The 60,948-nt window shown below is 37.3% G+C and overlaps 3 protein-coding genes across 3 annotated transcripts; 2 read left to right on the forward strand and 1 right to left on the reverse strand.

Annotated features, from left to right (window-relative positions):
- Positions 1 to 19,931: 19,931 nt before the first annotated feature.
- Positions 19,932 to 48,839, forward strand: LOC106071135 (uncharacterized). Its single transcript, XM_013231170.2, has 6 exons — positions 19,932 to 20,295; positions 21,056 to 21,291; positions 25,762 to 25,875; positions 28,966 to 29,089; positions 45,763 to 46,920; positions 47,863 to 48,839. The coding sequence occupies exons 1-6, from the start codon at positions 20,119 to 20,121 to the stop codon at positions 48,307 to 48,309; spliced, it is 2,256 nt and encodes a 751-aa protein (XP_013086624.2). The 5' UTR covers positions 19,932 to 20,118; the 3' UTR covers positions 48,310 to 48,839.
- Positions 48,840 to 50,934: 2,095 nt separating this feature from the next.
- LOC129928170 (uncharacterized) lies at positions 50,935 to 52,506 on the reverse strand. Its single transcript, XM_056041188.1, has 2 exons — positions 52,487 to 52,506; positions 50,935 to 52,369 (listed from the first exon to the last, which is right to left on the reverse strand). Exons 1-2 carry the CDS (start codon positions 52,504 to 52,506, stop codon positions 50,935 to 50,937), a joined length of 1,455 nt encoding a protein of 484 aa, XP_055897163.1.
- A 363-nt stretch (positions 52,507 to 52,869) lies between these two features.
- Positions 52,870 to 59,011, forward strand: LOC129928007 (uncharacterized). The gene is made up of 5 exons (XM_056039781.1): positions 52,870 to 52,974; positions 54,037 to 54,080; positions 55,544 to 55,616; positions 57,425 to 57,546; positions 58,894 to 59,011. Exons 1-5 carry the CDS (start codon positions 52,904 to 52,906, stop codon positions 58,929 to 58,931), a joined length of 348 nt encoding a protein of 115 aa, XP_055895756.1. The 5' UTR covers positions 52,870 to 52,903; the 3' UTR covers positions 58,932 to 59,011.
- The last annotated feature ends 1,937 nt before the right edge of the window (positions 59,012 to 60,948 follow it).

The following is a 60,948-nucleotide window of genomic DNA, read 5'->3' on the forward strand; positions in this document are numbered from 1 at the left end:
GGTTAACGCTTTAAAATGAAAATAAGTTTCCTGTAACGTTTAGAAAGATTTTGAGGGCGGCTTTTTAGATTCTATTTTTACCAGTTTTTACAAAAATGTAATCATTTCTTCACTTCTGTGTAATCCCCAAGTTCTCATGTGGGACCCAACTTGTTAAGAATCGTGGGCCCAAGTGCAATGAATCCCTTAACGCCATTAATGCTACGGCACAGGCTATGGGCCCCTACTGGTCGTGGGCCTGGGTTCATTGAACCCCTTCGCGCCACTGGTGGTTACCGCGTTGGCTTGTGAAACTTAGCCCATAAGTTCAATTTTTTTTTGAAATACATATATATATATATATGTATGACTGACATATGGAATATGTATTTGTGTTACTATGATCCCCCAGCTGAACCCAACACATTGGAGAAATCAAGAGAGAAGTAGACTCTTTGGTCTGCCCCAGAGCCTGCCACCTACTCCAACAAGCATCCAATAATTTCACCATAAAGGCAAGAAATCAGATCAAAGTTGGCAAGCTTAGGTTAAGACTCTTCAGCATGTTCTTGAGCAAATTAATTACAAGGAGTCTCAAAGTGATGGAAGCAACAGCTAATACCTTCAAACGCAAACTACAGAAACAGAAAATACAACATTTTATAAACTTAATCTATTATCTTGATATATATATATATATATATATATATATATATATATATATATATATATATATATATATATATATATATAACTATATTGATTAATGGGAATATAATTTATGCCTTATCCACAGTTAAGTTCTCTTTTCAAATAGTTTATTTTTCATAGTTCATGACCCTCCCCGCCCCCCCCCCCCCCCAGCTCAGCCCAACGCATCGGAAAAATAAAAAAAAAGATCTAGACTATTTGGTCTGCTACCTTGTTAAACAAGCATCCAATATTGAGCTGAATATTATAAGCGCATTATTTATGTTGATATATAGGCACTATGTAAAGATACGTTTTAAAGATGAAGATATGTGTTTTAGTATCTCAATTGTTTACATTGTTCCAAACTACTCTTTATAAACAGAAGAGCGCATTTTTGTATGGTTTATACTTTTTACGTTTATGGATCCACTGATTGATTTATTTGCATTTAAATGCCGCAGCTCGAAGTTTTATTGGCACTTTGCTTGCAAGCGATTAACGCTGAGATTGAGTTCAGTTTTTGTTGGCATCGCTTTATCTCCTGTTCAGGAGCTCTTTGAAATAGATTGAATGTATTTTGATCCCCAAGTCCACACACCTACGTAAGCACAGATAGAGGCAGGGAGAAGTAATGCAATGCTGACTGAGAAAGTATGGAAGACGGGCGCTTCACGAGATATGATCTACTTACATTACTACATGTATATCATATGTTTACATCACTACACATATAATTCTATATGATATACTGAAATCACTAGATGTATTTGATATGCTAACATCCCTAGATTTATATGATATACTGACATCACTCGATGTATATGATATACTGACATCACTCGATGTATATGATATACTGACATCATTACATTTATATAATCTACTGACATCACATAATGTATATGATATACTGGCATCACTAGATGTATTTGATAAGCTTACATCAGTAGATGAATATGATATAAAAGCATCACTAGATTTATATGATATGCTTAAAAAATTAGCTGTATACGAGATACTTACATAACTAGCTTATATGTTCTAATTACATCACGAATTGTATATTATCTACTTACATTAATAGATGTTTATGATATAATTACATCGCTAGATTTATATGATATGTTTACATAAACTATCTTTATAAGATCTACTTACATCACAAGATATATTCGATGTACTTATATCACTAGGTGTGTATCCAATAGTTACTACATTCGGTGTCTAAGCCACATGACTCTTATATAAATATAAAGAACAGTTTAAGTTATCTCTTTGCTGTCTTGACTTATTTCAAAGACACATTCAGAACAAAAAAAAGAAAGACTAAGACACCTCAGGTCAAAGTTCAAGAAATGCGACAGACAAATGACTGCAGAAAGGTTTGGATCTAGAGTCAGTTTAAATATTACGTCCTTACTGTTCTGCTTGCCACTTGTTAACCAATTGTACGTTTTCTTTTTTATTGCTAATATGTACGTTGAAAAAGAGGTGAACATTGGTATGCAAGTTAAACTGTATTCAATATATCTGTCTATAATAGACATTTACACTGTATGTATCATTATTTCTTACTTTGAAAACCTTGTATGTCTGCAATCTACAATGGCTGACCAACTCATAACTTCCAGCACTATCGAGTTACTAATGAACACACAGCAATGTTCCTAGATTCATTTGATAATATTTGATTCAAATCTCGACACGGCACTGCTGCAGGCAGATTTTTTTTTTATTATTATTGAAGTTTAAGGTATATTGATTCCAGAATGTTTAAGGAAGTTCATTATACTAAATGATCGTCTGGCCAACAACCACGTTAATTATAATTAAAATTAACGTTTGGAAGTCTCCATATTTCACAAGCATACAGGGGCGTAGCCAGGAATTCGCCATCATTTGGGGGCCCCGGGGCCTTGACCTATTTGAGGGCCCCTGCCTAATATTTAAATTTTAATGTAAAAAATACTTATTTGGGGGTCCCCCTTAAGTGAGGCCAGGGGGGATTTTCACATTCTCCCCCCCCTCCTCCCCCACCCTAGCTACGCCACCGTGAGCATATGCAACAACAGAAGCTGTATGGTAGATGTGACCTATTGAAAAACATCTATGCAACGAAATATTTATAACGATTTTATTATATCCTTGTTCAAATGTCAGATAGCTCATCGGATTGTGAAAAAAAAAACACAAAAATACTGTCAAACTTAGTTTTGAAAGTCCTATTGGAACTGACCTGTCTATCTAAAAATGTTGAGGTATAAAAAATGAAGGAACTATCAGGCGTCCAAACTGTCCACATTAAACCTAAACTATTTCGTAAGGTTAATAATCTTCTTGTTTAATCATATTTAATTCATTAAAACGACCAAGTAACAAGTTAAAAGCCCACAGCATGTGAATATTCAATAAAAGAGAGAAAATAATAATAATAAAGTTTAAACTTGATCATGAAATGTATGTGTGATCGTCACTAGATTCTTTTTCAATCTCAAATTTTCCTGAAGAGGCCATTGTCGATGGAGAATTTTAGATTTCTCTCGAAATCTGCTAGAACGCCTAAATAGAATACATGAAACCTTTCACAGCACCTCCACTCTAAGGTCCATTAAAACGGCCATGAAACATGCACTGGGCAAGTATCGTGGGTGGAGGTAGGCAGTGAGCTAAGAGGACGATGAGTTGTTATGGATTCCAGATCACGCTGAGAATGTCAAGGTACATTAGATAATAGGGCACACTTTGCATTTCAGAGTACCTTGAATACCAGGCCACATTGAGAATAGTAAAGTACCTTGAATACCAGGCCACATTGAGAATGGTAAAGTACCTTGAATACCAGGCCACATTGAGAATGGTAAAGTACCTTGAATACCAGGCCACATTGAGAATGGTAAAGTACCTTGAATACCAGGCCACATTGAGAATGGTAAAGTACCTTGAATACCAGGCCACATTGAGAATGGTAAAGTACCTTGAATACCAGGCCACATTGAGAATGGTAAAGTACCTTGAATACCAGGCCACATTGAGAATGGTAAAGTACCTTGAATACCAGGCCACATTGAGAATGGTAAAGTACCTTGAATACCAGGCCACATTGAGAATGGTAAAGTACCTTGAATACCAGGCCACATTGAGAATGGTAAAGTACCTTGAATACCAGGCCACATTGAGAATGGTAAAGTACATTGAATACCAGGCCACATTGAGAATGGTAAAGTACCTTGAATACCAGGCCACATTGAGAATGGTAAAGTACCTTGAATACCAGGCCACATTGAGAATGGTAAAGTACCTTGAATACCAGGCCACATTGAGAATGGTAAAGTACCTTGAATACCAGGCCACATTGAGAATGGTAAAGTACCTTGAATACCAGGCCACATTGAGAATGGTAAAGTACCTTGAATACCAGGCCTCATTGAGAATGGTAAAGTACATTGAATACCAGGCCACATTGAGAATGGAAAAGTACCTTGAATACCAGGCCTCATTGAGAATGGTAAAGTACCTTGAATACCAGGCCACATTGAGAATGGTAAAGTACCTTGAATACCAGGGTACACTGAGAATGGTAAAGTACATTGAATACCAGGGTACACTGAGAATGGTAAAGTACCTTGAATACCAGGGTACACTGAGAATGGTAAAGTAACTTGAATACCAGGGTACACTGAGAATGGTAAAGTACATTGAATACCAGGGTACACTGAGAATGGTAAAGTACCTTGAATACCAGGGTACACTGAGAATGGTAAAGTACCTTGAATACCAGGGTACACTGAGGATGGTAAAGTACCTTGAATACCAGGGCACACTGAGAATGGTAAAGTAACTTGAATACCAGGGTACACTGAGAATGGTGAAGTACCTTCAATACCAGGGCACACTGAGAATGGTAAAGTACCTTGAATACCAGGGCACACTGAGAATGCTGAAATGGCCTTGTAATGCGATAGTGTAAAAAAAAATAATAATATTAACAAACTCGTTTTTTGTTTGCTTTGTTTAACAACCAAAATCTCAATACATTTCAATTTTTTAAAATAGATTTCTTTCTTTGCAGTGCTATCGTCCCTTTGGATTCGTTCAGTACATATGAATCAATATTAACAGTTTTAGTTTCACTATAGCCCTGTAAACAATATGCGACTATTAAGCTTATGTCAACATATTCATGAAACATGCCTTAAACAAACAGCCAATTGTCAAAACAGACGCGTCATTCAGGAGATGGAGCTGTTGCTGACTCAATCATGAAGGCGCAAACACGAAATTAACTTGAAGTCTAACTGCGCCTGTATCAAGAGTTGATTTTCTTAAAAAATATCCCATCAGATTTGGAAATAGCCGCCATGTTTTGTTCTATTTTAATGAATATAGAATTAAAAAAAACAAGTGATAGAAACAAGAATACTTTTTTAAAACCAAAGCTTATCTAAGGGAAATAAACGCTAATTACAGCCATTTATTTGAATATTACTGGGTTTAGCTTCCTTTCTGCTATATGAAAAAGGATTAATTAGTACTAAATGGTTTAAATAATTGCTTGATCTTTGGATTGACTAGTGTGCATTTGAACTTGATCCGAGAATGGGAAGTTTGAGAGAAAACGTGTCAAAACGTAATAAGGGACTAAATCCATATATATATATATTCCCACATCTCTCATGAAGTAGCATTTATTCCCCTTATTTCGAAATCAAACAAAATAATTAATCTGAAACAATTAATTAACTAATTGCTAAATTGTTTTTATTGATTCATGTCTTGTAAGGTACAATGAATAATTGTGCAAAGTTTTAACTTGATACGAGAATGGGAAATGGGAGAAAAAAACATGTCCAGACAGACAGACAGACAGACAGACAGAGTTGATATAAACTTTGTACTAACAAACAATTAGAATGAACACTAGAGATAAAACACAATTTCGATTGGGATAAAAAAATAAGCAATTTTCAAAATTTGGCTATTTCTACGATTATCTAAACTATGACAAGATCGCTAAATTAAACTTCACTTCTACCAACTTAAATAAAAAAGAATTGGGCTCTAGTTTTTAACACTACATACATCTCAATACATGGCAATATCTCTTCGTATCAAATATCTTTTATAACCGCTAATTAGTTTCCCCCCTTTTTAAAAAAAAAAAATAAGTTGTATTTTATAAAATGAAAGTCGGACACGGTCTCAGTATTAAAACTTCTTTGTGCTACAAACAAATAAACTTAGACAATTTACAAGTTCATTGCTAACAGGTGAACACAAATGTTCAAATATATTTGAAAGAAAGAAAACATATCCCATCAACCCTTTCTTTATTGTGTACACCGGTTACACCAAAAAGCTTCTACTTTTTTTTCTCCTTGTTTGAAGATCTCCCAAATGTAGGTTCTCAAAATGTGGATAACTGTATCGTGTTCATTGTTGTTTTTTTTTCTTTTGAGCTCCTCATTCATATCTAAACGCTGTCAAACTTTAATAGAAAGGAAAATCTAGAGAATAAAATCCTCTGAATGTGTATATTATGTATGTTATAGTAGTCTAAATAGACAGCAGAGCCTAGATCAGATAATACATATAAGGTAGGTTAAAGTACTCAGTAGATGCAATCTGGTTGCATTGTACGGAATACATAAGACAAATTATGTAGAGTTTTTTGTTGTTGTTCATATGGTAATTCTATTGCTATCGGTATAAAACAAAAACTTAATAAATAAAAAAAAAAGCAAAAATTTACAAAAAATGGTGAGATAAATCATTTTTGTATTAAAAAACAAAAACAATAACAAAATTATAATTAAAAAACGAGAAAAAATGCTGGACATTAAAATGTTAATTAATTTCCACATTTTCAGAATGTTTTTTTTTATATTAACAATCTGTTTGATTACATTGGGAATTGATGAGAAAATATTTTAAAAATGCGCATTTAATTTTTTATTCCGAGCTATTTTATATTTAATATGTTAGGCTAGTACCCTTAAACAAAAACAAATCATTTGTCACATCTCAATAATACAAAATAATCATCCAATTGAATCTTTCAAAAGACAGAATTTTTTTGCATTTTCTATTTCTCGTTACGTTTCGACTTATTTCTCCACTGTGGATGAGAGCACGGAATCAAACAGCAGGTAATTATTAGAAAACATATTCCGAATTTACTTTAAAGTTGAATTCTGATTTTCTGGGAGTTTTGTCTGAATAATACTCTTCTGTACAACAATAAGCAACTTTCTTATTTTAAGGTTAAGCTTTTTCAACAAACTCAAAAAAAGTTTATTTTAAACAGATTTTACTTATATAATAGCAAATAAAATTGTTGTTTTTATTTAATTGACTAAACTTACTTTTACAAAAAGGATAAGTCCAGTTTTTTGGAAGTTCTGAAACACTACTTCTGAAACACTACTTCTGAAACACTACTCACATCAGGTAAGCTTAAAACTTAGGAGTTTATTTTATTTCGTTTTTTATTTAAAAAGATGAATCGTACTCCAAGATTGGGAGGAAACAACGAAAGAAATAATGACGCAAAGAAAACTTAGATCACGTTTCCGTGATCATCGCGACAAGCGACGATTAGCACGCGCTCACCACGTCAGTTCGTCTGCATCACTCACCTTCATGGGGACGCGAGAGTGTAGTCCCCTTGTTGCCTGCTTGTTCAAAGGGGAAAAAAAGGGAAAAGAAGTCAGGTGAGAGTAGGGTAGGGTATATAACAGGAGTAGAGAGAAGTAGATGAGTAGAGAGGAGTAAAGAGAAGTAGAGGAGTAGAGAGAAGTAGATGAGTGGAGAGAAGTAAAGAGAAGTAGAGGAGTAGAGAGAAGTAGATGAGTAGAGAGAAGTAGATGAGTAGAGAGGAGTAAAGAGAAGTAGAGTAGCAAAGAGACGTAGAGGAGTAGAATGGATTAGAGAGAGAATTAGAGAGGAGTAGATGAGTAGAGAGAAGTAAAGAGAAGTACAGGAGCAGAGAGAAGTAGATGAGTAGAGAGGAGTAAAGAGAAGTAGAGAGGAGTAAAGAGAAGTAGAGGAGTAGAATGGACTAGAGAGAGGAGTAGACAGGAGCAAAGAGGAAGTAGAGAGGAATAAACAGAGATAGACAGGAGTAGAGAGAGGTAGACTTGGGTAGACAGAATTACACAGGGGCTAAGCACACATTTAGTATGTCGCACTATCAGTGCATGACATGACCAATTAAAAAAGAAAGGGACATAGATCAAAGTTTTGTGTTGTTAGTGCTGTTGAAGAAGGATTTTTGTTGAGTGACCATTTCAACAGCTGTTGCAGAGTAATTGATCCTATTGATATACCCTTACCTTGTACAAACTGTTTAAATAACTAATGATCTTGCCTTGTAAAATTCCATATGTTTTTAAGCTTGAAACCTAAATTTGAAGCATTGAATAGTAATTTTAAAAAGCAACTAAATAGCTTAAAACATTTCCCAGCACCCACGAAGAGTGAGTCAACTAACAGAAATATATAAAATAACGAATTCAAAGTTTGATGAATTTTATTTCTAATTTTGAAAAAAAATTTCTTAATTTATCTTTGTCCAAAGATTACAAGTTCTTCAATAATGTTTGACAAGAAAAATCTGTTTCTACGATTCTGTGACTGGTTTAACCTTATTACTAAGCATATATCAACTCACACTGTCAATATTGGTAAAACATGTGTACACGTCATTTCTCCAACACCCAATCTCGGATCAAGTTCACACTCGGAACAATTATTTCTTTTACCTAACAATCAATAATTAAAAAAAAACAATTAAATAATAAATTCTTTGTAATTAATTTTCTTTTTGGTATCGAACAAGAGAAAGAAATTGTACTAGACTGATGTAGAATTGTAAGTTGAATTAGCTCCCTTTATGCTTTGTTAAATGCCAATTTAAAGTTTGAAGCTAAAAATAAAAATAAACTATATTACTTTCCATTTTCATCCTCACTAACATTCTCTTTATCTACTTTCTCTCCTTCATTCCTCTCTCTCTCTCTCTCTCTCTCTCTTTCTCTCTCTCTCTATTGACAGCCTTTGAGTATACGATTTGCTTTTTATGTGTTTAGTGTGATATGACTTAAGTGTTTTGTATGTAGTGTGATATGACTTTAATGTTTTGTATTATGACTTAATATTTCTATGTATTGCAAGAAATGGGTAATAGCCAAAGTTTGTGAAAGTTTTAATTTCGTACTGATATAATTTGTCTAATGGGAAACAGGTTTTATTTCCCCATATCTGGTTTCTCTCTGACTGATTGCTCGCGAGCTGGGTTGAATCATTCATTGAATGAGTGTTCCCGCTAGACCTATAAAATGTCTGATGTTTCCAGATTTATTTTAATGGCAATGATTTCAAGATTTTAAAAGTTTAATGGTTTGAATACTTCAGCCGAACATGCGTTTCTGTTGTTTTATAACTTGAAATAGAGAGCCTAGTAAATAATCTGACCGTTTCGTGGCATGAAAATATTGATCTGTTAATCGCTCAGCTCCTGATAACTAAAAGTACAGTTAGAGGTAGATAACTGTGACTGTACATATTTCACTAGAAGCGTGAACAGAAACAAATATTAGAACATTACTTCAGTGGTGAATATTAATAACATAAATGCTAAATGAAGCAACTTTTGACATTTAAAACGTCACCTATAACCCAGGCTTTCACTGAATTTGATTTTCTTTCTTTGTCCTTCCTTCTCTATTAAAAAATAAAGTTCCCCTTTCAGACCTTGCGATCTATGGGGCAGATGATGTAAAGGTCATCTGTTTCTGTGGTCCAAGGTTAATGAGGGTGTCATGTGGCCAGCACAACGACCAACCGCATTCTCTTTTCCCCAACTAATGCCAGGTACCCTTTTCAGCTGGGTGGACTCAGAGGCGCAAAAGGATCTTGAAATTAAAAATCCGAGTCTTCACCAGGATTCGACCCCTGACCACCGGTTCGGAATCAAAGCGCCTTATCGACCAGCCACCACGCGTCTGATACGTTGATTATCGGTATTTTTTTTTTCAAAGGGGCGTAACATAAGTATTAATAAATCAATTGTGTCCCTTTTTTTCTTGATCGTTGTTCTTCTCCCCTGTCCGCCTTCCCAGCTATGTAAACATATGAAAGGGAAAAGCTAAGATAAGATAGTAGCTCTTATTCTCCACGTACTTGTCTATTTAAATTTAAATGGTTAAAGGAAAAGTTACATGTCATGTGACTATGTGTATCCGATTTGTTTTACTTTGTTCTTGCACGCTGTAATTTAGTTTGAAGAAGAGATCCAAATGCGAAACAGAAAACATAAAAACTACTTTAAATAAAAACACAGCTTTTACGAAGTGTAGTTGTATTAATTAGTTTGGATCAGTCATGGAGTTAAATTTTTGAAATAGATCTTGACTAACACTAACAAATCTGTGCGTTTAGAAATATTTTAACTAATTGTTGTTTTTTTTGTTTAGCACAATTCCAAACTTTTAGCTTTCTCAATGCGCTACAATCACTTGATTGGACCAGTTGGGAAAGGGTTAGGGGGTAGAAAGGGGTAGGGGGTAGAAAGGGGTAGGGGGTAGAAAGGGGTAGGGGGTAGAAAGGGGTAGGGGGTAGAAAGGGGTATATTGCTAGCGTGATCGCTTTTTAAATGCATAAATAAAGTTGTCCAAGTACATTTTAAACTCGAGAGTTTAAGCCTCCACAAGGGGACTAATTCAACCTATACCACAACACCTGTCAAGTATGATTTCTTCCCCTTGTTTGCTACAAAACCTAATAATTAATAACCAATAGAAAATTAACTAATTGGTTCACTTTTGTTATTAATTCTTGTTATGTCAAGTAAAAATATTTTTTTTACAGAGTCTCAACATGATTGAGTTTGGGTGTGTGAGAACGTGTAGAAACATTTTACCAGACAGACAGATGGACAGACAGATAGAGTGAATTGACATAACCTTTGTATAAAGCTATAATTTCTTCGTCATTTTATTGCTACGTCAAAATCTTTGGATTACAAAAAAAAAACATGAGCTTATATTATAGACCAAAAATCCTAAGCACGACAGACCCACAGGGGCCGATAAACCCAAACTCCCCTTTTTATCTTTTGAAAAGTTATCTTTCTACTTTCTGATTTAGATTTTGGAAAGTCAATATTTGTGTGAGTGTCAAAATGCAATATTCTAAGGTGCAATTGTTCATTACAAAGTTGTTGTTTTTTATCCAAAAAAAACTTTACAAGAAGTAATTTTATTTCCTGTCCATACCTTGTCTTTATGACGTAACCTTTTAGAGTTAGGCCTACCAGTTGTAGATGGATGGATCTTCACTTTCACATTTCTTGAACCGTTATAAAGATAAATGTTTACTTTTATAAATTGTGTCTACTTTCTAATGTTAGAGGTAGAGAGTAGCTTGGACAATTTGAGCTATAAAGCAAAAGAAATAAATTGTAAACTTATCACAAAGAGGGGGAGCGGTGATTGAGTGGTAAAGCGCTTGGTTTCTGAACCCTGGGTCCTTGGTTCGAATTCTGTTGAAGCCTGGGATTTTTAATTTCGGAATCCTTGGGCGCCTCTGATTTGTACCTGACATTAGTTTGGGAAAGTAAAATGGGTTGGTCGTTGTGCTGGCTAAATGACACATTTTTCACCGTGGGCCTTAGAAACAGCTTACCTTTACATCCACTGCCTTAGAGATTGCAGGGTCTTATAGGGGAACTAAACAACTTTACTTAGTCACAAAGAGAAAGCCTGTCATTTGTTCATCTAAAATATAAACTATTAAACAAATTTCTCCGAGCATAACTTATACCAGTGATTACCAATGAAACGCTTTGTATTTAATTGTTGAAAATAAACTTTAACTCTATATACAGAAGATAAAAGTCTGGAGTTAACTTTGAAAAGACAGCAGTAAAAATATATGGGTGAGTGATTGTCTCATTATCGTTTTCCAGAACGGAATAAATTAGGAACAGAATGACAGAGAGAGAGAGAGAGAGAGAGAGAGTCATAGAGAGAGTGTCTAAGAGAGAGTGAGCCTGAGAGAGAGAGAGAGAGACAGTAAAAGAGAGAGTGAGCCTCAGAGAAAGAATGACAGAGAGTCAAAGAGAGAGAGAGAGTAAAAGAGAGAGTGAGTCTGAGAGAGAGAATGACAGTCACAGAGAGAGAGAGAGTATTAACTAGACAGAGAGATTAGCGCTGGGATAAAGCCATATTCCTAGCGAAGACATTGACCAGTTAACAATGGCCGGGGGTGGCCCTAGTCATGGCGAGATCGTCTGCTTGTTCTGTCGCCACCTGGACTAATGAGCTGTAATAACAGACAGGCACTAGTGAGTTGGTTTGTCCTTCTGTTGTCTCTAGGTCAATGACTCATGGTCACAAGGGATGAGGAGATTTGACAAACTGTGAACAGATCTACATTACATGAGCTTGTAGTTGTGTCTTGGATCATTATCAACTTTATGTGCTAAACAAACGCGTGACTTATTGTAATTGAAAACTTTTTCAATTTTTTTTAAAATCTTACTTTATCTAGATATCTTTATACATATCTATAATATATTATTTACAAAACATGTCATGTTTATTTCATTATGAACAGTAATGTAATATTGTAGCGTTACTCTAAGCGACTAAATGATCTGATCTGGATATATGCATTGATCATTCACTTATTATAAAGCTTATATTGACTCTATTGTCTGTCTGGTAAAAGGTTTGTACAGGTTACATCTCCAAATTTACTCTTGGATCAAGTTGAGACTTTACACAATTACTTATTGGGTATAACAGAACATGAATCAATTAACCAATTACTCAATTAATTATTGGTAGTAATTTTTTTTCATATCGAAGAAGGGAAATACATTCTATATTATTGATAGATATAAATTTGAATCTTTCATATCGTCCATCTTTGATGAATTTTCATGCCACAGTGTTCGGCACAGGCTTCTTCCGTGAGATGGGCTTGTTTTAGGAGCTCCCCCTTAACAAAATCATAGTCAGTGTTATGTATCAGTTTTGTTTGTATCATAAACAATTTTAGTTTTTCATTTAACTTGTGAGTGAGGACAAGTGGCCATCTTGTCTTGGGTATGTCGTTAGCAGTAGCAGTCGTTTCGAACAGTTCTAAGTAGAATAACAAGTCCTCGTTGTCTGTCATGCATTTTAGGTTTTTGTCTAACTGTTTACTCTGTTGGGGGTTGTCGTTAACTGTCATGTCTTTCTTATCCATTTCATGTTGTCTTGCTAGTTGTTTGTCCTCCATCTCTCTTATATGTCTTCTCTCCTCCGCTTCCCTTGTCAGTCTATCTGAGTCAATTTTCTGTTGGGCATTTATAAATTTCTTTAACTTTTAAACCCCAACATCTGAGCCTGGGCTAATATCTCCTCAAATGGACGAGGTATAAACTCTGACATTTTCCTAGAGCAGTGTCCTTTATTACAATATTACCTCACAAAATGATATACATACAAAAACAATTAAAGCAAAATTAAAATAATACTAATACCTCTGCTCCTACTTATGTTGTTCAACTGGTACTCCAACAGGTTAAAGACAATAGTCCAAGGTTATCCAATAATGTGATTTCTCTTAGTCTATTTCAGGTAGATAATAGAACAGGTAATCCCAACATGGCTTTATACCTACGCGCGGTACCGTTACTTGGAATGTATCACAAAAGTTAAACTCATATAAGTATTATATCCAGCAGCAGCTTCTTCAGTATAATCCAAATAGGATGTACCACAAAAGTTAAACTCATATAAGTATTATATCCAGCAGCAGCTTCTTCAGTATAATCCAAATAGAATGTACCACAAAAGTTAAATTCATGAAGTATGAGATCCAGCAGCAGCTTCTTCAGTATAATCCAAGGAATGAGCGTATTGGTAATCCAATTATGAGGAACGAAATTGGCCATGCATATACACTTATGTTTAGACGTACGAAGGGGTGCTACTATGACTTGCTAATAGTGAACACATTCGGCCTGTTAAATCATTATTATTAGATAGTAACAGCCTAAAATACAGACGACGAGTTTCCGCTCCTTATGGACTTGAACTCTTTCATTAGTACACACTTGGAGATATGCGCTGTCTGGGTGCAGCAGATACTTCAGGTTACTGTACTCAGAGATATGCTTTGTCTGGGTGCAGTAGATACTTCAGGTTACAGTACTCAGAGATATATGCTTTCTTGATACAGCAGATACTTTAGGTTATAGTACTCAGAGATATACGCTGTCTGGGTGCAGTAGATACTTCAGGTTGCAGTACTCAGATATATGCGTTGTCTGGGTGCAGTAGATACTTCAGGTTGCAGTACTCAGAGATATGCGTTGTCTGGGTGCAGTAGATACTTCAGGTTGCAGTACTCAGAGATATGCGTTGTCTGGGTGCAGTAGATACTTCAGGTTGCAGTACTCAGAGATATGCGCTATCTGGATGCAGAAGATACTTCACCGGAGATTGATGCATCCATTGCATGTAGTTGTTTTGGACAGGCCCCCAAAATGTCAAGACTCATTTTCTCTCTAATATACGTATGTGTAATACTAAATGTACCCAAGTCCTGGGGAATACCATAACGACACATACAACGACAAAATAAGATTCAGAATGCCAATTCACAGACATATAACATGTTTATTACATTATCTGCACTATAATACAGAATCAGTTCAGACATTTGAAATATCCAGTATCGATTAAAAATATACCAGCTTAATATTCCATAGACTGAATAGTGACAACACAGAAAAATAATTAGAGTCTACACTTCGACTATATCTAAAATTCCAACTGTCCTGGTCTAGGAACAAAACCACACTGCCTTATTACATTATATTCAACAAAAACATCTCACCAAGTAAAAACAACCCAAAACAATAACAGTTTTGAAGTCAACAACCTGAATTGGCCCCCTTCTCCTCTACAGTAAACAGGAGACCCAGGCTGACCAGAACTCAGTCCTGACAACCTTAGAAACTTTTTTTTAAGGACACTGACTTCGTATTTCTCGTTTATTGAATGAAAATAAGATATACGTTCAAATCCTGGAGTGCAGCACTAGAGAGGAATATCCTAGCTGTTACAGCGCATCTATTATATTTATATATCTGCGGATAACTCGCTAGAAACTGCCTTAGGTCTCGATACGTCTAGGTGTCCCTGGGTTCAGCTGTAGTTACAAATAAAACAATTAACACTCGATAAATTACAGAAACTTTAATAATCACACGCTGGACTCTGACAAGTAACACACTTCCGGTTCATCGCGCAAATGTAAAAATAGATTCTATATAGATACACACATTCATCCTTGACACTAGCTATAAAATTGAAATGTTGTAGGTATATTACAGTTAATGAAACATTAAAATTCTCGCAAAAAAAAAAAAAAAAAAAGAGAGAGAGGAATGGAGAAGAAAGGTCGGCATATCATTTGTGGTGCCCCAACGGTCCAGCAGACTAATGGGCTGTGGGATGAACTGAAAGCTATAAGGATGCGTAAAGGTCATTAACAAAGATCAATCTAAATACAAGTTAATGGCCCATGGCATGTTTTGTATACAATACCCGGACCCCGAGTTGAATAAAACACTGAAGCACTAACAATGACTGCGTACATTTCACAAATATCTTCATCGCCTTCAAATTCGAAAGTTTTCCCCGGCCCAAATGATAGTCCTAAAGTTTTTTCCACATTAAATATTAAATATTACGCCCCTGCCATGTAATCTTGCTATTTACATAAAGTAAAAAATACTAGACAGCATTGATCTAGATTTCTCTGGATGGTGTTATAGATGCCCTTGCTGCACAGATAGCACGACTAGAGGCGATATGAATTGAGTTTTGTCACGTGTGCATCATCTAGCCAATAAACAACGGCTAAATGATTACTTTTTTTGTTTTAATTTTTGTATATACTATACCAATACTCAGACTTTGGCCTTACCATCAATACGAACAAGACTGAAGTCGTATATCTACCTGCTCCTGGGAAAGCCTACTCGGATCCAAGCATTACTATAAATGGACAGGATATAAACGCAGTGGACAAATTCACATATCTTGGTAGCACACTCTCCAGAAATGGAAAAATCGATAGTGAAATCGACCTGCGTATCGCCAAGGCCAGTGCATCCTATGGCAGACTGTCTACAAATGTCTGGAACAGACGTGGTATCACCACAAACACCAAGCTAGGGGTCTATAGAGCCGTCATCCTCCCTACATTGCTGTATGCCTCAGAAACATGGACAGTATACAGTAAACATGCAAAGAAACTAAACCACTTCCACATGACATGTCTGAGAAAAATACTAAATGTCAAATGGCAAGACAAAATACCAGATACAGAAGTCCTTCGAAGAGCGTGTCTGCAAAGCATCCACACAATCCTGATGCAGTCCCAGCTGCGATGGGCAGGTCATGTCTACAGAATGGAAGACCACCGCATCCCAAAACGACTCTTGTATGGCCAACTAAGCGAAGTAAAGCGCTCGCAAGGTGGGCAAAGAAAGCGCTTCAGGGACACCCTCAAAGCTTCTCTGAAGGCGTTCAGCATAGACCCTGGCACCTGGGAGACAGAGGCACATAACAGAGCATCATGGCGTCGCGCTGTGAAAACTGGCGCACAGGTTGCTGAGGAAAAAAGAACAACGCAGGCAAAAGAAAAACGACAGAAAAGAAAAGCAAGACAAACGACACTAGCTCCAGCTGGAATAACCTGCCCAGTGTGCGGCCGAACATTCCGGGCTCACATAGGTCTCACCAGCCACATGAGGAGGCATAAAACCCCAGTGCAAAGCCCTCAGCCTCCTGGATGACAAAGTGGTCATCATCGAACCACGATGGACGAACTATATATACCAATTAGAATTTATACTTACATATTTAATAAGTACATTATCTCATGCAATGTTGTCGAATATGTCGAAATGCAGGGGTCCCCTAAAAAGGTCAAGCGCCCCCCCCCCCCCCCGGCCACAACTCCCAAGCTACGCCACTGATTCTGACACCACCCTCGTTACGCCCTCGTATCGTTACTTGTATGTGCATTCATTGAAATAAATGTCCTAACAATGTCTTAAGTCTGGAGATTGGGCCCATACAAAAAAAAGTCATATAGTTCACTAAGTTAATAGCATTCTGGATAATTGAGACAAGCGTTCCACTTGAGTATCAGGGACCGGATAATAGACAGCCTCAGTGAAGCTTGAGAGAGCTGGGTGACACTTCTACTTTCAGTCTTGCTTGACTTCAATGGCAGGATTTACTTAAGTGACGTTCAACTCGGGCTCTTATTACAAGGCGACAATAGGAAAGCGAGAACTAGAAGCCAAGACGAGAACGAGAAAATGAAATTAACCAACTGAAAAAAAAAAAGAAATTCTTCGTGATGATTTTCTAGACCAGTGATTCCCAAACTGTGTTCCGTAGAACCCTAGTGATCCGAGAGGTCTGAATAGGCGTACCACGAACTGGATTAACAAACGAGTAGGCCACCACGTGAATTAAACTCTCTAAAAAGAAATGTAAAGTGTTCCTCTAAATAATCAGATTGTGCGAAGTGTTCCGTTAAGGAAATAGTTTGGGAAACACTGTTTTAGACTAAAGACACATCTAGAGATCTCGGAGACATTTATAGTCATAGGTATAAAAAAAATATTTTTTTTGTAACAAAACAATGATGCAAAAAAGACTTTGTACACGTCATATTTAAAGCAATGGCATCTCTCGTTAGCAGTTTAAAATCACTATCTTACAAATAACTATTTGCGCTGGGTAAGACCTATCCCGTATGGGGGATGGCCACATGCCAGGCAGCCAGGGGCATGGTGAATTTAAGGGAGGTCGGTGTAACGGAAGACAGAACAAAACTAATAGAGGCTATTCTCCTTTCGGGGGCCGCTAAAAATTGTTTATGGCAATAAGAATAAACTCAGGTGTACCTCAAGGAACTGTCGTATCTAATCTACATGAAGGATATACCCAATTGCATTAGTTCCGGGACTAAAGTTAGTCTATTTGAAGATGAATGCATAATATTTAGAATAATACAAGCAGATACTACTGACATTTTAAAAGACAATTTGATGAATTATAGATGTTATAATCATATTTGTAATTAGTAATCATGTCATTGCAACCAGAAAACTAAAAAAATGAAGAAAAAATGAACAATACTTTCATTGAAAGACAATAGACCATTCAAAACTAATGCTGGATCTAGATCTAGTCCTAGTCCTCTGGCTAAATTTAAATTTATTTATTTCTACTTTGAAAAATTATAACGGTCAGACTAGAGTTTTCCCATTTCGGCCAACGAGCTAGTCATTCTTTTCTCAGCGATATTCATAATTGTTTTAATTTCTAACAAAATCGTAAGAGCCTTTTATTTATTTTTTTAGATCTGTGTCTAGGTTCCACCCACCCAGGTTCCATGAACTTGTGACTTGAACATAGATATTGTATAAGACGTATCTTACTTAGACTTAGACTTAGGTCCTCCCGTGCCGTTCGGCGCATTGGGCGGCAAGCTGTCTCCATAAAGATCTGTCACTGGCAATGTCTGAAGCCTCCTCCCACCTGGTGTCCACTGCTCTGGGGTCCTCCATGAAGGTGTGGCGCCAGGTAATACGAGGACGTCCCTGTTTGCGCTTTCCTCGTATCTAATTAATGATAAACCCGTTACTTAGAATTAAAATGAAATTATCTAATGATTTAGCTGACTTTAAGTCTCTAACTAATAAGTATGACTATGTAAACACGTTTAACACATGGCTAGGGTAGGATTAAATTATCTTTTGAAGAAACACTTGTAATTTATAAGATAAGATTAATCAGATTTAAGATAAAATCTCATGGGAAAACGATTTTAGTTAATCGTCCCTCACTTAATTAAACTTAAACCTTATGTCAGTAACAGACAACGTTGAGCCAGTTTCTATCTAAGAATAGGGATAAAGACCTCGTAGCATAATTAAAGTCAAGAGTTTACTTTACAACCTTGGAAAAAGAAAGTCCACGAGGGAATAGGAGCGCCCTCGTGTGTCCCCATTTATTTCAAATCCTTGACTGTTTGGAAGGATCTCTGACAACAGAAAGCATGGACTGGGAGCTTGTCACCCTTGACCTATTTTCACATCGACCTTACTTTCCAAGAGAGACTTACAAATTGCCCCCCTTTCACGGTGGCAACAAGTTAAGCTACCACACTAGACGCTTCACACAGCTTTTGGCCAGACCTATAGAATCGACCATCACTACAGTAATACGAAGTCTTCCGGGGTCAGCTATAAGCGGGGAACTTCTTCATATTCCTATCTAGTGACGGCCTCGAACAGAGGAAGGACCGCCACTAAGGCTAGAAGATGGCGGCCCTGTTGTGGAACAGTGTGGTTGAGTTGTTTTTCCTTGACCCTCGGTGATTGGGCCTCTTTTTCATCCCCACCACGTGACTCTAATGAGGTAAACCCATGTGGGTTTAGTTCCACGGTGAGATTTAAACCTCCGACTTAAAAACAATGTAGAGTTACACAGAAAATGAAATGCTCATCTTTGCGAAGATGAATCTTTAACTATACCGAATATACAAGAAATCAGAGAGCTTTATTATTAGAGTAAAAAAGTAAAGTTCCCTTTCAGACCTAGTGGTCTATAGGGCAGATAGTGTAAAGTTCATCTGTTTCCGTGGCTTTCGGTTAACGAGGGTGTCATGTGGACAGCACAACAACTTACCTCCTTTACTTTTTCCCAACTAATGTCAGTCTTCACAAGGATTCGAACTCCGGACCCCGTTACGGAAGCCAAGCGCTTTACAGCTCGGCCACCGCGCCTCTATTCCTAGAGTACTTATAGTCAAACAATTAATTTGTTTTTAAAGATGCATTAAAAGACAAGAAATGGAAGTTCTTATAAAGCAAGATAATCGGTTCTACTTTAAAAAAAAAAGAAATTAGATGTTGAGAAATGTAGGTAATACAATAGAGATCAATAATTAGTTGTTTTATTTTTAATCCATTTAATTCTTTTGAATACCGTAGTAGATCGACCATATTTAATTAATGCATTCCCAGGAGTCCAAAATATTACTGTAATTATTACTTCGTGATTTTAGCTTAAAACTAAAACATAATATTTTATGTCATTTTTCTTTCCACTACAAAAAGATGGAATTTAAATGTGTTTTGTTTCTTGAAACGCACGTATCTTGACCTGTTTCTTACTTTTGAATGCACACCAAAAAGTCGGAAGTAGAATGGCGCTGTGTGAACATAAGGATGTTTATCTCCCGACGTAGTTGAATCAACAAAGTATCCACTGTTTTCATGTAATCCTTTCTTGAATTGAAGTAACAGTGATCAGTGGTTACAATGTCGTCTGCCGAGTGATAGTCGCTTAAGGAGCTGCTATGTGCAGACGCGTACACGAACTTTTAGCGCCTCTGCTTTGTGTGTGTGTATACTGTTTACGTCTGTTGTCAGAGACAGAGGCCTTGCTGGCATCAAGAGTGAGCAATGACACGAGTAATGAACGATTTATATTCATCGACGAATCAGAATCTATTCGAACACACACCGACAGTCAGGTAATTGCTATTAATACGATGAAACGGAAATATTGGACTTAGATCTAAATATATTGCATCATTGTTTCGATGGTATAGCACACAAAAAAAAAAAGGCAGCGCGATTTTGTGAGGAAAACGAGTGATGCCTAACGTACCACCCGCGGGCTAAAATCGGGCCGTGAGTTATCTGGCCCCTCTAAACTTCTGCCCATAGCGGATAATGAGGCCCCAAAGTGGTGCAGCTGTTTGTTTTATATGTTTCGGATGTTCCTTCAGATTCGAAGATGATTACATCCTAGCTTAAAGCTCTACCGATGGGAGGTGTGGGTAGAATTTGAAGCCATCGACGACAGTACAGTTAATGTCCAGTGCGCACAGCACGCGACCAGGCGACTTTGTTGCTGTGGTAATGTGAACTTTGTAATGCGACTCTGCTGCTGGGCACCACTGCATTGGACAATTCTTTATTATTTTAAGATTGATCAAGCTATTCGTCTTGCTGTCCGCTTCTGACAATTCAAGCAATGCGTCTTGCTGTCCGCTTCTAACAACTAAGCCAACAAGGACAACAATTATAGTTTATTGGGGTTGTTGAATAGTGTGGGTATCCCTTTTCCGTACGGTCAAGTATAAAAAAATAATTCTTAGTACTGTGATCGATATTTTGATTTAATGTGGAAGATATTACTTGAGATAATATGGCTGCTATCAAAACACATTAATTCAACTTTAAAAAAAAAAAAACTTTTTTTTTCTGCTTTGTTTTTCTCTTCCCCAGTTTGTTAAAGCATACAACAACTTTAAGACTTCAAAGTACCCCGAAATATTTATCCCTATAGCCATTGCCTGTCTGTTTTTCGGCGCCCTGGGCAACATCGGCTTCTTCGCCCTGTTTGGTAACAAGCTGAAGAGGGCGTACTACACACGTGACTCTCTGTACTTCCGGTTTCTGGCCACCCTTGACATCTTAGTCTGTTTAATTGTATTACCGTATGCAATGTTTTTTGAAGCTGAGTAAGTAGTGTGATACAAGTTAGAGATTAAACTCATTCTAGACAGAGGTCGAGTTAATAATAAGAGGTTCCCCTTTCAGACCTTGTGGTCTATAGGGCAGATAATGTAAAGGTCATCTGTTTCTGTGGCCAACGGTTAACGAGAGTGTAATGTGGCCAGCAGAACGACAAACTGACTTTACTTTTCCATAAGTAATGTCAGGTACCCATTGGAGCTGGGTGGACTTAGGGGCGCCCAAGGATCCGGAAAGTAAAAATCCTTTTCTTCACCAAGATTCGAACCCGAAACCCCCGTTTCGTAGGTCAGGCGCTTAACCGCTAAGACATCGCGCCTCTTGAGATGATAAAACTATAAATGTGTTTGGTGTTAGCGAAAATGTCTTGTCTATGTTTTAGCGTGGCCTACATCTGCATTATTTTACATTTCCATATCTCTGCCTGGTATGGCAATCTGAGCCTTAAAAATAAAATAAACATATAGCAAATCCTAAATGCTGCTAGTAAGATCGATGGCAGCAAACAAAACGCATTTGGACTCCTAGTTGTTGTAAGCGTCTTTAGGAAGGCTATAAGGGGGGGGGGCCTTTAGGATCACGATGTTAACATTTTACTACGGCACAGAATATACAAGATTAATCACAATACAGACGATGGATTCTTTTAAATCCGTTAGCAGTTACATTTATATCTTTAAATAAATTTCCAACTTTCTGATGTAAACTTTAAATGTAATTTGATACTTGTATAAACTTTTATTCATCTGCTTAAATTGTATTACCATTGATGTTCCACAATTGTTAAATATACTTCGATATATATACTTTAACTTTACGATTTATTTTCAACCTTGTGCAACAAAAAAAAAATATTTTTACAAATTATATGCAGTAGCTATTTGATTCAAGAATGGTTTTAGCATTTGTACATGTCTCAGCGGCTGAATAGATAATGTAAGATATAGTATTAGGATTGTCACTGTAGTTTATAGTTTAACACTTTCCCTACGCTGCATCTCATCATGCATGAGATTGTATGAATTGTTATTTCTAAACGAATACTTCAGACTTCTATACTCATTGTTACACTTTAGAAAAGTCAAATAACGACTCGATTTAATTATAGATCTTCAGTAAACAGGATGACAGGCGATGTAAGAATGTTAATAAAACGTATGTATAGGGCAGGGGTCGGCAACCTGCGGCTCGCGAGCCACATGCGGCTCTTTGGATGCTAAGCTGCGGCTCTTTAGTTCCATGCGCAAATATTATTTATTTTATCGGGAAAAAAAAAACATTTAAAAATTGTTCTGATTCGATTCTATCTCTCAGCCACTTGTACTCGCTTTTCAGCACACCCCCTCGTCTTGAAGGTAAAATATTAGCAGGTGGAAGATATTTAATTTTCTTCCGCTTTATCACTCGATATATAAGTCTTGCGACATAAAAGACACTGCACAAGTTAACCATTTTTGTCAGATAGATGTCTTCCCAAAGGTCTAAAAGAAGGATTGCTACCGCTCTCGTGACAAACTAGAGGAGAAGATACAGCTAATGTCGTGCAAAAAATACTTTAAAGACAATATAATCGATATAAATAAAATCGTTTCAATAGCGACTGATGGAGCGAGAAGTATGACAGGAAAAAATAAAGAGGCAATTACGATTCTGTGTAGCAAAATAAACCACGAAATTCTTACGTTTCACTGCATAATACATCAAGAAGCGCTTTGTGTCCAAACATTTTCGGTCGAAATAGTTGATTTTTAACAGTATCGTGCCAAAAGCACCCTACCATCGTCAGTTTAAAGAGTTCTTAACGAAATGGAGACTCAGTATTCCGAGCAACTTCTTGATAAAAAAGTGCGATGGCTTTCCAAAGGAAGCGTGTTGCTTTTAATACATTAACTACATTCCTAAATGATAAAGACATTAATCACCCTGAATTAGAGAACGACAAATGGTTGCAAGCATTTTACTTTATGGTGTATATAACTGTGAAATTAAATGAGCTGAATCTAAAAGTGTAAGGAAAGGGATACCCAGTCTATGTTTTGGTAGAAGAATTAGTTTGTTTTGAAGAGAAAAGAAATTCTTTTTGCAGAAATTACTTAGAGCGGTCATTTACTTCCTTTTTAATTCGTAAAGCAATATTGCGATAAAATCAGTAAAACTGTTGAGAGGTGTTAATTCAGCACAGTTAGAAAGAAAAATTAAAGATGAATTTATTGACAGATTTGAGCAATTCAAAACAAACAAAAGGATAGTAGCATTTATAAAATCAAATCTTCTCAACACTTATAGTACCGAAATCCACATGATCCATTAGGATCTAATACTGGATCTCTAGACATGCAATAGTTAGATTTAAAAAGTAAAGCTTTGTGGAGTTCAAGATTTACAGAGCTGAAAATCAAGTTGAAAGAGTTGAAGGTCCAGAAATATATGTAACGCAACACAAGTGGACAGCTTTAAAAGAAATGCCGCGAGATAGGCAACTTATATTCGACGCATGGAATCGCCTTCCAGATTGCTACAGTTAGGTGAAAAAGTTGGCATTTGGAAGGCTGACTGTCGTCGCATCGGCATATTCGTGCGAGCACGTGTTCTCTTGGATGAATATAATTAAAAGTAAAGTAAGAAGGCAACAAACAAATGAAAATTTAGAGTCGAGTTTGAAACTAAAAACAAGCTATGAGCCAAATTTATCCAAACTCTCTAAAACCATGCAAATAGCCACAGTTACCACTGAAGTTGTTTGCTCAATTGTTTGTTATTGAAGTAGAAGTTAGTGTTGTATGTAAATGTTTAATTGTTTAAATTCCATATCTAAATAATAACTAATTATCTAATAATACCATATATAGGGCCTATATAATAATCTAATTTGTTGTGTAAAACACTATTTATATAAAGATAAATTCATATTTTTTCTTATGAAAAAATAGATTCATTTTTTTATCTAAAAACTTTATTAGTGCGAGTAGGCATACTGTTTATTGTTTGGAAGATAAAAAATTTTGTGGCTCTTTAAAAATGTTGAAATTGTGTAAATTGTAGTCTTTGGCTCTTTCGTCTAGTAAGGTTGCCGACCCCTGGTATAGGGGACATAAATCGACAAACTAAGCTAAGAGAAAACTTCTAAACAGATAGGTCTTAATGTTATTCTTGATTGTAGTGATGTCTGTTGTCTGTCGGAGTTCAATGGTGAGTTCAAAACATTTTGGTGCGGAAACTGAAATAGCCCGCAAACCGTAACTTAGAGGGAAAAACGTAGCACCACTAGAAACCTAAAGTCCAAGGAGCGCAGGTCTCTCTCATGGACATATGGAGTGATCAGTTTTCTAAGATACAAGGGCATATCTTTATTATAGATACACTGTGTGGCCACCTTGTAGTCGATTCTCGCTTTCAAAGGAAGCCATGAAGCGTACGCAAGAGCGTAGTAGCAGAATCTCGTCTTGTTTTTCTAAGGACTATTCGTGCAGGCGTTGTTGTGATCTGTGCAGTTTGGAGATTTTGTCATCAGGTATACCTGCTAGCACGGCGTTGCAGTTGTCAAGGCGGGAGAGTATGAATGCCACACCTAGCGTTTTCTGTTGACTCTGTTGTTAAATATGGTCGGATTTGGCCTAATCAACTCAGCTGAGGATAAAGACCCTTGCAGAGCTGACTTATATCTGTGTCGGAAGACAAGTTGAGTCCAAGATTTGGCCTAATCAACTCAGCTGAGGATAAAGACCCTTGCAGAGCTGACTTTGTGTCGGAAGACAAGTTGAGTCCAAGATTTGGAATAACATGAAAAACAGGAACCTGGCATATAAATTCTGAAATAAAAATCGACATGATTGATTGTAAAATGTATTAATGTGACCTAATTAATCTCAAAAGTGTCATTAATCTAATGATTGTTTTTTTTTTTTTAAATCATTTTCGTAATTTAAAAATGTGATTTTTTTTTAAACTTATTAAGGCCGACCTGTTATCTTGGAACTGATATCTTAACTGCTAGGAAATAGGAGTGCAAACATTTAACGAAAATGTCGCAGTGACATGAATACTTGTCATGAAGAAAGTTGCTTTGTGGCCAACTATAGAAAGTGTTGCTAGCTAGACTTGATTTCTGCCTTTTATTTTTTTTAAGCTCAAACCGGGTTTCGAACGCGTGATTTCGACACTATAATCTTCTTGTACGAAAAATCCTAACCATTAGCCTTGCTTTTCACCCAGTTCACCATTGAGATATGATCTTGAAAGAAACAGAAAAAAAAACATCTTGATAACAAATGACACATTTTAGTGTTTTTTTTCATGGTCTCTATATACATTGAGATTTTTTTAAATTATCGGCTTACCTGTTTGTACTCTCTCTCTCTCTCTTTATCTCTCTCTCTCTCTCTCTCTCTCTGAGTGTGTCTCACTCATACACTCTCTCTCTTTGCTAATTATACAATTCCTTTGCATTTTCTCTCCAGGCGAGTGACCAACAACTATGTTTGTAAATCCATGGAATACGTCAGACATTTCCTGACCTACATGGCCCACCTGGGTCTTCTGTCTTATAGTTTTGAACTGCCCTTACGACAAGGGTAAGTTGACCGCTTTTAATAACTAGAAATATTTTGAAGGGGAAATAACTTGTGAGAGTTAATTATTATCTTCTCATTCTAATTGTAGAAGTTTTAAAAAATAATATAAAGCAATTACAATATACAAGAAAACCTTAGAAACCCATAGAAAACCTTAGAAACCCATAGAAAACCTTAGAAAACTATTGAACATAGAAAAGCTAGTCATGTAAATAGGTTTGGTTCCTTTTGATCAATTGAGTACTATAGTATAAACCAACTAAGACATTCCTATAGTAGGTTATCTGTGGGCGTTTTTTTTTTTATAGATCTAATGTTCTAAATAAGCTTTTCCGAGATGATATGTTTCTACAATTTGATATGTAGCAAGCAGTGGCGGACTGTGGACAATAGGGAAATACTATGGGCCAACAAGCAGTAGTTGAATGGGCCACCATTTGTAAGCCTCCATGTACTTAAGCTCTGTGCTGGGATTAATCCCTTACAGCACGGTCCAGGTATCTGGCAGTGTTCTGTAGGGTATCTGTCTCCGTCAGAGCAAGACCCCCGCATGCACCCGTTCTGTTTCAAGACTAGTCGTATCCCTGAATGCATTTCTGAACACCCTGCAGTCGTTGAGGATGTGTTCTACTGTCTCGACTTAGACAGTGTCGACATCTGGGATCGTGGTTCTCTCTGACCTTAGCAAAGTAGGCTCCTATCGGACAGTGTCGACATCTGGGATCGTGGTTCTCTCTAACCATAGCAAAGTAGGCTCCTATCGGACAGTGTCGACATCTGGGATCGTGGTTCTCTCTGACCATAGCAAAGTAGGCTCCCATCGACATCTGGGATCGTGGTTCTCTCTGACCCTAGCAAAGTAGGCTCCTATCGACATCCTGGGATCGTGGTTCTCTCTGACCATAGCAAAGTAGGCTCCCATCGACATCTGGGATCGTGGTTCTCTCTGACCCTAGCAAAGTAGGCTCCTATCGACATCCTGGGATCGTGGTTCTCTCTGACCCTAGCAAAGTAGGCTCCTATCGACATCCTGGGATCGTGGTTCTCTCTGACCATAGCAAAGTAGGCTCCTATCGACATCCTGGGATCCTGGGTCTCTCTGACCATAGCAAAGTAGGCTCCTATCGACATCCTGGGATCGTGGTTCTCTCTGACCATAGCAAAGAAGGCTCCTATCGACATCCTGGGATCGTGGTTCTCTCTGACCCTAGCAAAGTAGGCTCCTATCGACATCCTGGGATCGTGGTTCTCTCTGACCATAGCAAAGTAGGCTCCTATCGACATCCTGGGATCCTGGGTCTCTCTGACCATAGCAAAGTAGGCTCCTATCGACATCCTGGGATCGTGGTTCTCTCTGACCATAGCAAAGTAGGCTCCTATCGACATCCTGGGATCGTGGTTCTCTCTGACCCTAGCAAAGTAGGCTCCTATCGACATCCTGGGATCGTGGTTCTCTCTGACCATAGCAAAGTAGGCTCCTATCGACATCCTGGGATCGTGGTTCTCTCTGACCATAGCAAAGAAGGCTCCTATCGACATCCTGGGATCGTGGTTCTCTCTGACCCTAGCAAAGAAGGCTCCTATCGACATCCTGGGATCGTGGTTCTCTCTGACCATAGCAAAGTAGGCTCCTATCGACATCCTGGGATCGTGGTTCTCTCTGACCATAGCAAAGTAGGCTCCTATCGACATCCTGGGATCGTGGTTCTCTCTGACCCTAGCAAAGTAGGCTCCTATCGACATCCTGGGATCGTGGTTCTCTCTGACCATAGCAAAGTAGGCTCCTATCGACATCCTGGGATCGTGGTTCTCTCTGACCATAGCAAAGAAGGCTCCTATCGACATCCTGGGATCGTGGTTCTCTCTGACCCTAGCAAAGTAGGCTCCTATCGACATCCTGGGATCGTGGTTCTCTCTGACCATAGCAAAGTAGGCTCCTATCGACATCCTGGGATCGTGGTTCTCTCTGACCATAGCAAAGAAGGCTCCTATCGACATCCTGGGATCGTGGTTCTCTCTGACCATAGCAAAGTAGGCTCCTATCGACATCCTGGGATCGTGGTTCTCTCTGACCATAGCAAAGTAGGCTCCTATCGACATCCTGGGATCGTGGTTCTCTCTGACCCTAGCAAAGTAGGCTCCTATCGACATCCTGGGATCGTGGTTCTCTCTGACCATAGCAAAGTAGGCTCCTATCGACATCCTGGGATCGTGGTTCTCTCTGACCCTAGCAAAGTAGGCTCCTATCGACATCCTGGGATCGTGGTTCTCTCTGACCCTAGCAAAGTAGGCTCCTATCGACATCCTGGGATCGTGGTTCTCTCTGACCATAGCAAAGTAGGCTCCTATCGACATCCTGGGATCGTGGTTCTCTCTGACCCTAGCAAAGTAGGCTCCTATCGACATCCTGGGATCGTGGTTCTCTCTGACCATAGCAAAGTAGGCTCCTATCGACATCCTGGGATCGTGGTTCTCTCTGACCATAGCAAAGTAGGCTCCTATCTAACAGTGTCCTTTGCGAAGCCGTGTCTAATTTGCCTGATCCTTTCCGTCTACATACCACCATTCGTCTTTCCAGTTTGGGCGTTTGAGAACCTTCCAGACTTCCTTCCCTTCCGTACTACAATGGTTCCAGCTGTCGTACCACTTGGACTTGATCCATTCTCAAATATTAGCTTTTGCACTCTTGTTTGTTTGCGGCCCCTCTGGTGGGTCTAGAAGCGTTCCTAGCTTCGCATAACTGTCGGCTTTCTCGTTTCCTTTCATTCCACAATGTGAAGGAGTCTATAGCATTTGTATTTTTTGTTTCTTTTTTGTTTTTTTAAATTTTTCTTTTCCATCCTCCCTTCGCCTTCCCTCCCCCCCCCCACCTCCCCCATTCCCCATTTTGTGTTATGCTTCAAAATTAAATTTCATAAATTGTATTATTCACAAAGATACTAAAAAGGTCTTGCAGTGTAGGTTATATAATGAGAAAACCTTGTCTTCTATAGAAAGACAAAAGCACATTAAGAAAACGCGGTGCTGAAACGGTGTTAGACCATGTAAAGATATTTCTTCCATCCATTTTGTTAACTGCTGTGTTTTCAGGTACACAGCCAGCAAGAACCATGTCAGACGTGCTGCCTATGGCATCGTGATCTTGTCTGCCTTCTGCTCCATTCCTGTAGTTTTCTTGTTCGAGATCAATCCTATAGCATTTAACAATACGTTGGTAAGTTTTTATCTGCAACTATTTCTTCCCCTCCATTTGTGTCTTTTGTGTCCGTTGTAGATGACGTAGTATGAAAATAATCTCCAGGCACACACACACAATGCATTAGCATACTATACTAGCATATTACATTAGCATACTAGCAACATTACACAGGAACACTACAACAAAACTCTACATCTACACTAGTTCACTACACGAGAACAATTGTGCACTACACTTACAGACACTACCAGCGAACTCGCACTGCACAATAGCACTCTGCACAAGCACACTGCAATAGCACGCCACATTAGCAATCCTCATTATCTTACTAAATTAGCACACTGCACTAGCCTGGCAACAATAGCAAATAAGCACACTAAGTAAGCATAAACTTCAAGACAATTAGCACATAACACTAGCACACACTACTGTATTAGCAAACTAGCACGCTACACTAGCACAACATATTAGAGAAAAAGCACACTACACTAGCATACCAGATTTTAAAAATGCATTACCTCACTATATTAGCACGCTGTTACAGCACACTAGCACACCACATTGACAAATCAGCACTCTGTTCTAGTATACTTCGGTGGCTCATTGTATAGCACATTAACTAGCCAACTGGATAAGCACACTAGCTGATTACGAAAGCACACAACATTACCTGACAGCGAAAGCACACTATAATAAAAAAAACACATTTCACACTACAGGAACACACGTCACACCATAGAAGAACACTTCATTAACACACGACATTAGGAAACTTCATTAACATAGCACAGTATGACACTTCATTAAAAGATTACATTTCAACACTTCATTAACACACCACATTAGGACATGCAATTAACATACAAGTGTAGGACACTTCATTAACACACCACAATAGGACACTTCATTAACACACCACAATAGGACACTTCATTGACACACCACAATAGGACACTTTATTAAAACACCATTAACACTCCACAATAGGACAATTCATTAACATACCAGAATAGGACACTTCAGTAAAAGATTACATTTCAACACTTCATTAACACACCACATTAGGACATGCAATTAACATGCAAGTGTAGGACACTTCATTAACACACCACAATAGGACACTTCATTAACACACCACAATAGGACACTTCATTAACACACCACAGTAGGACAATTCATTAACACACCACAATAGGACACTTCATTAACACACCACAATAGGAGACTTCATTAACACACCACAATAGGACACTTCATTAACACACCACAGTAGGACAATTCATTAACATACCACGGTAGGACACTTCATTAACATTCAATGCCACAGTGGAGCACTTCACACCACAGTAGCAAACTTTGAAGGGACACTACAATACCACATTGAAGTACTAAAATAGTAGATACTCCACATCTTCATGTATAAGGTCAAAGATATAGCACATACAATCTTTAAAACAGAGAGGATGCCCCACTGTCATCTTAGTTTGCTGCAATCTTTTTTATATATTTTCGGATGCATTTGTTCTACGTTATTCACACGTACTTACGATGCACATTAAAATTTTGTGAAATGAAATTTAATTATTGACCTGCTTGTTAATAAGTAATTAATAGATAAAAGGGTGGCAGAACAAAAACACATGTGACATGGTATATTTATTTCTTAGCTGAATATACACATTTTTTTTACTAAGAATTTATGAACTTTTGATTGGTCGTAACCCAGTTACAGTGGCGTCGCTATGGTTTGTGTCTACCAGAGCAATTAGCTCGTGTTATCTCCTGAACCACTAAACCAGCCATTATATTTGTGTATAACATTTATCTGTATTGCTAAATGTGAAGAAATATCATGTTCGGGTATCGAAATAAAGTAAATCCTTTTTTTTTTAATGTCTGCATTTGGAAAAAGGAATGTTACAGTTATCAGTACATTGGTGTCTTTGTGGACCTCCCTCATAGCAACGCCACTGTCCATACATGTCAGCTATAGAGGCCACGACTTTTAGTATTGTGGAATTGTTTTAAAAAAAATCAAGCGCTTTTGTTTTTATTTAAATTTTACAAAATCTGGAAAAATTCGATTGATACAAATTGTGTTTTTTCTTTAAAAGTGCTTCGATATGACCAGACCTTGATCTATATGTGATATATTGATGTACGTGCATTTCAGTGATATGTTATAGAAATAATTATTAACGATAAAATAATTATATAACATATTAAAAACTGTGTTATAAAATCTAAGAAACAAAAAAAAACAAAAACATATCCGCTAACATTGACAACCTTCAACCGAACCACACACAATTCTCCTAATGAAATGGTTTATGAATCCGCCAGCAAGCTTAGGCCTTACAATTTAGATAATTTCACGTCCGCTAAACGAAATGATTTATCAATACGCCAGTCATTATCTCATGTATATAATTAACATATTGTTATATATCTATCAATGTGTAGCATTTGAGTCTAAGATTGTATGTAATTAATATATATATATATGTAAATTAAATATATAGACCACTTTTAACCTTAACTAATAACTCTAGGATAAAAAATACTAAGAAACAGAAAAAGTAGTGCTATTCGACTTCATACGAAATATATATTATAAAGACAATATCAAAGGATTTACCAAGCATGTTGTAGAATATGACGTTGGTCCTAACCTTAGGCCAAAACAACAAACAACAACACACTGATAACACTTTGCGACAAATGTGTTGAACTCATTGGAAATATCAATTTCATTTGGACAGTTTACATAGAAACAAAAACATAATTATTAAAATAGAATAGCAGTCCAGAGGCGGCCCAATGCGCCAAATATAAAGAGGTGCTTCATGCCGCTCAAAAAGTCCTTTGCACAGAAACTGACAATTGTCGATATTATTTTGAATTTTGTTTAAGGGAGGTGATCAAAAATAATCATTGTATTTAGATGAATACAAGTTGTCTTCTCCTAGAAATACAAACATTGTTAGCAATCTTCTCAAAGCAAAAACTTTGAGAGGTTTGGTGAGGCTGTACTCTGACAGATCCTTCTTACTTTTAACAAACACTTGCAGATTATATACATCTTGTTTTTGCCACATACAAAGCGCCCTAATCACACAAATATTGAATATGTACATATTTTTTGTACAGCGATTTGTACGCCATACAAAGAAACTAAATATTATTTAATGAATACAGACGTGCTGTGATTTAACATGCGCTAGTAGGTTCAGATAGGTTGCGATGTGCCAAATACACTAGCATAAATTGTTAGGCTGTTCTGAGATAAAACCTGTAAAATACATCGGCTAGTGGTATTTTGTTACAAAAATTTAATACCTGCCAACATGAGTTAATAAATGGATTGAAACAGATTCGTTTAAGTTTCAGCATTGAACTCAAACTTAGGACTATTGAAAACTAGACCTAAAAAAAAGCAGATAAAGTCGCTCTACAGAAAGAGATACAACATAGACAAGCTTTGGTTGAGAGTACATTCAGTAGGCCGATAAATAGGACATCCCAGTATATTCTTTTTTAATTCACTTCCTTTCAGTTTATCATTGTGATCAGTTTCAGTGGACATTAGATTTATTCTCTTCAATCATCTAACAAAGGCAATGTTCGAATGTCTCAGAAGTGTAGAATTGGTTTTCCTTGCTAAGTATAGAAACAAAAAAAAATATTGTAATAAACTTACTATTGGCTGTAATAGATTTTATTTTATTTTACATGTTTCGGATAGTTCTTCAGAATTAAAACCTATTACTTCCTAGTCCGAACCTCCACCAGGGCGCCTGGGGATTGTGGCGGACAAGGTTTGAGCCAGGTACCATTGAGACACCCCATGAACAGATTTGCGTATAAATGTCCTCAAAATGACATCTTAAAAAAAATTTAAATACTAAACCGTTTACAGAAATACTTATACACAACAGACATTAAAATGAACAATAATTTAACATGTAAAATAGGTCTTCAGAAAAGTGACGACTTTGAACTAAAAAACGAAGACTAGAAACATTGTCTGGATAACTCACTATGGCCGCCTCTGGTCCAACTAATACTACACACAAAATAACAATTCATTTCGTTTCGCTTTATTTCCCTACTTTTTAAACATCTAGACCCCAGTGATACACAAGAGACACGCTGGTTTTGAACATGCGGAAGTTAAAACCATATACGACACGTCAAAGCTGAAGTCGTGTCACATGACCTTCAACTTTCAACCGAACGGAAAGTACCACGATCTGCTGGAGTACGCCAAGAAAATGTACTACGGCATCAACACGCTGCTCTACAGCGCTGGGTTACTTCTCTACGTGTACAAGGTCATCCTGTTCATAGACGCCCGCCCATTACTGGGTCAGGACTCCCTGTTCATTCAGAACGTCATCGACGTGAGAGAGCATAGTTTCAGCATGCCGTCGCCGGAGCTCGCCTCCAAGCCTGACAAGCGCAAGCAGTCCACCACTAACCCTGTCTACCTGAAGAACAAGACGGACGACGAGATGACGGACGTCACAGACGATGCTGCCAGCACCAAGAGCGCTGACGCCAAGGCTAAAACGTCCAGCAAAGACGCCGATCCGAGCAACGAAGGGGTCAGGAAGGTGGAGAGCGACAGCTCCACCAGAAGTCAGAACAACAACTTGGACCGCCCCGAGGCTGGTCGGGAACGAAAAGTTAGTTTTGGTGATGCGATGATTGACTCGGTCAGCTACAACCCAGACGACGCAGTTCGATCTATCCAAAAATCAGAGTGGAATCAGCCCAGCAGACCAATTCTTAAGTCGAATGAAAGGTCTAGTTTGGTAAGCTTACCTTTCTTTTATTAAATATTGATTTTTAAAATTAGTTAAGCACATTTAATCTCATCCTCATTTCTGCCTACCAGCTTCCTCCAGGCGTATGGTGTATAGGCCACCAACCAGCTACCTAAAGACGTCTGGTGTATAGGCCACCATCCAGCTTCCTCCAGGCGTCTGGGGCATAGGCAACCACCTGCTTCCTCCAGGCGTCTGGGGCATAGGTAACCATCCAGCTTCCTCCAGGCGTCTCGGTTCTAGGCGAGTCTCTCCGTCCCCACGTCCAGCCCATCTGCCTGGTATCTGCTTCCAAATCGCGGCGCCATAGTGAGTCAACATCACATTAGGGTTAACTGAAAAACATCCATTAAACAGTTTAGCAAAATACAAACAATTACTTATTAAATTATATATTAAGTAAATTGACTAGTTTGGATCAGTCATGTAATTAAATTCGTAATAGATCTAGACAATGTGTGATTAGCTTTCTCAATACGCCATGTTCCTATCACTTGCCAGGACCAGTTGGAAAGGGGTTAGGAAGAAAGAATGGGGAGATCGCTTTTTAAATGTATTTATAAAAAAAAAGTTGAATGACCTGAATATGAGCTCGTGGACTGAAACCGTCTCACTCAAGTACCATTTATTTCCCTTGTTAGAGATACCAAACAAAATAATTAATAGTTAATTATTTAGTTTGTTACATTTTGTATTGATTCTTCTGTTGTAAGTTATAAGAAATAGGTTGATCCGAAATTGGGTGTGGGAGAAATAACGTGAACAAACGTTTATCCAGACAGACAGACAGACAGACAGGCAGAGTGAGTTAATATAAGCTTTGTAAAAATTATAGTTGACTACTTCTGATCAATATTGAGGATCGCGGTGGCTGATTGTTTAAGCGCTTGGCTTACGAACCAGGGGTCCTGGGTTTGAATCATGGGGTTTTGGGGGTGCCCCTTAATCTACTCTTGTGGTTATCTGACTTTACTGGACTCCTGACAATGCATTATCTAAATATGGTCGTTCCAGAATAGAATTTGATAGAATTAAATAGAGTAAAAAACACATTTTTCATCTATAATGTGTAACCCACAATTCTCAATATCTATTTTTTTTAAGTAGAACCAATTATCTTGCTTTAAAAGAACTACCATTTCTTGTCTTTTTTTTTATTCATCTTTAAAAACAAAATAATTGTTTCACTATAAGTATTCTAATAATAGAGGCGCAGTGGTTGGGATGCAAATCGCTTGGCTTCCGTACCGAGGTCTAGGGATCGAATCCTGGTGAAGACTGAGCTTTTTAATTTTGGGATCATCGGGTGCCTCTGAGTCTACCCAGCTCTAATGGGTACCTGACTTTAGTTGGGGAAAGTAAAGGCGGTTGGTCGTTGTGCTGGCCACATGACACCCTAGTCGTTCAAGGTTGGCCTCAGAAACCGATGACCGTAACATCATCTGCCCTAGGTCTGAAAGGGAACTTTTACTGATCATTGTTATAGGAATAAATTAAAGCAATTTTATAATGTACAGAAGCAACCTATTTTTAAAGGTGTGGGATTAATGATTCATTTGTGTAACGAAAAAACATTTAAAAAGAAGCAAAGTAGAAACGAATTCTTTTAAAAAACAAAACAAACAAAGGCTTATCAAAAGGGGAAGAACTCCGCCCTTAAAACTGTATCTACCAATAACGTACATGCTATTTCCCTTTTATGAAACGAAATAATGAATTGCCCAATTATTAATTTACTAATTGAGCATTTTTGTTTATTGATTCATGTTTTGTTAGGTACAATAAATAATTGTTTAAAGTAAACAACTTTATCGGGAAATGCGTGAGGTAGAAATAGCGTTAACAATTATTTAAGGGGACTAAACCCAACAAATTTAGTTATATATGTGAATACTGAAGTATTAGTTTCTCTTCTTGTTACCAATCGAAATAATGAATTACCAGTATTCAATTGTCTAATTGGTTACTCTCTTTTTTTTATTTATTCTTGTTTTGTCTATGCCAGGCTTAGCTTGGCTACCTAGAAGGGGGCTCGAGGTTCGACACCCGACTCGGGCAGAGTTGTGTTTTCTGAGCGCCTAAAGGCAGCACGGAGAACCAACTTCTAGATACCCCCTTCCCCCCACTGGTCCACAAATGAGATTGGACCAAAGGCGCTCTGAGCATGCTATAAGCATAAAAGTAGCGCTATATAAAAGCTATAATAATGCCAAAGAATGAAGTTTCAGCTTGATCCGAGAATGGGTGTGGGTGTGTTATATTGAAGAAACAGCCATTAGAAAAAGATGCAGGCCAACACTAAGCTGAATTGTTCTAGGTCAGACCCAATAGTAACTAGGCGTGAACGTCATAAAGGGAAGAATTAACAATTTAACACGATGCATGAGTTGTAGATCTCCATTCCAACTGTGGAAATTATCTCAACGTATCTTTCGCTGTTACATCTTCGTGTTAACTCCCAAGGGAGCATAGCGCTTCAGCTTCTCCCCCGAAATCTGTTCCGAGCAGCTCCTGCCCTCATGTCATTGCAGCATCCACAGCACTTCCAGGTTTGCTTGGGCCTGCCAAATTTCCTCTTTCCTTGCGGATTTCAGTCAAGTACAAAATTGGTTTTCGAAGGTGTGCACTATCCAGCTTCTTTTTTTGCTTTTGAATAGCTTGGGCTAAAGGTTTTTGCTTGGTTCATTCTCACAATAGCAGTAGATGTCTTTTCTGGCCACCTTCTTCCCAATATCCGGCGTAGGCGACTGTTTGTGAAGGTCTGGAAATTAAATTACTTAAAATTAAATTATGGCTTTTATATAGCGCTACTTTCGTGCTTACAGCATGCTCAGAGCGCTTTTGGTCCAATTTCAGTTGTGGATCAGTGGAGGTGGGGGTATTTCTGAGAAGGTTTTTCCATGTTGCCTTTAGGCGCTCAGTAAACACAACTCTGCTTGAGTCGAGTGTCGAACCTCGAGTCCTCTTCATAGGTAGCCAAGCCAAGACAAGCGTACTTGGCCTCTCGACCACGCTTCCCACAATTTCATTTCTAGCATCTAAGCTAAGATTGACACCTAAGGATTTTGGCACTAATAAACAAAGTATTTGGTCAAAGTTTCTAACTCTAAAAAATTTGATAGGCAAATTTTATAAAGGATTGCCTAAAAAACTTTTGAACTTCAACCATATCTTAGTCTCCACTGCCCACAGGCTGTGACGTTGCTGGTCTATGACGATTGGTCTCAGTTGGACCCTATGTAACCACTGCGCCCCCTATTGTAATATCTAAGTTTGCAATTTTTAGACAAGTTCAGCAATTCATCGTGGTGCCTATTTGCCCTTGTTTACCTGTTTCAAATATCTGTAATAAAGATATTACAGTAAATTAAGGTCTTTCTCCTCAAATCTGTTTCCGGAAGTTGTAAGTTTCATTATAGAAAGAAAAAACCTGCTCAGAAAAATATGAAGAAACATTTCATAGATTCTCTGATTGTCAAATATTTGGCTTTAGTGAATCTAATAAATGAACATTTAGGAATAATGCGTCGAGACTACTCTTATTGGATTGGATTCAAGCTAGAAGTCTGGTTTCACTAAGTCACAGTCCAAACCAAAAGACTTTAAAATATTGTGCCGTAGTCTTGAAGTCTAGTTTCTGATTCGCCATGAATTAGTCATCAAGGTACTAATAGAACAGTGATCTAACTCTGTAGCTCAATAGTGAGACAAAATGTCCCCTTTCAGACCATGCGGTCTAAAGGACAGATGGTGTAAAGGTTATACATTTCTGTGGCCCACTGTTAACGAGGGTGTCATATGGCCAGCACAATGACCAACAGCCTTTTTTTTTCCCCAACTAATGTCAGGTACCCATTAGAGCTGAGTGGACTCGGAGGCGATTCCGAAATAAAAATATCCCAGGCTCCACCAGATTCGATTTGGAAGCCAAGCGCCTAACCACTCAGCCACCGCGCCTCCTAGTAGGCACGTTATTTTAAAAAGCTGATTAGTAAATAGATTAGTTTTTAATTGAACATTTCAAGTCGCCCCAAAAAATTGTCAATATGTTTTTGTTCTTGTAATATTGTATCTTAACATTGAATGTGTTCATGTGACGGAGAAGACCAACTCACAATAAAACTCTTGAGTGCGATTATTTTCAATTATCATTATAACACAAGGGACAGGTCAAATCAAATCTGTCATTGATCCGGATGTGACCCCAATGCCGTATTTTACAGATTACGGAAAAATAAACAACATTAATATATAAAAAAATTTTTATGCATAAGGATGTCCACCAATTATCTCTATGTCACATTTATGGCTGATACGTTGGAAGAAAATGATGACATATACTATAATGGAACGCAAAATATGAAATGGAATAGAAAAAAAAAAGTTTTAAAGCAAATTTAAAAAGTCTATTATTGTTTATAAGATAATAAAAAAGCGAAGGTCTTTGATAGTGGCATAGTTAGGGATTTGCCATCATTTGAGGTAGGTGGGGGCTTGACCTCTTTAGGGGCTCCAGCATTTAGACATTTGACATCAGATAATGGCGTAATATTTAATGTAAAAAAAACCCAGTCATTTGGGTGCCCCCCTTCTCAAGTAAGGCCCGGGGGGGGGATTTTCATATCCCCCCCCCATCCACCACCCTGGCTACGCCACTGGTCTTTGAGGCTGAAGGTTAAAGGAAAGCGCAGTATTTCACCGTTTTCATATGTCAACACCAATCTTTTCAATATTAGCGTATGTACTATGGCACGTACTGGGTTTAGTATGCTCTGTTATCACAATAGTGTTTTTGTTAGGTTTAGGAATTGATTGCTACAAAGTTTTGGTTTGTGATGGATTTAATATTGGGACACATTTCGATTTCCACCATTGAAGAAATAGCCATGTACAGAACTTATTATAGGCTAACATGGCCATTGACTAAGATAGGGTCATTCCTTTATCTGTTATACTCAATGTCATAGGAACTACAGTAAGGCGAAAAGACTTTCCTATTTCTCAAAAAGTGCTGAAAAGTGCTGAAAATCGCACACAAAAAAAAGTCAAATAAAAAACAACGTAGACCGTTGCTGCTATGAACGAGAGAGCACGATGAATAGCTAGCTCACACTCAGGGTAACTGTCCAGGGCTTTTGCAAAAGAGGATTTAAGCCTCTCTAGCCCTCACTCTAATGGAGTTTGATGATGATGATGATGACCTCACACTCGCCAAACATAGCGGACTAGCATTCCCACTACTAGGATCACCAGAGGTCCAAGTTCGAACCTTTCTCATCCTATCTTTATGCTGTCTTGCATGAGGAAGGATCTCGGATGTAGGAATGTTAACTTTTCTTGAAGGAGACTTATGAAGCAGAACACTTGAAATATAGTCACATCGTTTAACTTGGCTCGCAGATTGATCGAGAGACAACAACACAAATAACACTTTGTATACATTTCGGTAAAATAACCATCGGTCATCTTGTTGGCAATCATTATTCAGACTCAAACGTCGATCACCTACTCAGTAGTGTGTATATATGGAACATTTAATAACATAAGGTTTATTATATTACGTCCACAGGGAAGGGAGCTTGATTTCAAAGATGAACAGTTTACATTTAGAATATTACAAAACGTCAATGATTATATCAAAGGTCAAAGTATAATTACGTTTGTGGCAGTCTCCTAGTATAAGATACGTTATCAATTGAAGGGACACAACTGCAGGATAACTATGCTTGTTAGGTCTGCTGTGTAGAACATAGTTCAGACATATTCAAAAGTTCAACCTAGAAAAAAGGTATGGAGGTATGTAAGATGGAACTGGAAGTAGGACACGCACCAAACACCAGGCTAGAAAAAGAGCTACAAATTATTTAAAGAAGACCACCTTTTTTGACATTTAAAAAACACAGATTACGTAGGTCGGGTCCCACTTATAAGTAAGCCAAACACTAAAGCTTTAGTTTGGATTCCAGAGATAGAAGTTTAGTATTACATTTCATGTGGCCTCGCTAAACCCAGTTGCGACCTACATATTTTGCCACATTTAATTCAGGCGAATCCGTTTATTTTTCGGGAGTCTACATTGTCTTTTCATTAGAGAGACGAAATGGTACACAGGGTAAGCCTAAGGGTAGGCAACCCAAAGGCAGACCACGAAATGGATGGATTGATAATGTAGCGGCTGGCATAGAGCCACACAGAGAAAAAAAACTCAGCGGAGATCGAAATGGAAAGATCGTCAATCCATGGTGTACAATTAGCCCAAGGAAAGCTGCTATAAGTCTCGTAGGACATACGAAAAAGTGTATTCGATTCAGGCCTCCTTCAGTCGTAGAACGACTATGGTTCATCTCGGACACTCTTTCATATGGCTGTGGAGCCCTATTTGGAGAGGCCACTCCCGTCCACATATATCGCAGGTTAGGATGGCTTTCGCTATGGTGGTAGAGGGGCTGGCCATTTGTTGTATGGCTCGTTTTTTTCTAAAGCTGTGGCCCATGTTTTTTTACTGTCCGTAGCTTTCTTGGTCACTGTCTTTCTCCATCTAATTAGGTCTAGGGCTATTTTTTTCCCTTGGTCGGTATCAATATTCACTGATTTGAGGTCCCGTTTTATTACATCTACTTTACGGAGGTGGGGGGCGACCGGTTTTGCTTGTGACAGACGGACAGGGGTATCCAATAAACAGAAGTAAAGGCCAATTCTCCGGTAGAAAATTATTTCTTAATTTCCTCGTGAATTCGTGAAATAGAGAGTAGCTTACCCTTATTTGCCTTTAGGTATTAAAAATGGTAAGATTAGTTCAAACTTATCGTTTAGTTTTTTGTTTTCTTTTTGGCGTGTGACATTTGTTTGACTTATGGCATGGCTTATTAGTTTTATCTTAGGATCAAGACAATTCTATTCTAACAAAACAATTACAGCTTTACGTTGATATGTTTTAATATAATTCTAATTTTGAACTCATCTGCTATGCGTACCGCTGCATGTATTGAAATAATCACCTATGAATTTGTTTTTTCTTTCTGCAGAAAATCAGTTCCTACAAGAAATCAATGATGTTTTTAATATTTTTGGACTTACTCATCATCACAGTGACGGTTATCGTGGACCTGGCCGTGAAGAACAGCTCCACGGCGCTCAACTTCATCCACACCAAATGTGTGCTCTCTTTCTACCTGATTTCCCTCACAAACAAGGAGCTCAGGACCGCCACCTGGGGACGGTACTTTGAGTGCTGCAAAAATTGGCCGAGCGGGTACGTGAGAACGACCACCAGTTCTACAGGGATTGAATTTTTCGGAAGCAACGTCCGGCCGGAATTGATGAGAGCGTGGGGGCGTTACTCTTACGAGGCCTCGAACTCTGACCTGACGGAGACCAGCAACGTGTCAGGCGTGAGTGACATCCCCGCCCCGGTGCTGCTGTCGGACAGACCGACAGTGACAGCGAGCACGAGGACGAGCGTCATGACGAAATAAGAGGACAGCATGACGCAAAGCTACCTGCCATACTGACTCCGCGTCCGGGACTAGTTCTTGGTTTTAACACATCGAACTCTTGAACTGATGACAATGTTCTTGGCATTAAGTTCCGACAATTCAGACGCGTCCTAGAAACATCATTTGGACAATAACATCCTTAACTAGACTCATGTAGACAACTTATAAAAGTACTTTGAAGGAAAGATCTAGAGCTGTCTCCTATGTAGATGTTCTGTAACTTGTAGATGAAATGTGAATTGAAACAAAGAGAATGCTTCTGAATTGATAGATGTAAATTATGGCTGACTCGTTGGAGGATTCTGGGTAAACATTGGAATGTTAAAAAAAAAAAAGTTGAAATATTTCAATGTATAAATGATTGTTTGAAATTTTGTGTTCAGGATTGTGTCTGGACACAGTGATAGCTAGTACCTCTATAAATCGTTTCAGTAATTCGGGAAAACTAAACAACTTGTATGAACTAACTGTACTGTTTTAGTTACTTTGCATTTAACGTACGGGATCGTGTATCTTTTAATGCCTCCTTCTGAAATGTTTGATGAGATCGTTCTTATACAGTATGGAATCAAAACATTATGAAATAGTTTCTACGTGCTGAGCCTGTGTAGACCATATGTAGGCTTGGTTACCTTTGGTCCATATTTCATTACCATGGTATCATTCTTTTTATCCTACTCAACGTTTGACATATAATTAATACTGCACATTGTATAAATAATGTAAATGTTTCCCTTTTTTTATTGAAACAAACGACACCTTTTGTGATTCTTAATTATTTTTTATATAGTGTCATCCCTTGGAAAGCACTTATACTAACGCTAACGTTGACGATATCCAACAAATCGCATTAAATATGTAATGTTTTATTTCAAATGTTAATTTTCATCATTCCTTGCATTTATTTTTTCTTTCTTTGTCAACATTTACCTTGGAGGCTATAGTTAGTCTTCTAACTGAACATCTTGTTGTCTTGTAATCGTCTCAAAATAATATTATTTACAACTTTGACCTATACAATGGGATGGAGGTTCTAGTTCCAGATTGATACCATACATCGATGACCCAAATAAGTCATTGATGGTTGAAACTTATGTATTTGTGTGTGTGTGTGTTTTCTAATCAATTCTTTTCTCAAATATGATACAAAAATCGTTGATATAATATAATATAATATAATATAATATGATGTAATATATAAAATAATATAGTATAATATCAAAATATAAAATGTAATACAAATAACTTTTTGGGAAAGCATAAAATAATATGTTTTTTGTTTTAATAGCTTTAATAAAACAAAAAACTTGCATTTATTGAGAAAGAGATAATTGACTGGCGTAGGTATAAATCATGTAGGCCTAAGTACACTAGAGCCCATTGCTTTGTGTGCTGGAAGTACCGAAACGAAAAATTCTACATGATAAACCAGGGAACTTGTTTCTGTAAAAAAAAAACTTTAAAAAATAAAACAAAAAAACAACAAAAAAAAACAACATCAAAACAACTCTTGACAAAATGTCATGGTATTTGTTTCTTTCATTAGTTCAGAACCTATCTGTTCGACAATGTTGAAATATGGTAAGTCTGCACGTACTTTATACTCGGGACATAAAGGGAGATGGAACTATCTGGGAATCCTTCATTCTGCTAGAGATGCCTAATAAATAGAACTAGGGTCGAGTCAAATGTACAATTAAAATATTATTAGTCGTCAAAAAAACTGGTATTTCAATGCTGTGATGAGACGACAAACTGGTTCGGTGTAAGACATGACTCACTGTCCAAAGTTATCCACCAAGGTACAGTGGAGGGAGCACAAAGAAAGCGTCGTCTGAAAAAATCTGGCTAGGAAACATTAAAGAATTTACCTTCCCCTCCCTTGATATTCTGCAAAGGACAACCGCTGACCGGAAGGATGGACATGGTTACGCTACTCGCCATTGCCCCCTACGACGAAAGTTAAAGGACAGATACGATGAGTCCACACTGGGGATTCCAACGACTAAGCGGTCAAACAGAGCTTTTCACCATAAGGATTCATTTTTCCATTGATAGTTAAACTCAACGAGCTTTTTTCAGGCAGAAAATTCTATTACTTAGCAAAAATTTTTGTTAAAGAATGATTTAAATTTATTAACAAACTTTGACCTTACGTATACAAAAGTTAATTCTAAGTACAGATAACTCCTTCTTTACTTGTATCGACTAAAATACATGAAGTTACACCCCTTTGATTCTAAAATTAATCGAAATGTTGCAAGGCAGAGGGCAGTGGGAGAAAAAATCTAAGAATGCGTGCAAGTCTCATAAACAAATGTAAGCATCATTGTTTCAAAGTAATTTATAATTAAACTTATAGATTAGACTAGCATTGGACACTGGCTACACCCATTCATTTACCCAGGGTAGAACACTCTTATTTTCGGCCCGTGAATTGTACTATCACTTTTCTCTCTTTTTTTATCTAGTGTAGGACTGTATAGTACTACGTGAAGTTTAAATTTTTTGGTTAAGGTACCCCCCCCCCCTCTCCCTTCCAACAACTGCATTAAACTTCATAAAAAAAAGTTTCAAAAAACGAAAAGATCTAGATTTAAAGGCCCCGAGAGTCATTATGGGAATTTGTTTAATTTTTTGTTTTAACTCTTTCTCTCCTAATTCACGATGTCAACGTTGATTTGACTCCGATTAAACTAAATTGGTTTTTGGATTTATAATCTTTAATTTCTTTTGTGTAAAAAGAGCATGCATTCTCCTATAATTCAATACCAAATATAAAATTTTCTAATAACAAACAAAAAAAGTTATTGAAGTTTAATTATAACAGGATAGTGAAATGCAAATGAGAAAAAATGAATAATACTTTCGGAACAAGAAAAATAATTACAGAGAGAAAGAGTTAAATCTAGAAGACACCTCACTCTCGATCGACTCGTTATAAAATGATGCTTTACATGCAAGACTTTATACACATATTCTTAAATCTCAAATATAACATGAAAATATCTATCTATCTATCTATCTATCTATCTATCTATCTATCTATCTATCTGTCTGTCTGTCTGTCTGTCTGTCTGTCTATCTATCTATCTATCTATCTATCTATCTATCTATCTGTCTGTCTGTCTGTCTGTCTGTCTGTCTGTCTACCTATCTATCTATCTATCTATCTATCTATCTATCTATCTATCTATCTGTCTGTCTGTCTGTCTGTCTGTCTCTGTCTGTCTGTCTGTCTGTCTATCTATCTATCTATATATCTATCTATCTATCTATCTATCTATCAGTCTGTGTGTCTGCGTGTCTTTCTTTCTTGTCTCTGTTTCTGTTTATCCTTCTTTAAAAAAAAAAATAAAAAAATACCCTATTCACATGTTCCTATATTGTCTTATATTCACATGTTCCTATATTGTCTTATATTCACATGTGCCTATATTGTCTTATATTCACATGTGCCTATATTGTCTTATATTCATATGTGGTTATATTGTCTTATATTCACATGTGCCTATATTGTCTTATATTCACATGTGCCTCTATTGTCTTATATTCACATGTGCCTATATTGTCTTATATTCACATGTGCCTACATTGTCTTATATTCACATGTGCCTATATTGTCTTATATTCACATGTGCCTATATTGTCTTATATTCACATGTGCCTATATTGTCTTATATTCATATGTGCTTATATTGTCTTATATTCACATGTGCCTATATTGTCTTATATTCACATGTGCCTATATTGTCTTATATTCACATGTGCCTATATTGTCTTATATTCACATGTGCCTATATTGTCTTATATTCATATGTGCTTATATTGTCTTATATTCACATGTGCCTATATTGTCTTATATTCACATGTGCCTATATTGTCTTATATTCACATGTGCCTATATTGTCTTATATTCACATGTGCCTATATTGTCTTATATTCACATGTGCCTATATTGTCTTATATTCATATGTGCTTATATTGTCTTATATTCACATGTGCCTATATTGTCTTATATTCACATGTGCCTATATTGTCTTATATTCACATGTGCCTATATTGTCTTATATTCACATGTGCCTATATTGTCTTATATTCACATGTGCTTATATTGTCTTATATTCACATGTGCCTATATTGTCTTATATTCACATGTGCCTATATTGTCTTATTTTCACATGTGCCTATATTGTCTTATATTCACATGTGCCTCTATTGTCTTATATTCACGTGTGCCTATATTGTCTTATATTCACATGTGCCTATATTGTCTTATATTCACATGTGCCTATATTGTCTTATATTCACATGTGCTTATATTGTCTTATATTCACATGTGCCTATATTGTCTTACTTCCAGCCTCCTATACTGTACGTGAAGGTACACTCTGACGTGGAGGCTGACTTTACTGACGTCTACAAGTCCCTGGAGCCTAGATATTGTCACATGACATTAAATCTGAACACCACCTGGGAATTCTACGACTTAATGAAGTACGCGGAGAAAATGTACTACGCCATCAACACGCTGCTGTACAGCGCTGGGTTACTTCTCTACGTGTACAAGGTCATCCTGTTCATAGACGCCCGCCCATTATTGGGACAGGACTCCATCTTCATCCAGACGGTCATCGACGTCAGGGAAGGAAGCTTCATCCTTCCAGAAGATATGGCCAAACAGGACAAGAAGAGGCAGTCAACGACCAACCCAGTGTATTTGAGAGGCAAACCAAGTGAGGAGGACCTGGACGACATAGACGCCCCTATCCGTAAACAGGATGAAGAGAATAAGTCCTCCAACAACGAAGCCTCAGATGTGGATACTGAGAAAGAGAGTAGCCGCCCTGTTGAAAACATGGACAAGGACTTCAAAAAGTATGAAGAGAATAAGTCCTCAAAAAACGACGCCTCAGATGTGGATACTAAGAAAGAGATTAGCCGCCCTGTTGAAAACATGGACAAGGACTTCAAAAAGTATGAAGAGAATAAGTCCTCAAACAAGGACGCCCCAGATGTGGATACTAAGAAAGAGAGTAGCCGCCCTGTTGAAAACCTGAATAAGGACTTCAAAAATTATGAAGAGAATAAGTCCTCCAACAACCACGCCCCAGATGTGGATACTAAGAAAGAGAGTAGCCGCCCTGTTGAAAACCTGAATAAGGACTTCAAAAATTATGAAGAGAATAAGTCCTCCAACAACCACGCCCCAGATGTGGATACTAAGAAAGAGAGTAGCCGCCCTGTTGAAAACCTGAATAAGGGCTTCGAAAAGTATGAAGAGAATAAATCCTCAAACAATGACGCATCAGAATTGGACAGTATAAAAAAGTATAGACACCCTGACCAAAATCAAAACAGCACATCGGACCTGTCCCAAGATCGAAAAGTCAGTTTTGGCGACTCGATGGTCAATTCTATAACCTACAGCGCTGACGAAAGTACAAAAAACTTGCTACGATCAGACTCCAAACCAAAAGCCCCTCGACCGATTCTGAAATCTCAGGAAAAGCCATCATTAGTAAGTGCCCTACGTTCTTAGATTCCAGACCAACTAGACTTTATCATTCATTAAGAGACATTAATGATTAAGATGTATCATTGATTATGAGATATCAATAATTTAGGTGTATCATTCATTAAAAGGTATCTATGATTAAGATGTATCATTAAAAGTAATCAATGATTAAGTTTGTACTTAGAGAGGTAACGGTGTAAAATTTCCTATTTCATGTTTTTTACCTCCATCTCTCATAGATATTGTCAAGGTTTACCTTCATCTTCAATAAGCATCCAACAAAATGAATTATTTCCACTATTTTATAAACTTATTGGCTATTTTTTGCTTTACTTATCCATGTTTTGTTAAGAACAATGAATACTTGTGCACAGTCTCAAGTTGATCCGAGAATGAAAAAAAAAATAACGTTTTCAAAATTTGAACCAGACAGATATACAGACAAAGTGAATTCTTGTAAAAAAAATAATTAGGATCAAGACTAGCAACAAACTTGTCTAAAAAAAAAATGCAAACTAAAACTTCATGGTCGAATCACAAGGTCCTTGAGATTTTGAAATCAGTTGATAAATTTTATAAGAAATGTCAATGTCTGAAGATCAAGGAATCTTGACGATTCAATCGTAGCGTAGAAAAAAACATTCTCCCAGATACCCCCACTGGTCTACTCATGAGATTGGATCATGGGGCTCTGAGCATGCTATAAGCATGAAAGTAGCACTATATAAAATCTTTTTTAAAAAAATACTTCACAGAGACGCAATGATCTAAAATTCTCAGGGAACAAAAAAAAGTCCTTTAAAAAGCCAAGTATGTCTTCTGAAATGATAAAAGGTCAAGTAAATAATTTGTCATTAAACTGTTATTATGACCAACTTTTCAATTTCATTTGTTTATTCTAGACACATTGATCTGATCAGTGACTCTGTTTTTTTTTTCTTCTAGAAAATAAGCTCCTATAAGAAATCCATGATGCTCTTGATTTTCTTGGACTTGCTGATTATCACGTTGACTGTAATCATTGACCTGGCAGTCAAGAGCAGCACCACCGTACTCAACTTCATCCACCTGAAGAGCGTCATCTCCTTCTACCTGATCTCGCTCACCAACAGGGACCTCAGGAACGCCACCTGGGGCCGCTACATCAGCTGCTGCAACAAGATACCGTCAACTTCCAAGCGGCGCATAGACAGCACTGCAGAGCCAGAGTTCTTCGGAAGCAATGTTCGGCCGGAACTTATGAAGGCCTGGGGACGGGAGTCTTACGAAGGGTCTGACGTCACGGAGACCAGTAACGTGTCTGGCGTCAGTGACATTCCTACACCCGTGCTGCTACAGGACAGATCGTACGGCAGCAGCGTCAGCGCCAAGTCAAGCGTCATAAGAACATAGCGTCATTGGCATTGAGGACTTAACTCGTTGTGTATGACTCTAACACTAATTTAAACTACGACACTTGATTATAACCATACCTCTATCTTAGGAGGCAGCTATGAGTTGAGTTATGACTTGAGCTATGAGTTGAGTTATGACTAGAACTATGACTTGAGCTATGACTTGAGCTATGTGTTGAGTGTTTTGGACGGTATTGTATTCTATATTTATTAATACAGGACATTTACTTATTGACCTTTCACCTCGATGTACTCGTAAAGAAAACGTGCACAGTAAGACCCTAATGTCACATTTACAGTAGCGATTATTATCATATTTTCTGAATTCATATTTCCTCACATTCTACTCTTTACACGTTATAACAATGTTGTTGTTTATTTGTATACATTTCATAGTCGAAATAAATGAATTCCTATGAATGCCCCCTAAGAGTTGAGACATCGTGTAAGTTGGTTTTCTTGACACTAATGGCTGCCAACGAGGATATATTAGAAAAACGATCACAAAGGCGATTGGGCCCACGATGACCTTCTGACCTCTCTAAAAAAAACCTGAAACTTTGTAGACGTATCACAAGGTTTTCAGGGCTCGCAAAAACCTTCCTGCAAGGAACTGTGTCAGGTGAAAGAAGAAGAGGCAGACTGAGAAAGAAAGCGATGAAAAGCCATTATAAAAACAAATTGACGGACCTGCCGTAGAAGAGATTTTATTCAAGGCAAAAGAAAGAGAGGAATAGAAAAAGACTCTTAAGTCAAACTGTCTATATAGTCCTTAATAGCGATGGGAACTAAACTAACTTTTAAAAGTTAAACTAAAACTAGTTATCAACTAAAATAAAGGAGTTAAACTAATGTTTATCATGAATTTCAAAATATAGTTAAACTGAACTAAAGAAAATTAATTAAACTATAACAAACTTTTTTTTTTTGGGGGGGGGGGGGAGTGGCGGGGTTGACCTAGAAATATTGATCCATAATAAAATCAGCACTAAGGAATATGTTTCTTACATAAACGTTAACGCACAATAAAATAAAAAAAAAAAGATGTCTAAATAAATCTGTGTGCTTGTATTTTTGCCTTCAATTAAAACCTTTAGAAAAGAACGTTACTCTTTTTTTTAATTATATTAGTTTATTATATAACGGAAAATTTTAATTACTTATACCGGTAACGTTTAAAATCTCATTTAAAAACATACAATAAATATTAGAGTTTAAAAGTTAGATCTAGCAACCAATCAAATAGAAGAGAAATTGTTGAAGTTATAACATTTGACCGTATAACTATTACATAGTATGAAATACATGCTTGACTAACCATGCCGATGTGCTATTTTCTTGTCTGACCACTAAAATACAACTAACACTATTGCATAACCGTTAAACACGCAAGGGAAAAAAACAGGGTGGTCTTGTCATTATGGACTGCACACTCAGTACACTATATAGGCCTACACGTGTACCTCTTTCTGGCCAGGTTGTTAAAATCAGTTGGACACACCGTCTATTTACTTTCTGGACTGGGAGGGTGTGTAACTATTTTAGTGTAAAGAACATGCTTGACTAGCCATGCCTCGTCTGACCACTCCACATTAAGCAAAAACACTTGCATAACGCGTAATGTAAAAAAATGCAAGGTAGTCTTGTAGTATCATCAACTACACACGTACAGTACACTAGGCTTACGTGTGTATGTCTAGCTGACCAGACGTTAAAATCAGTTGGAAACAGTCTATTTATTTTATGTTCAAGAGAGGGTGTTGATTAAGATTTTTTTTCTAGAGTTGGTTATCCTAATGCTTTAAGATCTATATAGGCCTAACTGTCGATTCTTAGATCTCAATAATAAGTCTTAAGACTATAAAAAGAGTGTACTTGATGTTCCTGCAGTTCATAAATTATTGTTTGCCGCAAATGAATTGATCAAAACCACTAGATATTGACCTAATTCACTAATCAGATTCCCACTAGAAACAGAAATTAAACACCACCACGAGGCTCAAAAAAAAAAATCGGAACAACCTCATTCATAATATTGCAAAGAAGCTTTTAGCAAAAAATGTTTAACATTCTATTTTACTGCTAGTTTCAGTTGCAAATATTTACTCCCATAACTTCTACCAGCATCTTACTTTACCCTCTTCAAATGAAGACTGACTAAATAGTTGTTAACTGCATCATTTTTTTGATAATCAAAGTTATTGATATCACGTGACCAAAAAACAGGGATGTATGTTTCAACCCTGACCACATGTTGATAGTTGTACAAATTTTAATTAAACTTTTTAGTTAGTAACTAAAAAAATTAATTAAACTACGATTTTAACTAAACTTTTTTTTTCTAGTTAAACAATGACCTTAACTATTTTTTTTAGTTAAACTAAAAGTTTCTAACTTTTTTAGTTAACTTTTGCCCATCAATAGTTCTTAAAGCTAGGTTTAATTTAGTTTCTAAATATCGTCTTGTCGCAAAGACTCAGCACCATATTTTTTCTCCTGAGACGTGTCCCACAGTACACCTAACAGCGGTATCCCTGGCTGTGGTATCCATGACTTTGGTATCCCTGACTGTTGGCTGTGGTATCTCTGGCTGTGGTATACCTGGCTGTTGGCTGTGGTATACCTAGCTGTTGGCTGTGGTATCTTTGGTTGTTGGCTGTGGTATCCCTGGCGTGTGGTATCCCTGGCTGTGGTATCCCCGACTGTTGGCTGTGGTATCCCTGGCTGTGGTATCCCTGGCTGTGGTATCCCTGGATGTGGTATCCCTGACTGTGGTATCCCTGGCTGTGGTATCCCTGGCTGTGGTATCCCTGGATGTGGTATCCCTGGATGTGGTATCCCTGGATGTGGTATCCCTGGCTGTGGTATCCCTGGATGTGGTATCCCTGACTGTGGTATCCCTGACTGTGGTATCCCTGGTTGTGGTATCCCTGGCTGTGGTATCCCTGGCTGTGGTATCCCTGGCTGTGGTATCCCTGACTGTGGTATCCCTGGCTGTGGTATCCCTGACTATGGTATCCCTGACTGTGGTATCCCTGGCTATGGTATCCCTGGCTGTGGTATCCCTGGCTGTGATATCCCTGACTGTGGTATCCCCGGCTGTGGTATCCCTGGCTGTGGTATCCCTGGCTGTGGTATCCCTGGATGTGGTATCCCTGGCTGTGGTATCCCTGACTGTGGTATCCCTGGCTGTGGTATCCCTGGATGTGGTATCCCTGGCTGTGGTATCCCTGGATGTGGTATCCCTGGCTGTGGTATCCCTGGCTGTGGTATCCCTGGCTATGGTATCCCTGGCTGTGGTATCCCTGGCTGTGGTATCCCTGGCTGTGGTATCCCTGACTGTGGTATCCCTGACTGTGGTATCCCTGGATGTGGTATCCCTGGCTGTGGTATCCCTGGCTGTGGTATCCCTGGCTGTGGTATCCCTGGCTGTGGTATCCCTGGATGTGGTATCCCTGGCTGTGGTATCCCTGGCTGTGGTATCCCTGGATGTGGTATCCCTGGCTGTGGTATCCCTGGCTGTGGTATCCCTGACTGTGGTATCCCTGACTGTGGTATCCCTGACTGTGGTATCCCTGACTGTGGTATCCCTGGCTGTGGTATCCCTGACTATGGTATCCCTGACTGTGGTATCCCTGGCTATGGTATCCCTGGCTGATTTATCCCTGGATGTGGTATCCCTGACTGTGGTATCCCTGGCTGTGGTATCCCTGGATGTGGTATCCCTGGCTGTGGTATCCCTGGATGTGGTATTCCTGACTGTGGTATCCCTGGCTGTGGTATCCCTGGCTGTGGTATCCCTGGCTGTGGTATCCCTGGCTGTGGTATCCCTGGATGTGGTATCCCTGGCTGTGGTATCCCTGGATGTGGTATCCCTGACTGTGGTATCCCTGGCTGTGGTATCCCTGACTGTGGTATCCCTGGCTGTGGTATCCCTGGCTGTGGTATCCCTGGCTGTGGTATCCCTGACTGTGGTATCCCTGGCTGTGGTATACCTGACTGTGGTATTACGTATCTTGTTGTCCGCATTTTCTTTCAAGCTGTCGAAGTGTCCGAGTCTGCACCAGGTCGAGCAAATGATCCGTCAGAGAACGTTCTATCATGCATTAACATAAAAACAACTAAACACTAACAACTAAACACTAACGACTAAACACTAACAACTAAACACTAACACACCTGTGACAGCCAACATAACTTTTTAAACTATTTTTTAATACGGCAATCGCAACTTAAGTCAAACATTAGTTTCAGTTAATAAATATTCAAAACTATCATTTATTTAATGATCAATGTATTTTTCCCTCTACAGACTTGTAATAGCCTAAGCTGCACTGTATCGCGGTACAAGCTTATATTGAACAAATAAATATATAAATTGAGCAATACAGAATGTAGATAAATGTGAACGCATGCAAAAAAAAAAAGTAATAATCAGTTATAGAACAATTGGACTACATTATATGTTCTAGTAAAAAGCTAGGGAAAAAAACTGGGCCACAGAGATTATTATAAATCTAAATAAAACATTGACGTGTTCTGATTTGTCTTGGTGAAATAGGAAGGTCTTGATCATAGCATACAATAGAGACATGACAAGACAAGAGATTGTACTAGCGGCTTCACTGTGGCTACTGATTGTTATACTTGTAACAGACGCCAGGTAAAGTGAAGACATAAGTTACATTTAATAACATGCCACATTTGAACGTCTTCTTGATATTTGGAAATTAAATTTTCACTTTCTTTAATTGACTTTCAAACTAGTTTTGTTGAGGACATGTCCAACACGGGTGCACGATGGCTGAGTGCTAAAGCTCTTGGCTTCCGAATCGAGAGGGGTCTCGGATCGAATCTTGGGTGAAAAATACTGGGATTTTCAAAGCTTTTTTTTTTGCCAGTTGCAAGTTTGAGGATAAAACGACATAATTATTTTACTTTCAGTTTTTTCCAGACTTGAATTCCGTTGTAGCAAAGGTACACGCTTTGCCTTCTATTTAAATGTACATAAGATGATTAAAATCAACAGACATGAATTATTTCGATCTAGTATTTTTGAAACATTATCTCAATGAAAACTAACAGGAAATGGATTTGTTTCATATATTAGCGTGAATATATAGTTCTTTGATCAATAGCCCATTCTAAAGAAAATCCGAGAAATGATTTTGCATTATTTCTAAACTTTGAAAACTAAAGATCATTAGTTTTCTAAGACAGAAAAGATTGATTTGGGCGAATTCCCTTAGAGCTTGAAAAAGAGTTACTTACATAAAAATCTCTATATATATCGGTCTGTGAATCGATCAATCGCGGATAAGAATTTGTTTCCGGTTTCCAGTCTAGATATAATATATATATATATATAAGTTTATGGTGCAAACATATAAATAAAATTTAAAAAAAATGTAAACCGTAACTTATTGAGAAGATCCTTTACAACATAACTAAGGTATAATATATTTTGAGATTTTAATTCTTTTGTAATGTTTCGTTTTTAATTAATTTGATCTAAGTATGGTTTATTTCGTTATCAATATTAAACAGAATAAATAAAAATCATGTCTTTCACCTATTTGTTGTCCTTAATTGCTCATTACAATATAAAGGATAGCGCCTAAAAGGTGTGTAACGTTGATAAGCTTTAGTCAAATATGGTATAATACACATTCTGTGATCGTATTACATCTAATTTATCATTCTTTATTTGTCTCCAACCCTAAAGGTCTGTACAGAAAAGTCAGCTACAACGCAATGTGGCGACACCCAGTAAGTAAATATGAAATCAGGGCCGGTCTTAGGCCACTGCAACCAATGCGGCTGCAGTGGGCCCCGCACTTTCATAGGCCCCGCGCGATGCGAATTCTATGTGTAAATTATTAAATTAAACCATTTTAACTTATTATTAAAGGCTTCCTGGAATTCTCATGAAATTATAAAATATAAGAAAAAGTCATGAGATTATTAAAATCGTCTGAAAACTCATACAAATCTTAAAATAGACAAAATTGTCATTTCGATGTGTCATTCATTATGGAAAACGCCAACCCTACTCGCGATTTAAAAAAAAACGGCATTGCCAGCTTTCATTTAATAAAAATGTAACAATGAGCCAAATTCTAACCAAAACAAGAACTTCAAATACTTAATTCACTTCAATAGTCACTAGCAAACAAATATAGATCTATATAACATCTTAGATTAAAACAAAAAAACAAAAGCGATATTTTGCGAGTCGATAGTAAATCTAAAAGGCAGATCTGAATGTTTATCGGCTTTTTGTTGGAAAACTACTGTCTACTGTAGATGGCTCGTAAAGTTAAGTTGACATTGATTTTGTACTTAATAAAGAATGAATATCACAACCCAAATTAGGCGCAATCCATTTCGCATAGGGCCCCGCAACCTGCAAGACCGGCCCTGTATGAAATATAAATATTATATTATTTTACATATCTATTACGTATATCTGGGAAGCGTGGTCAAGTGGCCAAGTGCGCTTGAACTTGGCTTGGCTTGGCTACCTAGAAGGGGCCTCGAGGTTCGACACCCGACTCGGGCAGAGTTGTGTTTACTGAGCTGCCTAAAGGCAGCACGAAAAACCAACTCCCAGATACCCCCCCCCTCCCTATGTATATATACATATATATTTATACATTAATATATCTATCTACCTTTTTCTTTCCATTTATCTCTCTATTTCTATTACAATGCTTATATCTACTCACAATGTCTGGTAAAATAAAAGTTTGTTCAAGTTATGTCACCCAATCTCGGATCAAGCTGAAATTTAACTTGAAAAGTAGAATAGCAAAATAGAACACACACAACTAAAAGCTGCTTTCCCTTTTACGAGGGTCAGCTCAAAATTGGACAGAAAGAAAGCAAATAAAAATCGATTGGACAAAAAATGACATTTATGGTCATTTAGAGTATGTCACCCATTTCAAAACGTACTAGGCCATCCGATTTATATATGAAGATTTGAGTCTCAGTAAAAATGGAAACCTTTGAGCGCCCTTGAGTGGGAGAATTGATGATTGAATAGGTCAGTCAGTCGGGGAATCAATCAGTTAGAGCCAAGCCAATCTTGTTAGTGTTATGCAATAGTTGAAATGTGAGTCACTGAAACTTGATGTGATAAAAAGTGCGGGTAATACAACAAAAATCAAATCCTAATAATTGGTTGTATTTATATTTTTAAAATAATGCATAAATTTCATAATTTTTAGTTTGCCCGACACCCACTGCGCCACCCAATGGAGTAGTTAGCTGTGAATATTCTGATCCATTACAAATTCAAATGTAAGTAAAGTAAATGTATTAGGTTTATAACTATTGCCTACAGTGTAGGAGGTGGCACATTGAAGGTTGAATATAGAAAATGAATTTATTGTTAATGAAATAGTTGAATGCGGAATTAAAATTATCCAATAAATACACTTATGTATTTTACTTTGCATGTAAGATAACAGTGGGGTGGTTGATAGTAGTCAGTAGTTCTTAGTTTCTGATATTTACACATGAAAATGTTTTAACTGAAAGGTGCACTAAGTTCTTATATCAACAATTACTACTATAACCATTTACTAGTGCCATGCTCATATCTGTTTAAAACAAAAACGCCTTTTTAATATGATTTCATCCTTGTATTGGTGGTGATAACAAGATTAAAACCTGTCTTTTTGTTTACCAAATATCGTACCCACAGGGACTGCTTAGGAGTTTCTTTGATAACACAATCAATTAATTTATTTTTTTTTTTAAATACATTAAAGGAGAAAATGGACAAGTGTAATAATGTAAAGATCTAAAAGCAGTGCAGTATTTTGTTATTTTGTTATTATATTATTATGTTATTATGACAAAGTACATTTGTAAGAGATATAACTGGTACCGATTATACTACCGATGTGCTTGCAAAGAAATAATGAATCATTTCCGACGTAAAGTAAACTAATCAACTAATCAAATAATCATATTTTTTTTGCTTCTGTAAATTCAAATAAAAGTCATGGGCGTAGCCAGGTTTTTTTTCTCCCTCCCCCCAGGCATATATATGTGTGTGTATTTGTGTGTCTGTGTACATAATGAATCTTTATTACATTCTGACCCTTCATTCTTTCCGAAGACGTTTATTAAGCCCTAGATTAGGCTCTTCCTGGAGTTATTGGAAAAATTTTAGACTCCCAGCCCTGGCCAGCAAGGGGTTCTGGTGAAGCTCTGGGAGCTCCCCAAGCGCTGCGCTGTGCCAAACATTATTTTCGGTATTGAAAGCCAACAAAATGCATATTCTAAGGTATCTACAGTGAATTTTCCTGCTATTAAAAAGTTTTATTTCAAAAACCTAACAAGCCATTCTTACTGACTTACATCCTCCCGCGCCGTTCGGCGCATTGGGCGGCAAGCTGCTTCCACAAAAATCTGTCACTGGCAATGTCTGAAGCCACCTGCTCTGAGGACCTCTATGAAAGTGTAGCGCCAAGTTGTACTAGGATGTCATCGCAACTCTTATTATGCGTTATTCATTTTGTTGGATAACATGACCCACAAACCTCATGCGACGCTCTGTCACAACCTTACTAATGGATCGACTTCGGCATAGGATTTCCTTGATTGAGACCCGATCTCTATAACTGACTCATAAAATCCGTCTCAGCCATCTTTGTTGAGCCACATTTTCAATTTCGGCAGATGACTATTCACTGCACTTTATTAATGGAGCCCAGCCATTGGTAGAAATGTGTAACCTCTCTTGACTACGCTCTTGGAATTAGGAGACTGTAATTTGCTTTATATTTTATATCGAAAATGGAAGTTTTTTTATCATCAAAATCATCTATTGGGGGGTTTTAAACTAAAAATCTCTGGATTTGTTTTTTTGTAATTCAAAATCCCATTTACCTACGCTCATAGAATTTGGTGACTGTAGTTTGCTTTAGAATACTATTGAAGAGAAACTCTATGTAGAGAGATTTTAAACACGAAACCATCTTGAGGGGGGGGGGGGTGAACCCCCACCCCTGGCTACGCACATGATAAAAGTTATGACTTCATATCATGGTATCTCTACACATTAATCCATCTCGGTTTGATTACAACTATCTCTCTAGTTTCTGTACGATTACATGTAAAGCTGGATACATGTTTAGAGGTACCGATGCAATGGACTTTGTGTTTCCTTGTGATGTTAGTACTGGCTTCTACGATACAGTTACTTCGCCTGACTGCATTCGTAAGTTTTACTTTACAATTGCCCACGGTTAACGAGTGTGTCATACTTTCCCCAACTAATGTCAGGTACCCATTAGAGCTGGGTGGACTCAGAGGCGCCCAAAGATCACAAGGTAGAAATTCCGTGTCTTCACCAGGATTCCAACCCGGTACCCCGTTTAAGAGGCCAAGCGCTTTACCGCTCAGCCACAGCGCCTAAGAAACAGATGACCTTTACATCATCTGCCCTACAAAATTCCTTTTTTTTTTTGCTTTACAGTTTCCAAAAAAAACAAGATTTGTTTTACTAATAACATTTCCCTACACCGTAGATAAAACACTCTTAAGACTTAAATATACTAAAACAAATGTCTGACAAGCTTAATAAATACCCATCAATGCTCACCCTTGCATTATCCAAACCCATTCAGTTTTTACAAAAAAAAATATTTTTTTTTGCTTCGAAGTGCAGACCTGAACACCCTAAAACTTTGGTCATCCCATGTCTTTATTTCGCTTTATTTTCTTTATTATTTCTCTCAAAGACTATTGTATTGGACATTTTTATCTATGGCGAATAATTAAAAATAGCTAACTTTACAGAATATTGGAAGTTATTTCATTATTATGAGAAAAAGAGCGTTCTAAACATTGGCATGAATTTCTTATGTACAAAAAAAAAAAAAAAAAAGGAAAAGTTCTTCTCGTCTGAGCTACGTCACGGATTCCTCCAGCCCCAACTTTAAGCACTCCCCCAACCCCCTTGCAAAATACTTTATATATATTATATCAAACACTATTTTGGGGAAAAAAAGACTAAAAGAAATATTAAAATTATTAGCTTGAATTCATCGCGTTACTATAGATTCAAAACATTGTTTGTAATAACTGTGTAATGGTATATATATTGTTATAACCCTGCAATGCACACCACCATTCAAGCTAGTGCAGAAGATGCGCACTGTTAGAGGCTAGACTGAGAAGGATGTCATCGTGAGGAGAAAGAGAACAAGTTCCGCCCAAGTCTAGAGCTGATATGATGAAACTGTGTTCAAAATAGTTATTTTTATAATGTATTAGTGATGTCATGTAAATAAACATCGGCGCCTCGTTGAGTTGCATCCCTTAGGTTATTACAATATATATATATATATATATATATATATATACATATACATATACAGAAAAACAGAAAAATAGTGTTTTAATTACAATTATCAAACTTTGAATTTCCTGCAACCAATGCTGTCTTTAAAGGATGAGTTGTTTCCCATGCTCGACAAATAAAATTGTATAAGTGTAACATATCATTCTATTATTAGTAAAATTGAAATAAATGTTTTCTTGATACCTTATCTACCCATTACAGCAGTTCCAAGATCTACATTAGTACCTCCGTTGGGTTGAAGAATACAGTGGAAACTAAAGCAAAGTCAGATGGAATCAGTTGATCTTCTTTCAAGTCGACATATTGATATGTATACAGCAATGTTGAATTTGTTCATTAAAACATTTTTACTGTTAACATTTTTGCTTAAAATGTCTGATTATTCTGTGTTTCTTTATTGGAAATTCACAATAATAACACATATAATAAATAGTACGCTCATTTGGGTCACCAATATGGTCACAGAACGGACGAAGTGATGATAAAGAATGTATTTCAAAAAAGGTATGCGATAATTTTGGTGCACCTGGTCAGCACTGTCCAAAAATATTTTTACGCTCTTTCGCTTCAAGTACAAAGTATATTTTTCTGATTTACTAAACAAAAGAGATCTTGTAATTTATGGCCCTTGATTTTGTTCAATTTTGTCGATTTATTTCCAACTTTGTTCAATTGTTACGGAGTGTGTGTGTGTGTTTCCTAGGTAATATAGAAAGGGAGTGTTTATTGTTAGTATTAGAGAGAGAGAGAGAGAAAGATCATTAATTTAATGCCAAACTTACAGAATGATGTGCAAGATAAGTGTCGCTGTGGTAAGCTGTGGTAAGCTGTGGTAAGTACACCCGATGAATCCATGATGCCAGAGTGTAAAGACGTGTTGTTATCGTTAGATTTCTTTAAATTGAAGTATATTTGTATTCAATCCTAAGTTAAATTAGTTGTCTACCTACAGTTTGGTGCTACAAGTCAACGACCGTCCACAACTAAAATCCAACTCTTCACATTTTCTTACAGCGTTCTATAGGAGCCGTTCCATCGCCCCAGAAAATGTTCTCAATTTATTTTTCCCATTCTCTTTACTTTATTACCTAGTGAAAAATGGCTCTTAAAATCAAAGGTAAACAAAGGGCAGATAACAGAGTGTAAAATTTGTGTTTAAAAAAAAAAATTCTTCGAATGTTCTTGAAGAGAAACCATTTGGTCAAATTTTTTGTGTTTATTTTAATGTAGAGTTTACCTTAATTTTTTTTTGATATTTTTTATATATTTTTTTATAACACCTAAAACCTGAGCTCTTGCAGAATGTAAATGCTTAATGAAAAGAAATCACTTGCTGCTTTTCTTGCTTAGCATCCTCCGACGCTAGTCCTAAGGCGTGCTAAAGTCCAGCTTTCACCATGCTATTACATTTTATCAATCACTCAAATTCTTCTGGATCAGTCACACAAAAGCCCTCTGTCTGTCTGTCCGTCTGGTACAAAAGTTTTTACACGTTATTTATCCCACAACCTTTCTCGGATCACATTGAAATTTCACACAATTAGTTTTTGTACATGACAAAAAAAGAAAACGTTTTTTTTAAATATCACATTAGTTAATTGGTAACTAATTAGTTTATTTGTTATATAACAAGGGAAAGAAGTTCTACTTGACTGATGTGATGGCATAAGTGTAATTCGTCTCCTTTATGTGTAGAGAATTAGGTCGTATGAAACTAAAAATAGATCCCCCCTTGCAAATGATCAAGACATATGAAGGGATCATTTCGTATTGGGAAAGCTAAAATTATGAACTTTCGCGAGACGAAAATAATTGGTAAAAATATTTCTAATTGCCTTGATTTATTTTTGTTGGTCTACATTAATTACAAATTTAATTACATGACTGATCCAAACTAACTTATACAATTACACTTCGCACAAGCTTTTTTTTAAAAAAAAGAATATGTTAAGGTTTTCTTTTTAAATCTTGTGTTTATATCTGTTATAATTCAGTGATGCCCAACCTTATTCGACCTGCGGGCCATTATAATTTCTGACACTCGTGTCGCCGGCCACATGAACGAAAAGGTACAAAAAAAATTTAAATGAAATTTACCTGAAATTTGTAACTAATTGATTAGAAACCCGTGGATCTAGTACTTACATTAAGGAATTGGATATCTGAAGCGATTTTTTCACGCGTCTGAAAATGTCTTAATTTCTCTACTTGAAATAGAGCAACATTGTAGCTCGCTTTACTGCCTACTCATTTTCT

This window comes from Biomphalaria glabrata, chromosome 9 (assembly GCF_947242115.1).
Source record: "Biomphalaria glabrata chromosome 9, xgBioGlab47.1, whole genome shotgun sequence".
NCBI classification, from domain to species: domain Eukaryota; kingdom Metazoa; phylum Mollusca; class Gastropoda; family Planorbidae; genus Biomphalaria; species Biomphalaria glabrata.

Bases quoted from the DNA above. Each gene is read 5' to 3' on its own strand.
- LOC106071135 (XM_013231170.2), top strand. From the start codon at position 20,119: ATGTGCAGACGCGTACACGAACTTTTAGCGCCTCTGCTTTGTGTGTGT. The intron at 21,292-25,761 runs GTAAGTAGTGTG...TTTTCTCTCCAG, and splicing joins GCAATGTTTTTTGAAGCTGA to GCGAGTGACCAACAACTATG. The intron at 25,876-28,965 runs GTAAGTTGACCG...CTGTGTTTTCAG, and splicing joins GAACTGCCCTTACGACAAGG to GTACACAGCCAGCAAGAACC.
- LOC129928170 (XM_056041188.1), bottom strand. From the start codon at position 52,506: ATGTTGGCTGTCACAGGTGT. The intron at 52,370-52,486 runs GTTAGTGTTTAG...GACCTGGTGCAG, and splicing joins ATGTTGGCTGTCACAGGTGT to ACTCGGACACTTCGACAGCT.
- LOC129928007 (XM_056039781.1), top strand. From the start codon at position 52,904: ATGACAAGACAAGAGATTGTACTAGCGGCTTCACTGTGGCTACTGATT. The intron at 54,081-55,543 runs GTAAGTAAATAT...CATAATTTTTAG, and splicing joins ACGCAATGTGGCGACACCCA to TTTGCCCGACACCCACTGCG. The intron at 57,547-58,893 runs GTAAGTTTTACT...TACCCATTACAG, and splicing joins TACTTCGCCTGACTGCATTC to CAGTTCCAAGATCTACATTA.